The following is a 71,730-nucleotide window of genomic DNA, read 5'->3' as shown; positions in this document are numbered from 1 at the left end:
AAAAAAAATGAACCGCTTGGGCACAATTATTTTTCTTGGGGGGGGGGGGGGGGTGTAATCGTTTCCATAATTCCAGGGGCTTAAACTTACCTGTGAACCATTGTTTTCACTAATCCAGAGGGTTCAGTGCCTGCCTAGCCTCACCCCCGGTCAACATTTATACATTTTACATTGCTACAATCATAACATGCATCTCTACGTCAGTAAAATATTAATTCCAATATATAATACGATTCATACATTTGTATAATATCCAAAAAAAAAATACATTAAATGCAACATTATATATAAAGGAATTGAGTTTTTGCCGTAAACACAAATTATCTAATCCCTATATATCTTTGCAACTACATGCTTTAATACTTTGATATTTCAAACTTAAATTATTTCGAAATATCTAAGGTCTACGTCATTGGGTTGTACATATAAGGGGACTATAGGGACTTGAAATAAAAACTAATTTTAATCCAAATCTTATTTTAGATGAATATATCAATGCCGAGCTATAACAAGGTAAACTTTTTAATATTTCTTTGATCTTTAAAAATTTGTATTAACCAAAAATAAAATGCAATAATTCGCGCAATTTCATTTATGTATGTATAAACTACAGTAACAGTCTCTTCAGTGTTCGCATCATTTAATGTACATTAGTTCTTGTCCCCCCTTTTCCCCTTTATCTCACCTCCCTCCCCCCGTTTCTTCATTCTTCCCCTTTTTATACTCCCCCCCCCTTCCGGCAAACCAGTCCTCTTTTGTATTCTGGTATAGAGGAGCACTGTGAAGCAAGCTAAAACTCATCTTGTCTCAGCTTTATTGAGCTAAACATGATTTTAAACATTGAGCAAAACATTGAGCTAAACATTGAGATAAACATTGTGATAAGCCTTGAGCTAAACAATGAGCTAAACATAGAGCTAAACATAGATCTAACCATTGAAATAAACATTGAGCTAAACATTGAGCTAAACATTGAGTAAACATTTAGCTAAACATTGAGTTAAAATTAAGATAAACATTAAGCTAAACATTGAGCTAAACATTGAGCTAAACATTAAGCTAAGCATTGAGCTAAACATTGAGCTAAACATTGAGAAAAGCATTGAGCTAAACACTGAGCTAAACATTGAGCTAAACATTGAGCTTAAACATTAAGCTAAACATTGAGCTAAACATTAAGCTAAACATAGATCTAAACATTGAGCTAAACATTGAGTAGAGTAAACATTTAGCTAAACATTGAGCTAAAATTAAGATAAACATTAAGCTAAACATTGAGCTAAACATTGAGCTAAACATTAAGCTAAACATTGAGCTAAACATTGAGCTAAACATTTATCTAAGCATTGAGCTAATCATTGAGCAAAATATTGAGCCAAATATTAATCTAAACATTGAGCTAAACATTAAGCTAAACATTGAGCTAGATATTGAGCCAAATATTAAGCTAAATATCTAACTAAACATTTACATTTTGAAACTTTTACTTAAGATTGAAACTGTTAAAGTTATAAACTGACTATAGCAGCTTATTTTAATGAATATTGTATTGTGTTTTCTAGCATATAGTATTATCTAAAGAGCTAAACTTGGATATATCTTTTTTACAACGGCATCAAAAAGAAAAATTATATATTGTCTACAGTCAAATGTATGTTTGTTGGTTTTTCCGTAACCAAAAACTGACGTCAAGAGTTTAAAACCAACAGACCCAATTTTTTGTGTTTATATCTTACATCAACCTGGAGGATTGGCAAGGGTTTAATGACGTTCAGAATTTAAATATATATTTTTTTCCAAAATATTTATTTTTCTTTATTTTGAAAATCCGCCAAAAGATTACAAAAATATCAACAAAATCTTGGGCATTAGTAAGGAGTAAGGACTTATATAAGCTCATTTTTTTCTTTAACAAATTTGGTTGTTATGTATGTTTTAAATGAGTAGTCACCCCTACACTGCAAACTAGAAAGAAGTAGAAGGTAATGACTGGTGTCACCTGGTAGATCCTCTAGTTTTCTATTTTACGCACAAGTATGATAAAATCAAATTTTTTCGTTTCTTCTTAATATCTCTTTATTAAGTTACAATTGAAACCTCAAAAGATTTCAATTGTACCTGAGCTAAAAAATTTTGAATAGTGGATATGGAGATAATATTTGATCTCCTCTTTTTCTTAATCTCCAGATTAAATAATGCTTGTCCTCCTCTTGTTATCAATCTTCAGACTAATTAATCGTTTGGAATTAAGGATATCCCATTCTAAAGTTTTCAGCTCTGAGAAAAATATTTTTCAAAAAGAAGAACGTGCCCATCCTTTCACTCAAGTATCTAAATAATCTCCTTAAAATATTTGAAGTGGAAACAGGGGGATCTTTATAAACTGGGTTTATACTACCAAGAGACATAAAGTTACTTTAATACAATGTATAAATGTCAACTGTACACTCCATTGGGGAAATTAAATTCTTGGACTATTATACACAGTACAAACATTCAGAAGAATTCTTAATTTGATTTGTTTATTTACAATATTTAATCTTGATTGCCAGTTAATTTTTAAAGGTTTAGATACGATTCTGTAAGGCCTTGACGGGTCCAAATTTTTCCGGAAAAATGGAGACCCTGGCTAGGGTTGTTAATCGTTTTTGAAAACGATCCTTAAACGAGAGGTTTTTGTTTCATTTTTCAATCGTTTTCAAAAACGATCGTTTCGTTTTTGGAAAAAAATTGTTTAAAACGACCCACTCGTTTTGAACTTTTTGAAAACATATAACAATCGTTTTAAAAAATGATCGTTATTTGAAAAACGATTTGTGACCGTTTTTTATATGATTGTTTTTTAGAAACGATCGCTTTTAAATAAACCATCGTTTTTGAAAAATAAAATTTTATTGACAATTATGTTAACAATCGTTAACAAAGAGTCGTCGTTGTTGAAAAAAAAACGATCGTTTCGTTTTCGATTTGTCGTCGTCGAAACTATCCTTTTTTAAAAAAATGAAAACGTTAACATCCCTACAGAAATAACCACGTCAAGGCACTTTTTGAAAAATAATGCCCAAATTAATCCACCTTAAATTTGGTTTACTAAAGTGCATATAAAATGCTAAAATTAAAAATTGTTTTTAACAAATTTAAAACTTTTTCAAGTATGTGCTCTAGTGTACTTGAATCAACTTATTAATGAAAGTAAGAGAAAAAAATCGATAAAAATCGTCTTGAAATAATGAATGTAAAAACATTAAAACCTCAAAAGCAAAAAAAGTCACTTTTATTCAACATTTTAGCATTTAATGTTATGCTTCTTATTTGCTATTGAAAGTTTTTGTTGCAGATTTAAAAAAGATTAGTCATTTTCAATGTAGTAGTTTCACTTTTAATACTTTTTATAGGTGCCAACTGCACCTCCTCCGATGGCTTCCGCGGAAACTCTTTTCTCCCTCCGATCCCATCTCAGGTAATAACAAATAGTTGATCTTAATTAAAAGTAAAAACACAAAAAATGCACTTTTTAATCAAAAACATATTTTTAATCAAAACAAGCCTAAAAGTGTCTCCATTATGTTCTCTTTAAAAATATAATATTTTTAATTTCATCTTTCTTCATTTCTTTATCAGAAATAACGGAAGAAATTTTCAAAAATTTTAAGGCGAGAAAAACTAAAGTACGAATAGAAAATCAGGAAATCCTATTTTTAATTGAAATTACGGTTAAAATTTAATCAAAATCTAGTGCGATTTATCATGCTTTTCTTATTATATAGGAATGATCCAAATTCTTCAGTACTTCCAACTAGTCCGCCTAGTAATGGGTTAAACCAGGTAATTATTAAATAATGGGTTAAACCAGGTAATTGTTAAATAATGGTTTAAACCAGGTAATTATTAAATAATGGTTTAAACCAGGTAATTATTAAATAATGGGTTAAATCAGGTGATTATTAAATAGTGTTTTAAACCAGGTAGTTATTAAATTATGGGTTAAAGCAGGTAATTATCAAATAATGGTTTAAACCAGGTAATTAGCAAATAATGGTTTAAACCAGGTAATTATTAAATAATGGTTTAAACCAGGTAATTATCAAATATTGGTTTAAACAAGGTAAATATTAAATAAGCGATTTTATTGTTTTTTACTCAATTTAACATCAATGTGTGGCCTACACACACATAATAACATTGAATCAGATAGCAGTTTATGTTTTCCAGACAAAATTACAGCCAAGAACCATATCTTTTCTACATAAAAGTAAACAAATAAATTTTACATGTTGGAGAATTGATTTAATGACTATGTAGGCATCACAGAGTAGTTCCCTACTAGAGTAGTTCCCTACTCTTTTATAAGCCTTCAAATCACTATTTTTCAGTGAATCAAGTCGGATTTGAAATAAATTCTTGTGAAAGATATATTTAGAATTCCAGATAAATATCTGAATTTTGCTTGAGATTTATGGAGAACATTTAGATGTGTTCTAAAGTCTAAACTGCCACTTTACTTGTAAGGATTTATAAAAGCATCCGTTTCACATTTTAAGTAAGCAAAATATGTTTATACTCTTGATCCATATTTCATTTTTAAAAAGATTGTTCAGGATTTTGACAAGGATCTTAGGTAGCACTTTTTGGATAAAATTAATTATTAATAATATTCTTGCGTCTTTTATTTTTTTAAAGATTTAATTTTAAAAAATATTAAAAATTAACAAAAACAAATCAAGTTTATGAGATATTAAACATTGAAAATAATAGTAGAATCAGGATGTATCAACTCACTCACCATAGACAAAAAAACATCACTTAATAGAAATCTTTTTGAATTTACCATTTGTGGTCGGCCCTGGATAAACCTTTAACATTGCCGAAAGTATCGAGGCATTTTTCCAGATTTAGATTTTAAATTGAAAATAGCATGTTCACTGTTTAAGATACAAGAACGCCTATGACCGTTAAATCTTGTTTTTAAAATAACTTTGTCAGTTAAAGGAATTGATTCCTTGCCACAAAATAAAAATTGTATATCCCTATATCTTTGCAACCTGATGGTGGACAACTTTGATATTTCAAAGTATGTTATTTGATATAGCCGAATTTATAGTTTAAAACCTCTATATATATATGACTCGTGACATAAGGATTAGAAGACTAAATATCTTACTATAATAAAAAATCGAAGTAGATCTTCAAGTCGTCTATCAATTCTCATATTAATTATTGGAACTGTCTTAATCAATTTTATGCTAGATGTCGGATCGGAATGGTAACAGTGAAGGATTAACCTCTGGTCTTACAAATATCATGAGTTTCGAACAGTTTAAAAGGTAAAAACATTATTTACGGGATTGTTAACAAAAAACGTCTTGAACAAAAGGTTGATCGCACACCTCTGCCCCTTTAGTAAAAGTAAATTCAACCTATATGAAGCATAAAGTCTTACCGAGCGTCAACCTTGGTGTACCGGCTAGTCCTGTCCATAGAGCTAGGTACAGTACAAACTGGGCCCAGGAAGGTTGACCCGGCCCGGAAATTCAAATAAACTACGGCTGCCTGTGTAGGTTAGTGCCAGTCTTAATTCTACCCAATTTTCCATAAATAGAAATTATAAAAAAAGAGAACGTGAGACGTCTAGAAAGAGACGTTAAAAGCATCCCCCCTCCTCCCCCCACCTCCCCCTTCGGATTTAGGAACAATAGGAATGGTCATTGTCGGCGTAATGTCAAGTGACTCTTGATGACATATATAAAAGTGAAAAGATTAAACAATTAAACGCTCAAGTTAATTATGTTCATTCTATCCTATTAGGTTGGACTCTGATGCCAAAAATGCTGAAATACTGCGACTTTTACCTCTGATGAATCCACTTGCTTCAGAGTTTACTGGATTGAAGAAAACTCTCGAGCAAGCTTTCTCTAAGATAGAAGAGGTTCGTAAACTTAAATTGAAACTCTACATTAAAAAATCAAGATTTGTAATGAGTCAAAAAATGTAAAATTACAATATCAAATTTTTGTTTATATCGACCTGACCTTCATTTAACAATTCACCAAATTATTTTTTTGTTATGCTTCCATTTTTTAAACAAGCAATGGCTGCTTCTGTCCTTTATCTCCTCTCTTTAAATTTTAACTTCATTCCCTTTAATATTTGAATCTAAAACCCAATGTTTCTCTTTATTAAAGGTGGAACAGAGAAGAGAACAGCAGGACATTAATAATACAGTTTGCCTTGGATCCCCTGTATCCACCTTCTCATTTCCAGGTATATTCTTCTTCTTCTTCTTCTTCTTCTTCTTCTTCTTCTTCTTCTTCTTCTTCTTCTTCTTCTTCTTCTTCTTCTTCTTCTTCTTCTTCTTCTTCATAATTATATTAAATTTTAAGTCAAATGCCTTTAATAAGTCAAAATAAGAAAATCCAACAAATGCCATTAAACGTCTTTATTTCATTTTTTCTATCTACAAATAAACATCATACTGTCACTATAAATATGCTTTAGCTGTGTTGAAATCTTTTATGTTCAGTTTAACAAATTCTTTGTTTTTAGGATATCTCTCTGAACAACAGGCACCAGATCCTTTTATCATTGCTAAATCTAAATTACTGAACAGAAGGGTCACTCTTAATGTTGGAGGAATAAGGTAATATCAATGGAAGACGGAGAGGGGGGGGGGGTTCAGGTAACATATTTAGGGATACTAACAACAGATGAGCCTTCAGAGATGACATTACGGAATTCATAATGTCTGTTTCCTTATATTAATGAACTATTTTATAATAAAGAGCTAAAACTGTATTGAGTAATAACACGATTTGCTCAAGAAACTATATTTACATTAGACATAATATATAATAATAGAGACGTAACACTTCAGAGTTTTCTCCGCCGTGGCCGGCGGACATATTCTTCCCTGACCAGTCTGTTTAACCCCTTTGACATTACAAACTCAATCAGGGGTTTGAACATGGCGGATCATAAAACATGGCGGATCAATATCAGGGGTTTGAACATGGCGGATCAATATCAGGGGTTTGAACATGGCGGATCAATATCAGGGGTTTGAACATGGCGGATCAATATCAGGGGTTTGAACATGGCGGATCAATATCAGGGGTTTGAACATGGCGGAACATGGCGGATCAATATCAGGGGTTTGATCATAGCGGATCAATATCAGGGGTTTGAACATGGCGGATCAATATCAGGGGTTTGAACTTGGCGGATCAGGGGTTTGAACATGGCGGATCAATATCAGGGGTTTGAACTTGGCGGATCATTAAACATGGCGGATCAATATCAGGGGTTTGAACATGGCGGATCATTAAACATGGCGGAACAATATCAGGTGTTTGAGCATGGCGGATCATTAAACATGGCGGATCAATATCAGGGGTTTGAACATGGCGGATCATTAAACATGGCGGATCAATGGCGGGACAACTAAACTCCGGCTTGGGTTTATCATTAACTTTATATAACGGACAACTAAACTCTGGCTTGGGTTTATAATAACTTTCTAACAGACAACTAAACTCCGGTTTGGATTTAAAGTCTGTTTATTATAAACTAAATACTGAATATGTACAAATGAACATTTTTTATCTTTACATTTTGTTTGCATCAATTTCATTAAACTGTTAAAATAAATTGTAGATTTTACTTTGTTTTTGCTTCGGAAGATTTTTACTAGAGTGGAGGAATTCATTTCACAGCTTTGATTGTTTTGTTTACAATGTATTCTTCTTTTTCTTTTGGTTTTCGTATTTTTAGTTTATTTATAATGATATATATCATTTAGCCCACGCCACAAACTATAGGGGTAGGTGGGGAGATTTAAGTTTAAAATAAATATTTATATTTTTAATATTCGCATCTCTAAAGATTCAAATTCTAGCTATATTATGTTCCCATTTAGTGCTTTTTTTGTTGATAAACTTCATGAATAAAAATAATTAAATCTAATAAGTTTTAGTTAAAAGCTATTTAAGAAAAACTCGAATTACTTAACTTACTGAACACACAAAACATAAATTTTTTAGCATAAATCTTTTAACTCATAAATTTATATTTTTTGTACTTTTTTATTTGGAACCAATGTGAAAAAATATTAAAGAATTTTTATTTTCTGGGCAGGAAGTAATGTGGAAAATAATCATGAAATATTTGTATGAACTAGACATAAAGTAATGTTGAAAATAACAACAGATTTTTTATTTACTAAACGTTAAGTTATGTGGAAAAGCCCACAAAATTTATATTTACTAGACATGAAGTAATGTAGAAAATAACCACCGAATTAATACTGTTGAGACATGAAGTAATGTTAGAAATAACCACAGTATGTTTATTTACTAGACATGAAGTAATGTTAGAAAAAACAACAGTATGTTTATTTACTAGACTTGAAGTTATGTGGAAAATAACCACATTATGTTTATTTACTAGACATGAAGTAATGTTAGAAATAACCACAGTATGTTTATTACTAGACATGAAGTTATGTGCAAAATAACCCCAGTATGTTTATTTAATAGACAGGAAGTAATGTTAGAAATAACCACAGTATGTTTATTACTAGACATGAAGTTATGTGGAAAATAACCACAGTATGTTTATTTACTAGACATGACGTTATGTGGAAAATAACCACAGCATGTTTATTTACTAGACATGAAGTTATGTGGAAAATAACCACAGTATGTTTATTTACTAAACATGACGTTTATTTACTTGACATGAAGTAATGTGGAAAATAACCACAGTATGTTTATTTACTAGACATAAAGTAATGTTTGAAATAACCACAGTATGTTTATTTACTAGACATGAAGTTTTGTGGAAAATAACCACAGTATGTTTATTTACTAGACATAAAGTAATGTTAGAAATAACCACAGTATGTTTATTTACTAGACATGAAGTTATGTGGAAAATAACCACAGTATGTTTATTTACTAGACATGAAGTTATGTGGAAAATGCTGCGGCAGATTCCTATGTCAAGATTGGGACTCCTTGCAAAGGTATGAAATTTTTTTCTAATGATAATTTGCCACAATAATCCCAATATTTTTATAACCTGAAGGTGTAAACTTTTGATAGAGATTTAAATTCAAGTATATGATCTCGCAGAATTCATTTCTAACGTCTACAACTTTAAGTTACAAAGATGAAATGCATAGCAAATCCATATTTGTGAAAATAATTCCTTTCCACACTAAGTATGCAATTTCCAAAAAAAGTATGCAATTTCCACGATAAGTATGCAATTTCCACGCTAAGTATGTAATTTCCACGATAAGTATGCAATTTCCACGTTAAGAATGCAATTTCCATGATAATTTGGTGTATTATGAGGCTTTATCTGCATCACATTTTCTTGGCATAGTTTCCTGAAAAGGTAAAAACTGTTTTAATAATTTTTATATTGTGAATAGGCACCGACCCATGATGCAATTTTGGAGCTCTGTGCTGACTATTCCCTTGTGGAAAACGAATATTTTTTTGACAGGTTAGAAATATATGTTTGGAGAAATTCTACATTCTCTAGTGTGTATTCTGTATTCTGTAGACTGTATTTTGTATTCTGCGTCCTGTATCCTGAATTAAGTGCTCTGTTATCTGTATTCGTATCCTGTATTCCGTGTCCTGTGTCCTGTATCCGGTGTCCTGTGTCCTGTGTCCTGTTTCATGTGTCCTGTGTCATGTGTCCTGTATCCTGTGTCCTTTGTCCTGTGTCCTGAGTCCTGTGTCCTGTGTCAAGTGTCATGTGTCCTGTGTCCTGTATCATGTTTCCCTGTATCTTGTTTCCTGTATCTTGTATCCTGTATCCTGTATGAGAGCAGGAAGGCCAACCACAACAATTTCTAGTCCGAGCCACACTCTCCTCATTTACTCGTGCGAGCCAAATTGCAAACCTCGTCCTTCTAATATTATTTTTCAAATGTCCAATCCTTGCAAAATGAAAATATTTGTTAAAAATCTGGCGAAGTTAGTTGGATATGACATGGTCAAACTAAAGTATTGCAAGGATGTTATCATGTTGAAACCTTCAAATCCATGAAAATGATGCAAAACTTTATTTAGAGTAAAACCTAAATATCTTCTGCTTGTGTAATACTTATATTTTATACTTATAATTTAAAAATAACATCAAAGGATTTCCTTGAACATGGTCTGAAATCTTTTTATTTCCATGCATTTAAAAAAAATCATGGAATTGTAATGCAAATAAAGACAAATTTGATAACCTCGTACCAAACCTATTTTTAAAAAGAAATTATCGGAAGGACCAGGATTTTGAGGTGGCTCAGAGGGACTAATGAGGAGGAAGTGGCTCGGACTAGATATTTTTGTTGCTGACCTTCCTTCCCTACCTCCCTGTATCCTAGAGACTAAGTTTATCAACTATTGCATCTATTCTACTCATGCGGTTGCGGACAAAACTTTTAATTTTGAACAAATTCCTAATTTTGTGCATTCTACCCTCCTCCTATCTTTCTAAATCATTTAAACATTATATAATCTGATAAGGGAATGTTTTTAAATGTTTGCCATAAATTAAATACTTTTATTTTCATTTCTATATCATAGCGTTTGTCCGCTATATCGTGTTAAGCAGTATTTTTGTTTAAGTCAGAAAACGTTTTTTCGTAATTGTATAAATAAGTAAGTTCTTACATAGATAAGGCAGCTGTAAGTATAGTGTTAAATAATCCTCCATGGAAAGATGACAATGCCCGATTTATAACAATACCCTTGAAAGCTTTTTCTGACCATGTATGTATTGGATATCAATGTTTTTGTTTCTTTAAACTGTTTGTTTTTATTTGCGGCTTCTCTGTAAAAGTGACTTGCGCATTTCTTGATTATGAGAAGGGTTGGAGAAACTCACAGAAAAATAAACAATTTTTGAGTCAGAAGAACTGCGGTACTTTCCTCATTTTATTCAAACCAATGTTTCCAGGGTCCCCTTGCATATCGGAAATTGTTATGTTTGCATGACGGGAAACATTAGGTGTGATAAATTCTTTCAAAATTGAAAAAAACCAATTTTATATTTCAGGCATCCACGATCCTTCAACACTATTTTGAACTTCTACAGAACTGGAAAACTACATATATCTGACGAAATGTGCATTCTTGCTTTCCGGTTAGTGAAACCAACTGGAACATTCGTGTCTTCATTGATCTTGAACTCTTAATCTCGATATCCAATGTAGACACTTTAAAGCTTGAGCATCATTAAATTGAATTAATTTGTGGGTCATGCTAAAGATGGAGATCAATTTTTGATCCCAAGATTTTCACTTCAGTACTTATTTTTAATTTTTATTATTTTTCAACCTTATATGGTATAGCTTTTGATATGTTAAACTATGAATTCTGCTGGATCTAACAGTTAAGTTTTAAAATTAACAGTTGATCTTTGGAAAAAGAATATTTTTTACTTACTCTACACGACCTTCATAATATTGTACAACAACAGAAGCCGTCTTTAACTTTCTAACTAAATTCTACTCCCCTCCTTCTTGACAACGTGTGAGTTAATCATGAATTTAATTTTAGAGATGATCTTGAATACTGGCTCATAAACGAGGAATATATGGAGTCATGCTGTAGGTATAGATAGATAGATAAATAGTTTATTTAATTTTTATTTGTTTATTTATCCTTTTTTCATTGAATAATTCATTGATTTGTTGACATTTATTTTATTCGCTTAATTAGTTGATTAACTTATTGATTGATTGCAATTAATGGATTAATTAATTGATTGATTAATTGATTGATTGATTGGTTGATTAATTGATTGATTGGTTGATTAATTGATTGATTGGTTGATTAATTGATTGATTGGTTGATTAATTGATTGATTAAATGATTGATTGGTTGATTAATTGATTTATCCAATTTAGGGACAAGTTCCTGAGTAAGAAAGAGATAATAGTTGAAGAGATGGAAGTAATCTCGACTAAACTGAAAAAGGTTTGAGACTATTTACATATCTAACCAGATGCATTTTCTTCCCTTGCATACAAGTGTAGAAATGCATTCCGCGACCAAAGTTTTGTTGAAAAGGAGGGAGTCTTGCTAACTATAGAAAACCAATTTTAAACTTTTGCGGCAATTTACTTAATGAAAATGAATGTTCGCTGAAAACAGTTAAACCGGTGTAAGATATAAATAGAGCACCAAAACCAGAGCTCAAACTTAGGCTCTGACTGCGAACATGTTCAGTATAAAAGTCTGGGCTTTATAATCATTGGACACCACAAACTTAGAACTTACATAAATAACAATGTTAAGCAGTATATCGTGCACTGTATGTACGTAAATATAAGCTGAAATTCCTTGAAGAAAAATAAATAATCCAACAATTTTTAAAGCAGAAATATTTATGAGAAAATTCGGTTTCGGCTGGTGGAAATACACGCAGCTTGTGAAGTTTTACACTACAAGATCTTTGAACAAATGCCCTATTCTGTATATGAATTTATTGCTACATAAATAGTAATTGCAATGTCCGGCAAAACCTGCAATGTCGTAAAATTGGTGTAGTGACAGTGAAGTTAACATCTCAGTGCCAACACATGGTTTAGTATTTCAGAATAAAGGTCTGCAGAGCTTAACAGAGATGACCACGTTTGGGGTTTTTAATTTGTTCGGTCATATTTCGCTAACTATAAGTTTGTTCAGTAAAACTGATTGATCGTTGAAATCGTTTGTTCAGCAAAATCGTTATTTCATTAAAGGTGTAGTTTTTTTTTTTTGAGAAAAACGATAGTTTTAATTTCTTTAAATTCCATTTTTTAATATTTACGTAAATTTTTCTGAACGATACCATCATTCACAAAAATTTTCGTTTGTTTTGAAATATTTAGTTTTCTAACTAAAAAGATGCCCATCTCTACCTATAATATAGTTTCAGTAAAGTAAGAATAATTTTCATTTTGTTCAGGACGAAGAAGAAGATTTTGGAACTGGAAAGTTTGCAAAATATCAGAAAATGATTTGGGATCTCATTGAACACCCAGATACGAGTGTAGCTGCTCAGGTACAAAAATACAGTGACACCCACAAAACTGTGGAAGTGAAAGACAACTGAAAGAAATGTTTTGTGTTTTTGATGTTCTTATAAAACAATAATTAAAACTTAACTTATTAAGCAAATTAGTCTGTACTCTGTTACTGCACATTTATTGTGTATTTGAAGTTCTTATAAAACAATAATTAAAACTTTACTTATTAAGTAATGTACTCTGTGCTGTACAATTATTGTGTTGTTTTTGTTTACTGAACTATCTAAAATCACAACTTCAGTTTTTCAGTCGTCTTCCAATTCTACGGTTTTATGGGTCCTAGTACTTTGCAAGTTCAGTTTAAATTTAGCCTTAAATGTTCATTTGTTTGAGACTGATTTGCATAGATGAATTGATAAACACTCAAGTCAATCTCAATTTGACTCTCTCTTTTTTCAACCTGATGTCGTTGACCTTTAATTTTCCAACCTGATGTCGTTGACCTTTATTTCCAACCTGATGCCGTTGACCTTTAATTTTTCAATCTGATGTCGTTGACCTTTAATTTTGCAACCTGATGTCGTTGACCTTTAATTTTCTAACCGGATGTCTTCAAAAGTATTTACCTTCCGGTTGCAAAGATATAAAAATTGTAAAATTTTGAGGCGAATAATCAGTTGGTTTGTATAGGTAATATCAGTTCTATCTATGGTGTTTGTTGGAATCTCTATTATTGGTATGACTATTAATACACTGCCCAGCCTGCAATATAAGGTGAACAAATTCTCCAAACTAGAATTGTACATTAGAAATATTATTCGTTTCAAAAAATAATTTTAACAAAAATTTTGATAATAATGAGGTAAATAATAAATTAAGAACACTAAAAGTTTAAATCATATAATTCAAATTATCTTATCTTACAACTTCTTTGTTTCATCTTAAACCATTATTTTTTATCTACAATAATAAAATAAAGTTTAAACAGCAAAAGTTGGATTAAATATAAGTTTAGGGAATCATAAAAAAACTTTACTCGAAAATAATTTTAAAAGTTTTAAAAACAAAGAAGGGAAAGTAGACGTAAAGTGGCATGTCTATTGCAACCACTGCAATCTCAGGTTCATTTCATGTACAGGGCCGACTCTTTACCAGCTAGCGCAATCTGTACAGTAGAAATACAGACTATTTAGGGGAAAATGGGACAGTATGCAAAATGAATTATCCCCTTCTAGTGGAATTTATTTACTCTTAAAAGCTTTGTTTCATCACGAATGAAAAGATATCCATTATTTTTTCTATTGTTATTTTCAATTGTGGATTTTCTATTAAAGTGAATTGCGGAATTCTTGTTGCAGAAACAATTAAACATTTTTTAAAATGGAAAATTGGGCATGGACTCTTTAAATGAAATTGAAATTTCAACGACAGTATATCAAAGTTTCAAAATGAAAGTATCTTTTATCAAAAATGAGTTCCATGGTCTACCATTAGCCACAGGATATATTTTGAATCTAAAGTATAGTTTTGTTTTGTTCTGGCAATTGGAGCATTTAAGTTTCATGGGGCTTAAAATAATTTCTCCATAAAAGAGAATACAATTCAGTTTTGCCTATTTCTTGAATATTTATAATTTGCCACTGAAACTAAACTTTTTAAAATAGTTTTATTTTTACTTCCGTTTTCTAAACAGCAGTGCAATATATAAATGCGGTAGTAAAATATAAACCCCTCATTTTTAGATTTCCAGAGTACTGCAGTAAAAAAACAATTTGATCAAAATCTAAAAGACTTTTTACAATATTATCAGTGTACAATATGGCCTATGGGTGAGCAAAATAGTGAGAACTAATTTGACTAGTATTTAAAAGTAACTGAATTTTATTGTCAAGTGAAAAGGAATTGAGTACTTGCAACAAACTCTGATTTTTCTTGCAACCCAATGTTGTAGACCCAGATATTTTAAGCTATGAATTCTGACAGATAAAATAATATAGTTTGAAATATCAAAAGTTTCCAGCATCAGGTTGCAAAGATACAACGATTATAAAAATTGAGTTGGTGACTCAAAACTTAATTCCTTTGTTTAGAAAATGAAGTGAAAATTTTAATCATCAAAACAAAATAAAAAAGTTTAAGTCTGATTTGTTTCAAAAAAACTTTGATTTTTATATTTAAAAGTTAATTGAAAAAAATATATATTAAGATTTGAAATCAAAATTCGCAGAAGTTTTTATGTTGCATAAAATACGTAAAAAACTTTCCTTATTTCCCCTGCTTTAATAAATGAAGTGTTTATTTACTAATCAAGTTCTAATTCAAGTTTCTATAAAGTTGTATTTATTATATTGTATAAAGAAGAGGGAATAAAGATTCAGGGTGATGTAAGCATGCAAGATTGTTTTTAGCTGAACTAATAAAGTTATTAGTAATAAAAATTTCAAGTTTGAGTCTGAAACTTTTGAATGAGATAACCGCACTAATCAAAATATGTGCGCGGCGGGGTACTGTCCAGTCTTGCGCGTCTATAGTCTGTACGTAATGGTAATATACTGTACAACTTGCTCTAGTTGTCTATAAATTCGGTCCTGTAATTTAAATGCAAATTTTTTGGCTTCCTATTGATCGAAACATAATTACCTTTATGTTTTAGTTAAAAAAAGATGTAAATTAGTGATTTTTCTTCTTTTTGTGAAGACAAATTAAAGAAAATAATGGAGTCTTTGCCACAAACTAAAATATTCAAATCTTTGCAACATGGTAAACCTTTGATATTTTAAACTTAGATTAATTGATCCAATTGGTTGAACATACTTTAAAGTTTAAAATATCGAAGGTCTAAAACATTGTGTGTTAACGATAAAGGAATCAGAGTTGGTGGCAAAGTCTCAAGTGGTCTCCATAATCAATATTTCGTTCTAATGTTTCATGAAAGTCTGTGTTTCTATAAATGCACCGATAAAAGATAAATTGCTGTCTTTCTGAAGATACACTCTACCCTCTACATTTATAAATATTTGTTTAATAAATCTAAATCTAGGACGTACACGGCAAACCTATAGACAACCCTACACTGGCAATCATTGAAACTATTTGTATATCTTGGTTCACTTTAGAATATTTTATCAGGTATTAAAGGGAGTGTTCGCGAAAAATTAAAGGGGGTATAGGCTTAATGCGATAAAAAAGCGCTTTTGATCGCTACTAATCTTACTTCTATCTGTTGCGTCTATAATGAGAAAATTGTTAAAGACGTCTCATACCAAATAACAAATGTGGCAAAAGATAATCAATGACTATAGGTTGTAATATCTGAATCATTTGTTTGATATTAATTTGATTTTTTTACGATCCAAGTCGTATGTTCCAACTTCCTTAATTTGTATGGGCGCTACGCTCTTCGGTATGAGACGTCTTTGTCAATTTTCTCCTTATAGACGCAACAGATAGAAGTAAGATTAGTAGCGATCAAAAGCGCTTTTTTATCGCATTAAGCCTATACCCCATTTCAGTTTTCGCGAACACTCCCTTTAAAGGGAAATATTTGTATTTCTTGGTTTACTTTAGAATACTTTATCAGGTATTAAAGGGGAATAAAGTTCAAAGGTATGATTTAGCCAAAACCTGACTCCAACTGTCAGGTATGGAATATAGACATAGTTTGGAACTTTTCTCCCCTGTTTTTTATTAATATTTTTAAGACATGAATTATTCTTCCAGTTTTAGTTTATTTATTTATCTATATATCTATTTATCTATTTATCTCTATATCTATTTATCTATTTATCTTTTTATCTATTTATCTTTTTATCTGTGTATTTATTTTATTATTTATTTATCTATTTATCTGTTTCTCTAGTTATACATTTATCAAATTATCTTTTTATCTAAGTATCTATTTATTTATTTTTTTATTTATACATCTATTTATCTATTTATTTATTTTTTTATTTTTATCTATTAATCTTTTTTCTATTTTGCTCTTTATCTATCTAATATCTATGCCATTATATTAAGTTCTTAATAAATATTTTGTTATAATCTCAAGACATTGTACTCTAGAGTTTCTGTATAGATATGACATCTTGTCATTGTTCATACATTACTATAAACGTTATTACTCCAACCACTATAGTTTTGGGCGCCTGTTTTCTTTAAAAAATAAAATTTGATCGCGCAAGAAGAGTTTGTCGGGATAAAACCGGATAATGATATCTAACAGGAAGTAAATTAATCCGTTGATCTGCACTTAGTACAGATCAGTACAATGAAGACGAATTTTGACTTAAATTAAACAGCATGGATACACATAAACATGTAAATTATAAAATCTTTTTTTTTTGATTTCTTGTAAACTTGCAATTTGGATAAAGCTAGTTAACAATCCAAAGTAAATAAAAAGTCGTCTTCTTTGTATTGACATAATAGTCGACCACTGTATACACGCATTGAATACTTCAGGTTAGCTGGCGCCCCTGGGAAATGGAACTTCTTAAAGGACGGGATGAATATTGTTGATGTTCTTGCAATAATGCCATACTTCCTATCCCTATTCTTCCTAGATCAGGACCCCACCACACTGTAAGTACTTCCTCTCCCTATTCTTCCTAGATCAGGACCCCACAACACTGTAAGTACTACCTCTCCTTATTCTTCCTAGATCAGGACCCCACCACACTGTAAGTACTACCTCTCCCTATTCTTCCTAGATCAGGACCCCACAACACTGTAAGTACTACCTCTCCTTATTCTTCCTAGATCAGGACCCCACCACACTGTAAGTACTACCTCTCCTTATTCTTCCTAGATCAGGACCCCACCACACTGTAAGTCTAGAGAAAATGTTTTTAGAAAATAAAAGGTGGCCCACAAAGGATGAGAACTCAGAAACGCCAATTTTGGATTTTAATTTTTACATTAAAGGCTCCTTTTAGCATACTGCTTGTAATTGCTTTTTGTTACATCGTTTATAAACTATAATTTGCAGAAATTAAGATTATTAAATTTAAAGAGGTTCATGTCGTCTTTAAATTGTCATCCTTTGGAGGTAACACTGAAAACTGTGGATTCAAAAGTTCAATTTTTTTCAAAAATGACTCATTATTTCCAGACCCACTTCTGAAGGAGGACCTCCATTCATTGAGGTTACTGAGGCTCCTGTGAAGGAGGAGACAGGCTCTATGGAGGACATCCTTCAGGTGTTCAGGATATTCAAGCTGGCCAGGGTACTCAAGCTAGCCAGGCACTCTCCAGGACTGCAGGTAGATAATCAATCATATTTACTGGTAAATATAGTTATCGCCGATTAACAATGACCTTTAATAGTGTTGTCCGATTAAGAATGAGTTAGATATCCATGTTTTTTTAACTTATTAGTGACGAGAAGATTAATTTTGACCAGGTGAGCTTTTTTTAAGTGCCTTTATTCTTAAACTAAATGTCGTCCTGTCTTTTCCTGCGCTTTCCTTAGGATTCCCTGTTTTTAAAACATATTTTATATTTGACGTAACATCAAAACTAGTTTTTTTTAAATTATCAATTTAAAAAAAACCCAAAAAAAAACAAGATTTTGAATTTGGAAGAAAACCAAAAGAACACCCTGTAACTTAGTTTTAAATCCATAAAATTGTCATTTTTTTGCTAGAAAAAATTTAAAGACATTTTTGGAAACTTCTTTTAAAGATCTAAATAATTAAAAAATGAAATGTAAAGTTTTGATAATAATTAGATAATTATGAATTACCAAAATTTTTAGATTTTCATTTTTCTTCATGAGTACAATCAAGTTTTGTTATGACAAGATCCTTCTAAAACAACTTCATTAATAGTTAATGGTCTCGTCACTAATGGGACTGATTTTTTAAAAATTGAATTGCTTATGTCTTGGTTTAGAAAAAATGGAGAAATTTTCAGAATTAAACGTTTTTAAAACTAGTGAAAAACGCCGTTTCCTTCACATTAATGATCAGATTTAGACTCACACGCCCAAACTTCGCAGAGTTTATAAAATTTAATTGTGTTTATTTGGATATTACCTTGTCCACCCAACGGCTAACACTAAGTAGCTGATTTCTTGCCACGAATTGATTTGTTAATCCTTTATAATCTTTTAACCCTTTAGCCTAGATTCATAGTTTGAAATATCTAAGGTTTGCCATCGTGGGTTGCAAGGATATATGCAGGGATTAGAAAACCAAAGGTTGTTGCAAAGACCCAATTTCTTTGAGTTTGTGAAATAAACGTATTTCCTTTAAACATTTTAATAATAAAACTGTTATTTAGGCCATAGCTTACACTTTGAAGAACAGTTACAAAGAGCTAGGTCTGCTTATCTTTCTGATTTGTATCAGTGGTCTTATTTTTAGTAGTCTCTGCTATTTTATTGAGAAGGTAAATACTAAAGTCAAAGTGAGTTTGATAAACATTAATTCTTTCAAATTCATTCTACGCTTCTGATTGTTCATAATTAGTGCTTCGAGAGAAAATCAAGAGTTTCGATCTGCCTAGTAAAAGCCAAACTTCATATTTATAGTCATATTTTTGTTCAACTACAAAGCACGAGATAATACAAATAACACATTGCAATTTACTATGTAGTTTGGACTCGCCTAACCAGATTTGGTTGTTTTGATTGGTTGGCCCATTATAAGCGAATACGAATTGTAAATAAATAGATTGATGTACACTGTGCAGTGTAAGTTTTAAACAAAACAATGATGATAAATCATGAATAAGGTAAGGAGGGGGTGAAAAAGTATAAGGGAAAGGGTGGGTACTCAGCGGAAGGGTTGTAACATAGGGTAACATACAATATTAGAATCATGTTTTTGAATTACAGGGTGAAGAAGAAAGCAAAGACTAAGTTTATCCACATGAGAAACAGTTATTTTTTTACAGATATAACTTGCATAACTATCTAAATAGTTTTTGAAGATTTTTTTTAAACAGTTTTGCAGATATAGTTTTGGAAATAAAGCGGAAGGAAAATATTCTAGCGTTTTAAAAAAGAACCCGTTCAAGTTTATATGATTTTGTTCTATTTGGTTCAGCTAAAGAATTAAACATATCATGGAAGGAAGCTGGAAGATTTTCATAAAAGTATTTATGCAAAAAGATAGAACACCTAGTTTATATGTATCATCAAGATTTAGTTAGCTAAGGAGCTAGATATCCTTATTAAACAGTTGATTTACAAATTAGTTTTAAAAACTCCAGCTAAAAGCAACTTTAAATTTACTTCTGAGGTTTATAAAAATCTTTAAGTAAAGCTTTTAAGTAAGGTGAAATCACATGCCAAGGCGTTGCAACACTTCTTAATCAATCCAGTCTTGAAAATTCATTATTTTAGGATTAAAATTCATTATTTTAGGAAGAAAATTCATTATTTTAGGATGAGGAATCTGGATTTACGTCAATACCTACAGCATTCTACTGGGTAGTTGTTACAATGACTACAGTAGGATATGGAGATATATTTCCTACAACAGGTATTAGGTTATTATATATGCAGGCGCGGTTCACTTAGCCCCCTAATGGATGATAGTTGCAAATCCACCTAATCCCGGCCAGATTCAAATAAATCTGAAAAAGAACTACTGAATGTTTATTTTTAAAGCAATGATAGTTTTTTAAAGATAATAATAATAATAATAATAATAATAATATACTTGTTTTAAGCCATAATAGTGGTATTTTCAAAGCCATTATAACATTTGTTAAGGTGTCCTAGTACTGTTTATTGTTTAATGTTTGAGTAAACTGGTAGGCACGTTCTGTGCTATATCTGGTGTCCTAGTACTATTTGTTGTTTAAGGTTTCGGCAAACTGGTAGGCACGTTATGTGCTATATCTGGTGTCCTAGTATCGTTTATTGTTTAAGGGTTGGGTAAACTGATAGGCACGTTCTGTGCTATATCTGGTGTCCTAGTACTATTAATTGTTTAAGGTTTGGGTAAACTGATAGGCACGTTCTGTGCTATATCTGGTGTCCTAGTACTGTTTATTGTTTAAGGTTTGGGTAAACTGGTAGGCACATTCTATGCTATATCTGGTGTCCTAGTATCGTTTATTGTTTAAGGGTTGGGTAAACTGGTAGGCACGTTCTGTGCTATATCTGGTGTCCTAGTACTGTTTATTGTTTAAGGTTTGGGTAAACTGGTAGGCATGTTCTGTGCTATATCTGGTGTCCTAGTATCGTTTATTGTTTGTTTGGGTAAACTGGTAGGCACGCTCTGTGCTATATCTGGTGTCCTAGTACTGTTTTTTGTTTAAGGTTTGGGTAAACTGGTAGGCACGTTCGGTGCTATATCTGGTGTCCCAGTACTGTTCATTGTTTAAAGGTTGGGTAAACTGGTAGCCACGTTCTGTGCTTTCTCTGGTGTCCTAGTACTGTTTATTGTTTAAGGTTTGGGTAAACTGGTAGGCACGTTCTGTGCTATATCTGGTGTCTTAGTACTGTCTCTACCTATTCCAATCATTGCTGGAAACTTTGAGAGATTTCACAAAGACCAAGGACTCAGGTAATATATAAAAATTGTTATTTTAGATCCAAATTCAAAAATAAAAAAATAAAAAATACATTTATTGAAAAATTATAGTTTTTTTTTTCATAAATCTCAAGTCTTTCATAGTAAAATCCAAATACTTGACAACCGTTAAAGGATTGCCTATAATATATTTTCACAACCCCTACAGAGTATCTTAAAATGTTTAAAGAGGCTGGAGACGTAATTTTAAATTACCCTTCATTTGTAGAGTAGCAGGTTTGATTCACAATCGGGCCATTTAATCCTTTGTCTAATCAAGAATGAATGAGATATCCTTATTTTTCAAGTGAAAGTTGATTATTTTTGATTCATGGGTTATCTTTAAAAGTGACTCAATGGTAAATAAATGTTATATAATTTTGCTTGTTTATATAAGAGGCTTTATAGCATATCAATTATTTATAACGAGAAATTTTGAAAGAAACTGAGTTTTTGTCACAAACTCTACTTTTATATCCTCTATATCTTTGCAGGCTGCCCAATGTCGTAGACCTTTGATATTTCAAACTATCAATTCTGTTAGACCAAATAATCTAAGTTTGAGATATCTAAGGTTTACATCATCAGATTGTAAAGATATAGGGATTAGACAATTTGAATGTGTGACAAAAACTCAATTCCTTTGTAAAAAGCAGTGAAATTAGTCAATTGTGGTCGAAATTTTTTCATAAACTAGCTTGGAAACCCAGCTTTGCCTGGAAGCTAATTATTTATACAATAGTCAACACATTCAACTTAGAATTTTTAAACCCAGCTGAAAGCATTCCCGTGCCCCGTGGTTCTACCGGTCCCTAATCAAAATTTCAGACAAATCGGTTGAGGGGTTCCTGAGTTATGATTAAGCATATAAACAAACAAATTGAGATTTCTACTTAGATATATAAACCTTTTATATGTATAGTAGATTAACATGAAGACCCGGAGGCGCTATAAGAGCGCAATGTAACCCGAATACCCCTGGTTGGTAATATATCTGTGTTCAGGGATAAAGCCGAGAAAAGGAAGAAGCAGTTGAAAGCTGCGAAGATTGCTGAGGAGGAGGAGAGAAGACAGTTCTGTGAGAGAAGGTTTAATTTACATTTATATACATGCACAGTACACAATAGCTTAGAAACTCAGCGTTGCCCAGGTTACTTATAGTTACTCCCGCCGTTTACCTGCACTTGGTCGATTTTACCGGGAAACTCAATTTTTGCTATAAATCGATCCACTCAACTTGGGTTCTCACAGCTTTAGATATTCAGGTGGTTCTCCCGAGTTCCCCAGTCTAAATTTAAGGCAAATCGGTCCAGGGGTTCATGGTTTATGATCGGGCATATATACAAACAAACAAACACCAAAACAAAGAATACAAGTTTATATAGAATTATTCACGCTAAGAAACGCCAAATGTAAAATTTGCGTCTGATAAAATGTGTCTGAGCAACCGGAGCCAAGTTCGAGTAGCTCGATGCTTCAAATATTGAAGTATGATAAATTTCATTGAACAAAATATGACAAATAATGATACTAATTGTCGCACGTGCTCCAACACAATTTGTTAGATAAAATTTGACTATTCTTAGTGCATGGACAATTTCACAATTTCGTATTTAACCCGAAATAAACTTAAGAATAAGCATTTGTCTTTGAATGACCAAAAAAATTATCAAAAAATTATCATTCGAGTTTTCAATAAAAATAATAATTTCAAATAATTTATAATAAAAAAAAAAAATTATAATTTTTAGGGAGGCTATTCATGGATCTTGCCAGACCCTTCCAAATTCTCCCACTTTCCTTCATATACCGGTAATAAACTAGTTTTTAGTTATAATTAAAGATTAAAATTATTCTTTCTATTTATGCCCTATATTTCCTGTCTATATCATCTATGTCCTATTTATATTTCCTCTTTGTCCTGTCTATGTTTAAAACAAATTTATATGTCCTTAATATGTCCTCTTTTTCATATATACGTCCTAATTATGTCAAATTTGTCCTATATATGTACTCTATGTCCTATCCATGTCCTTATGTCCTATGTGTGTCCTCTATATGTCTTATAGATGTCTTCAATGCCAATTGTCTATGTCCTATGTATGTCCTAGGATGGTGCTGTGATGGGTAGAACCAAGTCCTGGCATGGAAAATCCACCAAACTCAAGAAATCTCCTGTTCCCCTGGAGTAAAACACAATTAAATCTACCTCATTAAATGTAAAAGGGTCTGTTCAGGAATTTGAAACTATGATATCAGTTGACTTTTTTGATCAGTTGATTAGAGGCCGCAGTTACAGAATTTAAACCGTGTCGCTGAACCGCCGGTTCCAATTGAGTGTCGGCTCAAATATCGAAACACGTTGTATACAATTTCAAGCGGAACTAACCAATGTTTGAGCCGCGTCTCAAATTTGATATGCTGCTAAAATTCTTTAAACTTGGCCTCAGAAGTTGTTTTAGAAGGGGTACTGGATAAACGTCTATATATGGATCTCAAAAGATTTTGTATTATTCAAATTAGTTTTGTACATAGTACAATGTGTACTTTACACTGTACTCTGTACACTGTATACTGTACACTGCAAATTATAACCTCTCATTTAGCAATTCCAAATACATTCCGCTCATTGTATAAATACAAAGAGAATAGAATATATATTTGAGGGGAAATTAGAGAATCTCTCGGTATGAATTTTTTCAGTCCCTTTCTGCCTGAAAGGGAGTTCAAAGTGTACAAATCATGTAAATGTTCACAAATTATATGCAGTAGAGTACATTAATACAGTATGTTCCCTAGACTATCCATTTCAATTTCGAATTTTTAAAAGCTGTTAAATAAACTTTATAACGAATTAGATAAATAAAAAACATCATTTGATTTATAGTTATAACGGAAAATCATCGTTTGTAAAGTGAAAGGCATAGAGTCTATGTGAAATGATCATTTGTCAATTATGAAACCATTGGTTCTTATTAATTTTAGATTTTCTATAAAATGATATTCCAGGGCCCAAAAGGTTATATAGCATAAATATGTGAAGTACACCTGCAGTATGGAAACAGTACAACAAATTGGCCGTTTCACAGTGCACTTTTTTCTAGTAAATTCCCCTCTAGTATATATTCTATTCTCTTTGTATAAATAAGTTGATAATTATTCTTTTTTTATAAGATGTAATCTCAATGGGGAAAATAGCTTTTTCTACTACATTTTTCAACTACATTTTTCAACTACATTTTTCAACTACATTTTTCAACTACACTTTTTTTGTTTAAAAACTTGAAAAACAAAAAAATTAAACTTTGACACTTCTTGTTAGTAGACAAATTAGTAATTTTTAATAAGAATGTATTTGAAATATTTAAAGATTTTAAAAGTTAGAATAAGTAGTTTTTATTGCACAATAAAATGTAATTTAACCATATATTTTTAAGACAACAGCCTAGTAAAAAAACATGTTTAAGATGCATAATTTATAATCAAATATGCTTATAAGTTGTATCCCCAATTTCAACTACATTTTTAAAGATGTAAATTTTACTGCTCAAAATTGTATTTTTTAATGAAAATTTTAATCCAATTATATTAGATAAGGTAATTTTGTGATAAAAAAATGTAAAAAAGTTTTCTGCTTGCTAGTTAATAAGTGCGAAAAGTTCCAGTTCAAATTTTACCTAAAATTATTTCCTGTGAACTGTGAGCTGTCCCATAAATTATTGCTTTTTACACTTCAAACAAATATAAAATTTGTTTTTACAAATATAAAAAATGTCCGTTATATATAAACAATATTCCACACTGTAAATATTTCCAATTTTCTCTTTCAAACTAGATAAGGCAAAGTATATCAAGAGCATTCCAGTTTTCCTAATTCAGGGGAGAGCAGTTTAAATTCTTAAACATAAAAAAATGAAAATGTTGATTGTCATTTTTTTGTTTGTTCTTAGAGTCTGAATTTATTTCCCCTGCTTACAAACTTATTCGATTATTTGAAAAATAATTCAGGACTTATTGATAATAATTCGGGACTTTTTGATAATAATTCATGACTTATTGATAATAATTCAGGACTTATTGATAATAATTAAGTTACAGGAATGGTTGAGATATAAGGCATCTGAACGTATTTGCTCAATTAAGGATAATTTCAAGTATTTTTCAAGACTTTCTGAATTCAGATCTTGTAGCGCTCACAAAACATTAAGTAAATAAGAGTAATTTGAAGATTTGTTATAGTATTATTAAAAACTAATTTAAAAAATAACTTAATATAATCTTTTACATACATTTATAGTATTCATTCAGACATTGTTATAATTTAAATATTGCAAATAAATCTATTCTATACCTCTACATCAATTTTATAATCTTGAAACCATTTAAAAAAAACATTTATCAGAGTGAAGAGCTTTCAAAAAAAGAAACAATTTTACAACTGTAGAAAAATCATGAATTTTAGAAATAATAAATTCATTAGAGAGAGTCTGAGTAGCCCTGTAAGTCATCATCTAACTATCTATCTATCCATCTATCCGGATTGTTTTGCTTGAAAGCTCATATTGAAGCAAAAGCTATTTAGAAAATAGGTTCCATTATCAGGGCTATTGAGCTTCCAAACATACAGGATTACCCGCATAGAGTAAGACTTCAAAGACGACTGTTAAAATTCCGCTTTATTATTTTGACCCCCTGTACTTGTATGTTGTTCCTTAGACAAATCATGAAAACAATATTAAAACCAAAAAAACAGCCCTACGCAGAAATTTTTTTAAAGAATTTTTTGTCGTCATTTTTGTCACATTAATTATTACTTTAGAGCCTGTAAAATTCACTGGATAACAAAATGTACAGTGGGGACCAGAAAACTCTGGAATTGGAAGACAACTTTAAGACTCAATTAATGGCAGCAATTTTGCAGTGTGAACAGACCTATTTCGATTGATAAGTTACTATAGTAAAACTATTTGTTTTGTAGCAAAATCTAGTACACATAATTGTTCCTGCAATGTCGTCTTCCTATTCCTCAGTTTTCTGGTTCTCTCTTGTCATTGTATAGTCTTGGTTAAAAAAAACGTCCAATATCGGAAGCAAAGGAATTCTACTAGAAAATTGGCTGTTCTGTAAACTGTAGACTATATCCCGATTATACAATAAACATAAAAACAGACATTTGTGATATGATTGGATTCTTCAATAACTACACCCACCCCCCTATCTCGTACTCCCCCCACCCCCTCCACTTCTTGTCCCCTTTCAACACAAGAATTGCAGAGCAGGAAAAGTGAGAGGGGAAAGGGGGGAACAAAATAGAAAGAAGAAAAGAAAAGGGAAAATGTGGAAGAAAATTAAGGGATTGGAAAGAGTAAAAAAAAAAAGAAAAAAGAGATATAAAACCATCCAAAGGGAAGGATGATGGGTAAAAAGAAAGTGATGGAAAAACTCTAAAGGTTGGAATGGAGAGAGAAGGAAAGGAAATAGCACTAGACAAAAGTGAACACAACTAAGAATGTGAAGCACAAACGAGGGCTAAGGCTCCAGGGGGGGGAGAAGTAAAGAAAACTGAACTGAAAAAATAAGGAAAGAGAAGGGAGGGGGATGAACAAAGGGATAATAGTTGGGAGTAATAAGATACGATGGGAAGAAAGAGAATACCACTAGATGGAAAACCACTTGATCTGAAATCAGAAGTTGATCGAAGAAGTGTACGCCAGCAGTTAAAGCTACAAGTTAGTTTAGCATGTTTAAATTACGAAGAAACTCTTATTTTCATCTTCCCTTTTCAATTCTTCCTTTCATTTTTTTTTTGCTCTCTTCCTTCTTTCTCCTTATTTTTTCTTTTTTCTTCTTCTTTCTTCTTCTTCCTTCTTCTTTCTTCTTCTTTCTTCTTCTTTCTTCTTCTTTCTTCTTCTTTCTTCTTCTTTCTTCTTCTTTCTTCTTCTTTCTTCTTCTTTCTTCTTCTTTCTTATTCTTTCTTCTTCTTTCTTCTTCTTTCTTCTTCTTTCTTCTTTTTTCTACGCTACAATAGTACATATTTGCCTATTTTGAACAAGTGTCTGAGACTACAGATGTACACAATGTTCCCAGTTTTTTTTATCAACTCATGAATTTCGCTTAAGTGGGTTATGAACATCTGGTATTTTTCCGTATACCCCGTACCCCACCCTAACTTATTTGTATAACAAAACAAAGATTATGAAAAGAATTAGAATGAAAAATCTGAAGCTACCTAACATTTTTTTCTTTCGCATGAAAAGGGAAACATTATACTATTCGTATAGAAAGAACGAGATGTGCAATAATGTGATTTATTGAATCAATTTGAACCTGATAAAATCAAATTCCAACCAATTTAATTCAATATAAATTAGATCCTCAATATCGTTCTATATTTAAACAGACTGAAAACAAGATAGTGACCAATTCTGAAATTTTATAATTTTCTACATCTATTCGAAATCTTTATACTTATATTCATATGGATGAACGTAGATTGTAGATTTAAACCTACATTTCCCCTTTATATCTTTTCCTACGGAGAGCCTAGATTCTAAGTCCATTTTCACTTTTCATTCCTGCTTAATATTCTTTACATTTCCTTCACATTTCCTTTTCCCAATCTTAAACTAGGGGCTAGGGGAGGGAGATAAAGTAGGGGGGGTAAGAAAGAGGGGAGGGAGGGTATGGAGATGGGAGAGAGAGGGAAGGATGGCAGGTGTAGTTAGAAAAAAGAAGAAAATAGGGTGATAAACTACACTATACCTTCAAGGAATTATATTTTCATTTATTTAAATATAATTTTTATTAATAAATGAAAATTTAACATTAAATTCTTTAGTTTTAGAATAAGTCCACATTTTAAATATTAGCAAAAAAATATGAAAGTTTACAAGACGAAAAAGACCAATTAAAAAAATAATAATAAGTTAGAATTAGGAATAAAAAACGCAAAGTCTCCTGGAAGTAAAATTAAAAATAATATGGAAAAAAAACATTTATCAAAAACATCTAAAGTTTTGCATGCCATTTTTTTTATCTAACTCAATAAACAAAAACTGTTTATGACAATTTTTTTTTATTGCAGAGTACGATGAAAAACGGCAACTTGAAAAGGAGAAGTTGAAAGCTTAAATTGCTGCTAAAAGCGCCCTTAAATCCTAGTAATGTTCAAGGAGAGTAAGATTGCAGTTGAAGTACACTATTAAAAAGTGTAAATTATTACAAGAGATAGAGCATTGAAAGCCATGTTTCTTAAAGAGACACTCTGAGTTTCAATTAACCCATGAAAGGGCCCTTTCAAATTTTGTTTTTGAAATTGATAATCTACATTCGCTTTCTTTGTTAAAGTCATTTTCAGGGACAAAGAAAGAATTTGTCAGAATTTCTATTTCGAAATGAAAAAATAAAAGAGGATAAGTAAAGAAATCCATAGTCTTTGCAGCTGATTTACATATGGATTGGATTATACGATTTGAATATTACGATATATAGATCTTCCCGCCTTTAGAATTAGATTGGTCATGAGTACTCACTAAGCATGTGATTGATCAGATTAGAGGTTACTGGATGTTTGAAATTACTGTGATAGTGATATGCACATTCGCTTTTTTTCAATTCCTTTATATATCTTCATTAACGACTCTTTTTGTTTTGTTTTTGTCAGTCGTTTGTACTTTTTTCAGTCCTTCAGTAAATTGTTTGGTTAAAATAAATTGTTTCTGCATTTTTTTAAAGTTTGTTAAAAAAAGAACAAAAAAATTAAAATTGTTTGTTTATTTTTTTATGGTTTGTTTTCAAAAAATTTTTTTTTTAAGTTTCTTAGCTAAATCCAAATTGTTCTTCAATTTTTCTGAACTACGCAATTACTAACGAAAAATTTTTTCGTTTAAAAATTCAGAAATACGACGCTCATCTGTATGTGCAGTCTCTTTAAATTGCGTGTTTGGTTGAATCTTTTAATGACAATGATTCAATTGCCATTATATCTAAGTGCACTGAATTTCTTTTATCAGGACTTAGGATATTATGTTTTATTACTTTTATTTCTTTAAATGTGAAGGGGTCCACTTTCAGAACATTATAAAGCAGAGATACCATATTTATTAAAATAGTTTTAGATCAAAGCAAAAAATATGATGTGAGTGATAGTTCAAAGTGTTTTAACACTTTATAAGTTGTAAGATTGTTGTTAATCTATATAGTTACAACGTTACAGTTGAGGTTACATGTGTTTTCTAAAACGGGAAACTCTTTTTGTTGCAATCTTTTTGACTTCAGCTAAATCATGCCCTACACCAGGTAAAATATCCATTTTGTGCTTCTAAAGTAAACAATGTACATAGAGTTGGATAATATTAATACCATCAACAAATAAAAGTATTAATGCATATTCAGAAAAAAACTTAACCCTAAACAGACTTTTCGCCCAACCCTCTTGTTTTTTGCCCTAGCACTCTCATTTTTAACACTGTCACAGTAAAATATTTGAAATTTTCATGAATAGAAATTTAAATTTTTTAATGCATAGGGTAAGGTACAGGGCGGAAAAAGTCCAGTTTGTGTAAAAATAAAAATCTAAAATAGCCGATAACTTTTTTTATGACTAAAGCTTAAGATCTAAAAACTTTGTTTTTAAAAAGAACTCAAAAAATGGATGTAATAAATATTTGTCACAAATTGATATTTGTTTTAAAAAAAGAAAAAATTTCATTTTTCCCACCCTTTTTTGTTGGTATTTTTTTCAACCCTCCCTATTAGAGTTATCAGTCAATTGGGCATTTAAATGCAAATAGAACAATAGTAAATGGATTTGAAAAGTGATAATAATGCTGCTTTACATTCTTACAATGCTTGCTTTAGATGCGGTGTATACTCCTCCTCCACCACCTTCTGATGGTTACAGGGGGGGAAGTTGTAAGTAAGTTATACATAGGTTGATTTATATCCTGAGCTAAGAGTGTACTTTTAAAGGAGAAAAAAATAAGAAATCCTTTAATTTCATTTACAGGTACAGGTATAATATTTAAATATGAGTGAAAGAGTGAAAGAGAAGGAATGCATATATGAACTGCTGTTTAAAAAAATTATGAATAATTATCAAAAGTAAAAAAAAGAAGTATCATTTGCCCCATTATAAAAAACCAACATATGCATGATAATGTATATCCTCATAAAATATGAAGATTTTATAGAAAAAAATTATTGAAAGCAATTGTAAGAAGATGTATAATTTATCATTATCTAAATTTTATTTTTATTTTCGCTTTATGTCTTCTGGACATCCCAGCCGTGTATTTATTTATATACCTATAATACTGACTGCTCATTTAAGCATTGTCCTGATATACTTTCTAGAATTCCAAATGAGTGTGGTGCGCAGCAGATCTGCACCAAGATTGGTATTTGTCAAACTCCTGACTGTTCAACAGATGCAGATTGTGAGGCTAAAACAGATCATCCTGTAAAGTATGTTTTATAGCAATTTGTTTTGTCTTCAATAAACTGATAAAACTATTAAGATGTGAATGTGATGGGATTAAATCTGTTTGTGTTCCTCAACTCTGCAATAGTAATGATAATTGCACAAGGCTCGGTGAAGGGTATAAATGCTATATGAATCAATGTAAACCTACCTATGGGAATTGTAGTAGCACCTGTCAGTGTGTTGGTATGTACGGACTACAACAAGGAGAAGGTATATGTGAGGAAAACAACTGTTTCTGCAGGTAAGAAACAGTTTTGGGTACTTTGCTATCATATTTCCATTAACTATGAATATTGTAAACTCAACATTTTCAGAACTCCTCACTTATCAGAATGCATGTCAATTGGAACATTCAGTAGTCCACACAGTACAGAAGCTACTAGTCCACCAGAAACAGAAGCTACTAGTCCACCAAGAACAGAAGCTACTAGCCCACCAGGAACAGAAGTTACTAGTCCAACAGGAACTGAAGCCACTATTCCACCAGGAACACAAGCTACTAGTCCACCAGGAACAGAAACCACTAATCCACCAGGAACAGAAGCTACTAGCCCACCAGGAACAGAAGTAACTAGTCCACCAGGAACACAAACTACTAGTTTTTCAGGAACAGAAGCTACTAGTCCACCAGGAACAGAAGTAACTAGTCCACCAGGAACACAAACCTCTAGTTCACCAGGAACACAAACCTCTAGTCCACCAAGAACATATGCTACAAGTCCAGCAGGAACAGAAGCTACTAATCCATCAGGAACAAAATCCACTAGTCCATTGGGAACAGAAGCTACAATTCTGCAAGGAACAGAAGTCACGAGTCCACCAGGAACAGAAATTACTAGTACACTTGGAACAAAAGCTACTAGTCCACCAGGAACAGAAGCTACTAGTCCACCAGGAACAGAATCCACTAGTCCACTGGGAACAGAGGCTTCAATTCCACCAGGAACAGAAACTACTAGTCCATTAGAAACAGAGACTAGTACACCAGAATCACAATATACTAGTTCACCAGAAACAGAAGCTACTAGCCCACTAGGATCACAATATACTAGTCCACCAGGAACAGAAGCTGCTAGCTCAGCAGGAACTGAAGCCACTAGCCCGCCAGTCACAGAAGCTGCAAGTCCTCAAGCAACACAATATACTAGTTCACTAGGAACACAATATACTAGTCCACCAGGAACACAATATACTATTCCACCAGGAACACAATATACTAGTCCACCAGAAACAGAAGCTACAAGTCCACCAGGAACACAATATACTAGTCCACCAGTATCACAATATACTAGTCCACCAGGAACACAATATACTAGTCCACCAGAAACAGAAGCTACTAGTCCACCAGGAACAGAAGCCTCTACCTCACCAGGAACACAATATATTAGTTCACCAGGAACACAATATATTAGTTCACCAGGAACACAATATATTATTCCTCCAGAAGCACAATATACTAGTCAACCCGGATCACAGTTTACAATTTATGGACCTGATACTTGTATAATTCCTCCTTTTCAAGGTTATGGAACTCTAAATGATACTTGTAGGTAATTATTTGCAAACTTTTCTTGCTTATTGAGTGTGTGACCTTTGTTTGGAATTGAACTAAGTCTTTGATCTTGGCCAGGCACATTTGAGCTTTTTTTAAGGCATTTGATAACGATTAATTTATTTAACAGAATTGACTCTAAATGATACTTGTAGGTGAGTATCTCCAAACTTTCTTTGATTTCTTAGTGTGTGATCTTTGTTTGGAATTATCTAAGGCTTTCCCCTAGGGCATGGATATTTGAACTTTTTTCAAAGCATTTGATAAAAATTAATTTTATAAACAGAAAGGACAGTCTAAATCAAGTTGCCATTTACTTTTAACTAAGAACGGAACTTAGTTACTGATCTCAGTTTTTTTAACAGCCTTATTATCGTCTGTTACTGGAAATTTGAGGCGCTTCACGCCCTTCTTTCTAGGCTTTTAGGGCGCTTCGCGTCCATCTTCTATTTAAATTGTGAACATGTTATTTCTGTTTACACTTTAAAACTAAGAAGAAAAATTTAACTTTAAAAAAAATTCGCAGATTTTCAAGAACTTAAATTTTTGATGTGGTCACAAAAAATTTGGGTCCCATTGGTCCAGCGGTTTTGACGTTTCTTGGATACAAACAAACAAACAGACAGACAAACAGACACCCAAGATAAATTCATATATAGAAGCTTTAAATAACCTTTATTTCCAAGATTTGTAAAAATGAAACAAAAATATATATTTCAGTGTTCAAAGTGCTTGTAATCAGTTTTCTGACTTTGTGTGCTCTATGGACAATGGAACTAATGTGGGTTTCTGCAAACAGGTAGACATTTTTTGTAGGGTTTTCACCTGCAATTCTACTGTGTAGAAATGTGAGGATTTGCATGGGTTCATGCAGAATTGCATGGAATTGTGCAAAATTGTTTAGAATTGTGCAGAATGGCATGGCATTATGTGGGATTAAAAGGCCTACAATTGTGTGCAAGTAAATTCCACTCGTGTTGTAAACCCTAAAATGTATGTGAAATTTTGAAACAGTTTCTGTATTCTTACAAAACTATTTAGAAAGTACAATGTAGCAAACATAGATAATTTTCTGTGTACTTCCTATTAGGTGACAACATTTATCAACCCTATCCCTGTTGGAGTGGGTTGGGACTTCTCCTCCATTTATATGGTCTTTAAACTTAGTATGCCTTTCACTTGTGAGCTCAAAAGGTAGGTCTGGTCTGTGTCACAAACCCCCCTCCCCCCCCAAAAAAAAACATGAAATCTTTTTCATAAATAATTTCCATTAAAGCATCTCAGCATGCAAACTAATTGGTTTTAGACTGCACATACTTTTGTTATATTGAGTGAATATATTTACAATTCAATTAAATGTGACCTCCATTTTAATTTCTTTGCTAGATACCTTGCACAACAGATGCAGATTGTTATCAAGGATCATCTTTTCCAATGGAATGTGGTGGAAGTTACTGTAGGTAATTTAAACTAGAATATAGATGACTTTATTACCTATGTTTAAAAGGTTAGATATGTCTAAACTTATCATGCTGTAATATCTAACATTGTAATACACTCATATTTTATGCAAAAAGCAAGATTCAAGTGTTATGTGTATGGAAAGGCTGTTGAGGATGATAAAAACACTTGAAAACCCGAACCAAATTCATCATGATTTTTTTTATTCTGGGCCTATCTTTCTACCATAAAACAAAACAAATATATGTTCCCTATAGCTGGGAAACTGCTAAAAAATTTTGTGAACACTTATATTTTTTTATTTTTATTCTTTTTATACTGGCAACACCAAGCCTTCTAGCTGGTTCCATATAAAATTATTAATTAACAAAATAAAATTGATTGGGAAAAAATTTTTAAACCATATTCAATTGATTACATAAATGATCATCAGAGGAGCCATTCTTTTCTAGGAAGAAAGATTGTTCCAACACAGATTGTCCAATGGGATATGGTTGCTACAGTGATGGACAATGTAAAAAGGTAAAGATCAAACTTTTCAAGAAATTATTGCTTTTAAATGTTTGCAGATTTGTCCTGTAGCATTGATGGATTTTTAAAATTTGATTAAATCATCATTTTCTTAAGGCTTATTTTTTCAATTTTGACATTCCATAAAAATGTTGGATATCACAAAAATGTTTGCCAATTGGTTTAGCATATTGAGATTTATTGTTTATAAACAAACAAACAGATTAAATGGATTTTAAAATTGAATTGTTGAATGAAAGAAAATTTCAAATCAACAATTTTTGCAGATTTTAGGAGAATGTAATTTTCTTTGTGATTGTGGGGAATGTCCAGATGTAAGTTAAATAAATTTTATTTTGAAAACTAAAAAAGCATACTTGTTTCCATTTTAGTTAGATTGTTATAAAAACCAATGCTTTTGCATTAATGATTATGATGACTGTGGAATACCTGCAGGATTACCAAAGTAGGTCAAAATAAAATATATAAATGAAAAATAATTAGTTTTATTTATAAATATTTTTATTTAGTCCTCCAGTTGAAGGTTTCATTGTTCCTAAAATAGTTCATGAACAATGTTTTGTTGGTAAGTGAAACATTATTACAGAAAAAAAACTTAATTAAAGACAAAAGCTAAAAATGAAATAAGAATATAACACAAACCCAATTATTTTCAGCTGAGTGTCCAGTTGGTTGGGTGAAAACAAATGTTGGCTGTTACAACCTAATTTCAGAGCCCTCCTCTTTTGAAGATGCTAAATCCCGCTGTGAATCACAGGTTTTTTGTTAATAGAGAGGCAGCTTAAATGTTTTGTTTTTAATATAAATAGTGTTTTATTTCTTCATCAATAAATAAAAAATATTTTTCAAACTTCCTCAAAACCATAAGTATCTTCAATTTGAATACAAAAGCTGTATATTTCATTGTCAAAGAAGAAAGAATATAGTTGTGAAAGGAAAATACATGAGTAAATAAAGTTCTAAATATTAGAATGGGTATCTTGCTAAAGTTGATTCCAAAAAGGAGATGGAAGAATTACTCAGTTATGTTCTTATGGGAGATATTGAGGTTAGTAGTTAGCAAAATTGGTTAGTGGTTAGATAAATAATAATTCTTGTTTTACAGTTGGTTATTAAAAAGAAAAAATTTATTTTTAAATAATCATAATTGCTTGCAGGGTGACTTAAAAATAATGCTTATAGCCTCTTGGAGTGATTTTTTTTAATAATAAAAAGTTGTGGGAAGTTAAAGTTGTTAGAAATTTGAGTTGCCAAGACAAACAAAACCATAAATTACATTAACTACACATTTAAATAATTCATGAAATTTGTAAAGGCTGTTTTTTAGGCATGGATTGGACTAACAAACATAGATGGTGTTGTTAGTTGGTTGGTTGACTCTACGCCTTGCTTCTACTCTCCCATTACTTACATAAGGTAATTTTTTAAAACATTCTTACAGTCCAAACCAATATATGTAATATTGATTTTTTATATAAAATAAACAACTAGAAATTGTTGTTTTGTTACCCTTCTAACAATCAATCTATTACTTTTGTAAAAAATATTGTTTCCATTTTTTTATGTATCAATTCAATTACATAACTGTTTTGAATATCTTCCTCAATAGTCAAAATGTATGTTTTTTAAATACTTATATGACAGTTCATAGAAATGGTTTTAGAACATCTTTTTAATGCAAAGTTAATCCAAATAATTGGCAAAATCTAGCCAATATTTCTTATATTAATGTTTAGGATTGAGCCTGACCCATTAAAGAGCTGTGTTCAAACAATCAGCACCAACTGGCAAAACTCTGTTTGTACAAGTTTGCTGCCTGGACTTTGTGAAATTAATCCAAGCAACAAATACAAAAAAACTAGTTCACTTGGAACAGAAGCTACTAGTCCATTGGTCACAGAAGCTACTAGTCCACCAGGAACAGAAGCTACCAGTACATTTACTAGTCCACCAGGAACAGAAATTACTAGTCCACCAGGAACACAATATACTAGCTCACCAGGAACACAATATTCTAGTCCTTCAGAAACACCATATACTAGTCCACCCGGATCACAGTTTACAATTTATGGACCTGATACTTGTATAATTCCTCCTTTTGAAGGTTATGGAAGTGTAAATGATACTTGTAGGTAAGTATTTGCAAACTTTTCTTGTTTGTTGAGTGTGTAACCTTTGTTTGGAAATGAACTAACTGGTAGATCTTGTGCAGGCACGTTTGAGCTTTTTTCAAGGCATTTGATAACAATTAATTTAATCAACAGAATTGACAGGCTTATCAAGTAACCATTAATTTTGAACAAAGAACTGAACTTGTTAATTTTCAAAAATAATCATTTGTAAACAAAACCTTATATTTCAGCTTTTAATAATCTTTAGTTGCAGCAGGAATTGAGTCTTGGCCACAACTTTGATTTTATTATCACTATGTCTTTGCACCCAAAATTGTTAGACCTTAGATATTTTAAACTAAGAACTATGCTGGGTCAAATAATCTAAGTTGGAAATATCAAATGTTTACACAATCAGGTTGTAACAATATAGGGTTTAGAAAATTTAGGTTTGTGGCAAAGACTCAATTCTTTTGAAATAATGAAACAAAAAACCATATTTCAGTGTTCAAAGTGCTTGTAATCAGTTTTATGACCTTGTATGCACTATGGACAATGGAACTAATGTGGGTTTCTGCAAGCAGGTGAATACTTATACCACAGTTTGGAACAGTTCTCTCACACAACTATTTAATTACAATGTTATGCAGATTTAACAGTTTCGTCTGGCTGTGACTTTCAATCACAATTTAACGAATTTTGTTTTTCTCTTTATTACTTTTTTGTCCACTCATTCAAAATAAATTGATAGCAAAGCAAGAATGCCCATAGGTGTACAAATTGTTGAAAAATACACCAAAAGGTGATTGAAATCAGATAAACGAAACCAAATACATCTCAACCCTGTTAGGCTGTAAGTCCTGAGTAAAATAGCTAAGCAAACAGAATTTTCTTTATATACATCCTATTAGAAGGGAAAATTTATCAACCCCAACTCATTTATATAAAAAAAACAGTAATTACAGAAGGAGGTTTTCAGAGAGTGAACTAATGCTATAAAGTTCTATCCATATGCAGCATGATTATTTATTGTATTTTAGACTGTACATACTTTTGTAGTTTTTTTGTGAATATATGTACAATGCAATTTAATATGACCTCCGATTTAATTTCTTTACTAGATACCCTGCACAACAGATGCAGATTGTTATCAAGGCTCGTCTTTTCCAATGGAATGTGGTGGAGGTTCCTGTAGGTAACTTAACACCAGAAGTTCTGGATAGATGACTTTATCATACTATGTTAGGTTAAATAGGTCAAACTTAAAAAAAATTTTCTGTAGTAATAACATTTTAATACAGCAATATTTTTTTAAAAATAAGATTCTAGTATTATGTCTTGCTGGAAAAGCTGTTGAGAATAATAAAAACAATTAGAAAACCCAGACTAAGAATGAATAAGATACAATTAGAACTAAAATATTAGTTTTTATTAGGTTACTTCTAAATAGAATAATTGATTTACAGAAACAAAATGATCGGGTAAATATTAATAGGTTACATAAATGATGATGAGAAGCTCAATTCTTTTCTAGGAAGAAAGATTGTTCCAATACAGATTGTCCAATGGGATATGGTTGCTACAGTGATGGACAATGTAAAAAGGTAAAGGTTTGAATTTTCAAGAAATTATTGCAAGGTTGCTTTTTAATTTTTGCAGATTATTCATTAGCATTCATGGATTTTTAAAATTTGTTTTTAATCAACATTTTTTAGTGACTTATTTTTTCAATTTTGACATCCCATAAACAGATTAAAGCTGAATTGTTGAAAAAAGAGAATTTACAACACTTTTTTACAGATTTTAGGAGAATGCAATTTTCTTTGTGATTGCGGGCAATGTCCAGATGTAAGTTAAATAAATTTTATTTCTGAAAACTAAAAAAGCATATTTGTTTCCATTTTAGTTAGATTGTTATAAAAACCAATGCTTTTGCACTAATGATTATGATGACTGTGGAATACCTTCAGAATTACCAAAGTAGGTCAAAATAAAATACATAAATGAAAAATGATTAGTTTTCTATAAATATTTTTACATAGTCCTTCAGTTGAAGGTTTTTTTGTTCCTAAAATAGTTCACGACCAATGCTTTGCTGGTAAGTGAAACATTATTACAGAAACAAATCTTAATTAAAGACAAAAAATTAAAATGAAAAGGGAATATAAAGCAAACCCAATTATTTGCAGCTGAGTGTCCGGTTGGTTGGGTGAAAACAAATGTTGGTTGTTATAAGCTAATCTCAGAGCCCTCCTCTTTTGAAGATGCTAAATCCCGCTGTGAAGCACAGGTGCTTTAATGTTTTCTTTTATTAGTAATAAACAAGGGTTTCTTAACAAGCACCAACTTTTATAAATAAACAGAATAGTTTGTTTTTTATGTTTTTAACTTATAGTAGACATTTCAGCAAAAGTCAAGCCTTTTAAATCATTATAAAATAATAAATATTGTGTTAAGCAAATCACCCGAAATGAAATAGATATTTGCATTTTATTTCTTTATCATTAAATAACAAATCTCTGTCAAGCTTTCAAAAAAGATAACAGCTTCATTTTGAATACAAAAGCTATTTTAAAATAAAATAGGAAGAAGTTATAATTGCGTGTGGAAAAAAGATGAGTACAAATATCCTTTGATTTTAGAAAGGATGTCTTGTTAAAGTTGATTCCAAAAAGGAAATGGAAGAATTACTTATGTATGTTCTAGACATGGGAAATATAGAGGTGAGTAGTTAACTTAATTAAACAACATGACCCTTAATCCTGAAGCAGTCAAAAACTAGTGTATACTTCATGATTGAAAAATGTGTTTTACATTATAATTCCTTTAATTTGTGTTAACCTGTTTTTAATTCAATAATAAAGTTAATGGCTTTTGAATGCTTTAGAAGAAAGGGCCATGTAAACTTCATTTAAAACTGAACAGGACAACTCACACCAGACTAACCAGAGTGAGCAGCATTCGGTTTCTTCTATTTAAAATCAAACGTGTTTTGGTCTTTAATTCAATAATCATTTACTTTACGGATTTGTTTATGTTATACATTTTCATTCAAATGCATATGCCAACAAAAAAGTATTTATGAAAAAAGGCTAACAAATTAGGTTTAATGGGTCCAATTGTGATCAAAAGTCACAGCTTTCTGAAATATTGACAGAACCGTTAAATCCACGTGAGCTAGTCGAACAGGTCTAAAAGTAAATATGTTAACCAAAACCTTAGAATGATATCAGGGAAAGGGGAGTGAGACACCAAAAAAAGTTTATTTACTACATACTACAGAGAATTTGAAATTTTAAATGACCCTCCTTCAGTTGTAGAGTGGAGTGTCTGATTCCCAACAGTACCCTTTAAACCTTTGACTGATCAGGGATGTCGGATATATTTATCTACAGAAACTAAGCTAGTGTACAGTCCAGTTTTACAGCATTTAAAAAGCAATTTTAAAGACAAACACACGGAGTTCTCTTTCCTCAATGATTAGTCAAAGGTTACAAGAGTGCCCTTTTTATGGAGGGTCACTTAATATTATGCTTAAAGCCCCCTAATTGGAGTGTTTATTTTTAATGATAAAAGGTTGTGTTGCTAGAAATTTGGGTTACTAAGACAAACCATTCAGAAAAAAATAATCCTCGAAATTGATAATGACTGTTTTTCAGGCCTGGATTGGACTGATAAACATTAATGGTGTTACAAGTTGGTTGGTTGACTCTTCACCTCTTGATTACAGTCCCAATTCTTACATTAGGTAATTATTGAAAATATTACCTTGCCAACCAATATATATAAGGTAGACGCGTTGAATAAAGTAAACATATCTATTTAAAGCTTTGTCTGATCATATAAAAATTAAGTATATAAATGATATTATAATTTTGAGAACTGATTATTTTCAATTGCGAGTTCTCAATAATAAAGTGACTTGAGTAATTCTACGGCAGGAAAACAAATAGGAATTTTCCGAATTAAACACTTTTGAAACTAGAAGAACAACAAAATTTTCTACACTATTGATCAGATTCGGCATGCACGCATTTGAAATTACGCTTACAGTCCCTTTAAGTGCTTGCATAGTAATCATTTAAAAGCAAAGAGTCATAGGAAGGGTTCCTGAAGAAGTTTCCTTTACACTATTTATCTAGACTAGGCTTTTAGGGCGCTTTGCATCCCATATCCTGCAAACAATTTTGGTTTTTAACTGTTGCTCTGAAAGTTGGTCATTTTAAATAATTTTCAAATTCTGGCTGATTTTTCATTTTGAAGACCTAACCAATATTTCTAAAAATCAATGTCTAGAATGGAGCCTGACCCTGTAAAGACCTGTGTTCAAACGATAAGCACCAACTGGCAAAACTCTGTGTGTACAAGTTTGCTACCTGCACTGTGTGAAATTAATCCACGCAACAAATACAAAAAATAGTTAACTAATGCAAACTTTGCTAATAAAACTAATACAAATCAGATGATAGAGAGTATTCAGATTTCATCTAGTGGACGCATTCTTTGTTTTTGCTTAATAAATTTGATATTTTACGCCATCTTTTGCAAAACATGGAAATTCCTTGAATATTTTGTTTATACCACCTTATTTTAAACTCAACCTAGTCCCATTTATTTTTATAATAACCTAACTTTTAGATATAATTAAAGGTTAATTGTTGACAAAACTTTATGGAATAGTTTGAAGCTATAGTGGCACCACAGTACACACCTTACTTTTAGAAAATATTTAGATAGTCAGATAGACAGATAAATATAAAGATAGATAGATAGATATATATTTAGACATTTTGAAATATAGATAGATAGAAAGAAAGAAAGAATGAAAGATAGATATACAGATAGATATATAGCTAGATAGATAGATATATAAATATATAGAGAGATATATAGTTAGATAACTAGATAGATAAATATAAAGATAGATTAATGGATAGATAGATAGATAGATATATTTTGCTTTTCTAAGTCTAAGGTGACCGGTGGCTTTCTGTTGAGTTTCATGCAGGGGCTTGTTTTCAGAAATCCCCGGGTAACAAGAGGGGGGGGGGGGGGGGGTTGAAAGTAGAAATATATGAACAAATTCTGAAATAAAATCTAGAAAAATATTTGAATTTAAAAAGTTTTTTCGTTGATATATAAAAATCTTGTCCCCTAATGATGTTTTAACAAGGTTCGTCAGTACCTTCGTTTCTTCCATAGTTGATACACTATTGTAATGTTCAAAACCCATTTTTTAAATTTTCCCGAACCTTTTGGAATATTTTGCTTTTACACTTTATCTATTTCTGCGTATACTGAGGTATGACTTTAGATCGTTTTTAAACAAATCCCAACCCTACTCTCTAGCACTAGAATTATATCATTTTCTTCTCAATATATTTCGCCAAAAACTTTGGCATCATCAGGAGTTTGTCCTTACTCTTTTGAAGAGTATTGAATGACTGAGGTATGCATTTCACTGTGGGTGGTATATATATCATTACATCAAAATTAATTGTGTAAAACTTTGAAGATTTATGAAAACCAATCAAAATATTCTTTTTTAACAAACTTTACATCTTGGAAAGTTGTTAAGCTATATTATTGTTATCTAAAAAAAGTTGAAAATCTGCAAAAAACATCTGGTATAGTTTTGTTTTTGCGAAATCCAGTTTTAAGTTTAAATATTTGCGATATGGCAAATAAAGCGTGACACATTATAGAATCTTTAGAAACCATGCAAATTTAATTATGCCAAACTATATTTTTGCGAAGACTTTGTGCATCATCCAAAATTAAATCTGCAATTCAGAAATTTCAAGTTCAAATTTAAGCATTTTTGTTTTTTGTCAATTGGCTTTTCGTCTTTTTATTAACTATTTTATCGTTATTTAAATATTATCTATTAAAATCTTATTTTTCTTTAAAAACTTAAGGATAACATCATCATGTTTCGGAGATAAAGGGTGTCCAACGAAACATGACAGTTGGTAAATAGTTTTGAATGTCGTCTTCCGTACACTATATTACATATTAACGGCTGTTTGCAGGTTTTTTCGTTTAAACAATCTTTTGCTCAAGTATATTTTACTTTGAAATTAATCTTACCATAATATGACTCCTATAGAATATTTTTATTGTTGTCTTTGGTATTAAACAATTAAACAAATTTTGGAAGAAGACATTCTAAACTATTTACCTACTGTCATGTTTTGTGGGACACCATGTAGTCTCTTTAACGCGAGGTTGAGTGAAGAGAAAAGTGACCCTCCATGCAAAAATCGCAGTGCCCGATTCACAAGGGTACCTTTGAAACTGATAACTGATTGTTAATTAATTAGTTCATTAATATTCTTAATTTCTATGTTTAAAAGTTTTAAATTCTGATAAATCCTATCCTGCGGTAGAGAAATGTATACAAGTCACTTTTGTAGAGAAACCACACTTGAAAATAATCAGTTAATTCATCATTATTAACATTAATTATCTGTTTCATTCTTGATCGGACAGCACTGTTAACCATAGAGAATTGAATATATAGAAAGGAATTAAAAGAATCTCTCGGTATGATTTTTTTCAGTCCCTTTCAGCCTGAAATGGAGTTCAAAGTGTACAAATCATGTAAATGTTCACAAATTATATGCAGTAGAGTACATTAATACAGTATGTTCCCTAGACTATCCATTTCAATTTCGAATTTTTTAAACTGTTAAATAAACTTTATAATGAATTAGGTGAATAAAAACATCATTTGATTTATAGTTATAACGGAAAATCATCGTTTGTAAAGTGGAAGGCATAGAGTCTATGTGAAATGATCATTGGTCAATTATGAAACCAGCCTATTTCATAATTTGGTTTTCTTTTAACAATAATTTTAGATTTTCTATATAATGATATTCCAGGGCCCAACAGGTTATATAGCATAAATATGTGAAGTACACCTGCAGTATGGAAACAGTACAACAAAATGGCCGTTTTACACTTTTTTCCATTAAATTCCTCTCTATATATTCTATTCTCTATGCTTTTAACCCTATAAAGGATGGGGGAGCTGAATCTATGTATAGCCTGGGGGAGATATAGCACTTAGAGAATTGGTATAGGGTTGAATTAAATGCATGTTCATAGCCTATTTTTTTGAACACATAAATTGAAAATAGTACCAACTGCTTTAATAGTTTTGGCCTGCTAGGTAGGGTTGAAAAAAATGCCCAAAGAAGGGTAAAAAATATGTAAAAATATTTGTGTTTTTGTTTTAAACAAATATCAAAGTTAGACACATATGTTTCTACATACATTTTTAAAAATATAATTTAAAGATCTGTAGCTTTAGTCACAAAAAAGTAATGGGCTATTTTAGATTTAGATATTTTTTACACAGACTGGACTTTTTACCACCCTGTACCTTACCTAACGCATTACATAAATAATAATACATGTAAAGGAGCAAAAAGAAAAGTTTTCAAAATAAAAATGTTTTATTTTGATTTTGGCATCTTGTATTTTTTGACACCCTGACGTTTTCATCACATGTTTAGTCTTGGCAACAAGCACCTTATATTCAAACAAATACACGACCTGGACAAAATAAAATGCGCAATACTTCATAACAATGTTTTCTTTTGTTTTGAGAGGCTGAGTAGGCTTTCCTGAAAATATTACAAACTAGCTTGAAAACCCAGCTTTGACTGTAGTTTACTATTAAATGTTAACCCACATAATATAGAATCGTAAAAATCTTAAAAAGGTAAATCGGTCCAGGGTTTCCTAAGTTATGATGAGAATGTAAACAGACAAACAGAGATTTCTGCTTTATCTAAAGACAGCTTTTCTTGGAAACTAAAGTTTCGCAATAAAAGTCAACCCCAAAGAGACATTCTTCTTTGTCAAACCACTATACTTAGAATTTTAAAACAAGCTAAGAACATGCCTGAGGTTCTTCCTAGTCAAAATTTTGAATCAAATCGGTCCTTATGCCTTATGCATAGGTTTAATTGTTATGCTTGAACATCCAAACCAACAAACAAAAGGAGATTGATTCTTTTTATGAATAAATATAAGATTTCTTATTTATTTAAAGCAATTATAAATTATAATATTGTATATAGGGATGGGAAATAACCAGATTCGTTTTACAAAAACTTTTAATGTTTTAAAAAATATTATGTAGAAGTTCGCTTTTATCAAACATGCAAATTTATTATCCAAGAAGATGATATAAATATCGTTTTTAAAACGATTGCATGTTTGATAAAAGCAAACTTCTACAAAATACAATTAATTAATCTATTGGGTCTTTCTAAGATTTTCGTAAAACCTTTTAAAAGTCTAAAAATATTAAAAGTTTCTGTAAATAGAATCTAGCTATCGCCTATAGCTTTCCTAAAAACCTAAAAATCATATTCAAATTACAATGAAAATGAGTTTTTGCCAAAAAAAAAACACTTTTTTTTTCTTTTTTCTTTTTAACCAGATATCTATAGAGACATTTGATATTTGAAACAAACAAACACCATCATATTGCAAAGATATAGGGATTAGAAATATGGGTTTGTTCTGTTCCTGCACTATACACATTAATTTATAAAATATTTCTTAGATTATAAAGATATATTCATGAAAATATATGTAAGCAATGAAATTTTATTTGAATTTTGTATAAAAAAGTTAAATCAAATCATCATTCCCCAATTACACTCATAAACAAATTCTATAAAATCTACATAATAAAACAAGACATTCGTAAATATGTTCCCTATAGCCGGCCAAACGGCTGGACCGAATGGGTTAACATTTTTTGTTGACGCTAATGGAAAGCCTGGGGATGACAAAGGCTAAAAAGAATTGAATTTTTGTTTCTCAATTTTTTTTATGTTATTCAAATTTTATTTTTTACCACGGGCCCTTCAGCTAGTAGTTAATATTTGGAAGGTTTCCAGCTTCCAGGAAACATGCATTGCCTCTCGTAGGAGATAGTTTAACCCTATCCCCGCTGGGGTACTTGAAAACCAGGATACGCTGGGGGGGGGTCAATTTGACCCCCCCCTCTAAATCCCATGTTTTATGTCCAAATATGACAAATGATACATCATTAGAAAGCTCTTGTGCTCTACTTTTAGAATCTGCAAAAAAATTTGCAAATTTGCGAAAATTTCTTTTTGAGTTATGTAAAAAAAACTACAGGGGGGGTCAAATTGACCCCCCCCCCCAGCGGGAATAGGGTTAAACAAAAGCATTTCACAAACCGGGTGGAAAAAAACATTTAACGAGAATAAAATAGATGATCTGACATCATTGGAACTTTGTGATCACCGTTGGCTTTCAGTGTCCAATTGTTCTTAGCAAATAATTTCTTTTAATTGTCACAAATGGCACAAATTTTGTGTCGCACAATTACGTGGCCCGGGGAATGATCAAAATTACAAAATTACTTTTTTGTAATTGATTAATATTGTAGAAAGAGAAAAAATGCTGACAGAAAGAGCCAAGAAGAGCACCCAAAAACCCAATAATTGATACAAATATATAACTACATTTAACACATTTTTAGAAAGTCCTCTACAGTAAAAATATGCAAACAAATTTTCACAAGTACATCCTTAAACAGGTCTTGACCCAGCAAATGAAAATAGGGAAAACTATGTGCACTATTTTTAAAAAAGAAAGTTTTTAGATAATGGCGACATTTGAACAGTTCAAATTAAGTCTGCAAAAATATATAGACAAAGAAATCAGGGGAGTTTTTGCTTTGCAAATTCATTTTAAATATAATAAGCTCCATAAAATATGACCTTGGGCAGATTAAGAACAAAATTTGGAATTGAAAGAGGGGGTAAATTTTATATTTTTGAAATTTTCTTAATTTAGTTTATCCTCTCTTATATGTCGTCTGTTCTGATAAATATGATTATCTTAAGACTAGTTCTGAATTAAATTAATAGTAAGTAATTAGTCTTTTTTTAAAACTAAATATTTTTTTATTTCCGTAAAGTTATTTCTGTTAACAAAATTTACATGTAAATATTAACATGGTTACTATATACGACAATGCCATTTTTTTACAATTATATATATTAGCTATAACTTATAGCTAGTGGTATAATAAAAATGTTCCAGAGATGCTAGGAAGATTTTACGAGGGATTTAGGGTTACGGGAAAAAGAGTTTTACATATAGTAGTGGGTTATGGTACTATATCATTTTTAATAGTTAATAAGGTTCAAGCATATAGCAATCTCAATAGTTAATAAGGAATCAGGTTCAAAACAAAACGATAGGTTCACAAGGTTTAAACTCGGAATAAAAATACTATTCATTTTTCCAGGTTTCGGAAAAAGTAGAAGCGGATTTCTTGTGCCTTGTATTTGCAGTAGTAATAAAAAGAAACTTTTGACAAGGTTTAACCTATGAGGTTTACAATTTTTATTTTTTCTTTCCCATACTAAGAACTTTACCGAGTTCATTTTATCATTAATTGGCGGGAGAGCACTTTTCAGAAAAGGAAACCATGTGCGCATGAGAAAAAATAACTCCTTTAATTAGAAGAAATTTGAAATTTATAAACTGTTTAAGAAATGGATCAGTTAAATCTGTTCTTGACTGTAAAATTTGCCGGTCTACGTGATCGAGATCAAACCTTTAAATGTGCATGAGTTAACATGGAAAGTTAAACATGCACAACGGTTTACATGGCCGACTTGAGATCGGAAGGGAATAGATGGTGTTGAAGATGGAAATCTTTCTGTCCCGTTCCGACGAGGAAGTTTTCATGGGTTAGATATCAGGGCTGTGTGTCATTCCGGTACTCAGCATTCTCCTGTACAAAGATAATAAAAGTAACGTTTTTCTTTAAAAAATGTACTATCAGCTTCTTAGGTTAAATGCAGATCCATCGATTCTTGACGACCATGTTGTTGTGAGTAATTAGTCTATTCGCTATTTTATCTGTTTTACTTTTTATGAAGAATTCAAAATGTTTTCTTTATTTGTACATTCTTAATTACTGAGAAAAAAGAACTCAAAGCAAAACATTTTGTTGAAAAACTCTTTTTAAAGGAAAACAAACCAAAATTATATTTAAAAATTTTAATTTTTCATTGTATTTATTTTTCATATTTTATAAAAAAAATCAATTCAATAAAAAGGCATAAAATTCATGTTCTCATTATAACAGTGGGCCAAGGTGAAAATCAAAAGCTTAATTGATAAATCCCGAGAAAATATTTCAGACGTTTTATTACAAGAATTCCTAAATTGGAAAAATGCAAATCTGTCAAATTCCAAGGTTTTCCAAATTAGGTTAAATGTGATTCAATTCAATTCCTATTCTTTTTGTACTTTTTTGCATAAGAAACATTGTTATAATAAGTATTTATTCAAGTATAACTAATGAGGGGGAGGGGGGGGGGAATAACTTTTATTGATAAAAAAAAAATCTCAACATAAGAAATACAGTAATTTTCATTTAACACCAAAATACAAACTTTGAACATGGTGCACGTGTACCCTACGATTGATTATTAGGTTTTAGAACTAAAATGTTGGGGTCTGAAACTACACATTTACCCTATGATTTATCAAGTTTTAGAACTAAATGTCGAGGTCAGAAACTACACATTTACCCTATTATTTATTAAGTTTTAGAACTCGGGGTCAAGGATTACACATATACCCTGCTATTGATAAACCCTATTTACCCTGGGGGGGGGGGGTATGTATGCTAAAAAGTATCCATCCATGTATGCTAAAAAGTATCCATCCATCTATGCTAAAAAGTATCCATCCTTGTATGCTAAAAAGTATCCATCTATGTATGCTAAAAAGTATCCATCCATGTATGCTAAAAAGTATCCATCCTTGTATGCTAAAAAGTATCCATCTATGTATGCTAAAAAGTATCCATCCATGTATGCTAAAAAGTATCCATCCATGTATGCTAAAAAACTGGCAAAAGGAGAAAAGAGTGCAATTTCTTGGTCAAAGTCAAACACAGTTTTTTTAATATTCTACAATTTTATCCATACATCAAGAACTAACATTTCTTTAACAATCGATCGTTTCAAAAACAATATCCAATCTTTAAGACAAGGTGTTTGATTGAACATGAAACATTTCTTGATCAGATTATCTAAAAGAGTTAGACCGAGAAAAGATGGACGACTTTGCTCTAACTGAAATTTTTATCTGTTGTCAAATTTTTGCAGATTTTTATGTTTAAATTTTTGCATTTTTTAAAATGGTGTTTTTTTCAGTTATTTTTTCAATTTTGATGGTTCAAAAATTAATGGTGGACACACAATGTTTGACTGATCGATTTTACCATGTTGAGGTTAATTGAAGATACAAACAGAGAAACAAATGAAATCAATCAAATTAATATAAATGTAATTTTTCAGAGTGATCAATTTCAATTTTCTCCCACCTCACCAAGAATGGGAGGTAAGATCATGATTCATACATCAAATATTTATTTTTCGAAATTTACCTTTTTTTGTTTGCTTTAATATTCCTAATCCTTCCCGATTGGGCTATTTTTTTCTTATATATAGATTTGGGTGGGGGATGTCCCCTCCCCATGATTTTGCCCTTAGTGTTCAGATAGGGGAGTTTGATACATGCCATTTAGGACCTGTTCATTAAAAAAAAATCAGACCTCTATCTTTAAAGTTCAAAACGTAAGTCGAACAAATGTTCAATTTTTACTTTTGACAAATATTAACGTGTGACACCTGTTATTACATTCATTTTTCAAGGGTTTCCAAACACATAAATTTTAGCCCTGAAAAAGTGAAAAAGTTTTAGCGGTCCTATGTTAGCAGTTTTTAAGTTGTTTAGAAAAAAAACCACAGGGGGGGTGCCCCCCCCCCCCCCTTCAATTGTGATAGGATAAAAAGTTAAAAGTAAAAGGTTTTTATGAAACGTGTGCTTTGAAATACAAAAATTATTTTTAAAAGTAATCCAACTGTTTAGGACGAGAGACCAATAAGTACAACCGGCTTAGTGTTTGCAGTAGCCATACCGTCAGCAGAGGAAGCAGCTTCAGAAATACGTGTGTTTTTCCAAGGTAAATATAATTATATACCTAAAGGTACTGTACGCCTCGGAGTCCTTTGTAATTAGTATTTCCAACGCAAGTGGATTTCACTTGCGCGCCATTTCCGGCCCTGTTCTTTCCGCACAATTCCGCCCATTTCTGCTCAATTTGAGAATATGTGCGCGAAATTTCACACAGTTGCGCGCAATTCCACACAGTTGCGCGCAATTCCACACAGTTGCGTGCAACTCCACGCAATTTCACGTAATTCCGCGCAACGGAATTACGATTGGAAACCCTAGGTGTAATATAGAGGAATTAAGAATGCATTAATTATTTTTTTAAACAAACTTTTAAAAATAATTATTTTTAGTCGGGGTTTCCTTATAAAAGTTACTTCTTATATTCTGTTGCCGAAAAAACAGGACGAATACACAATTAAATCAATTTTTAAGCTAGAAAAATGACGATATCTTCCAATAATTAATCAGATAAAAGTTTTAAATGGCACCACTCTGAATCTTTAAATTGTTAAATGTTTAATATCAAAAATTGCTCAGAAACTGAACAAGTAGACATGTTTTACAATCTTTATTATTGTTTTGAAAAACTAGCTTCAAAAGAACAACTTTCTACCATCGTATTAAACACATTGATTTTAAAATCTTAATTCAATAATAATAATTGTAAGAGATTCAGGATTACCATCAAATGATAAGATTTTAGGAAGTTTTTTTACGTTATGGTAACATGAAGCTGTAAACCCTTTTTACGTTATGGTAACATGAAGCTGTAAACCCTTTTTACGTTATGGTAACATGAAGCTGTAAACCCTTTTTTTATTTAGTATACCGTTGAACAACTCTAATGTTATATTTAAAAATGTTTAGGTCGTCATTAAATTATCATCTTTTTAGAAAATGAGAAAAAGAGATCATATTTTCTTATTTAAAGTCAAGCACAGTTTTTTTATGATCTACATTTTTTATAAATTTATATACAGTGAGACCCATAAAACTGTAGAATAGGAAGACGAGATACAAAAACGTTTTCTTATATGTCGTCTTCTTATTCCACAGTTTCTGCGTCTTACTGTATAAATTGATTGTGATTAAGCAGTAATTTGTTTGGTTTTTAAAAGGTTCCAAATAAATCTGGAAAGTTAAACCTATTTCAATATTGTTGATACAAAACTTTTCTTTTCTATACTTTTCACCAAGGCGGAAACTCTGTATACAGAAAAAAGTTCCAAAAATTATCGTTAAAGTACGATCATTTTTTTCCTTATATTTTCTCTTAGGATAAAAGTGTTGCATAGTTTAAAAGAAAACTTAAAAAAGAAAAATCAATTTGAAACCTTTATAAACTTTATGCCTTTTAAAGTCCAATGCCCTAAAGCTCTGAAACAACCATGGATGTATAAAGTGTATTTGTTCTTGGGTTTATGAAGTAATTTAAATCAATTTCATCTGAGAGAACATTTTAAGATGAGAGATAATAGAGCAGATACTGGGGAGTAGAGGAGGAGAAAATAGAATAAAATTAGCATATATTTATCCATCCTTATACACTATCTCAAAGCTCTCTTTATTTATGTGTCAGTAGACTTACATTTAGCTTAGAACTTAAACAAATGTAGTATGTTAGCAGGGTGTTTAAAAATATACTATAAACGTATTTTCAAAAATGCTATAGTCATTCGAATTCATTTTTTATTTTATCCTTTTTTTGGAGTCAAATATACATTTTAGGAATAAAAAATATTTTTTAGCAATAATTGGCAAAATGCTATTAATTTGTGTGTGGGCTTGCAACCTTTAGATCGGGGTGTACTAGGATTATCATTTTCGTATTTGACCAAAAAAAGTCATCTATTTTAGAAGTAATCTCTAGAATTTATTTTTTTTAGTTCAAAACTTATTAAATTATTCAAACATGTTCAAGTAAGTAGTTTGTATAACACTGTCATATACATGATACTAAAATTCTTTGTTAAGAATTTGTACAGAATATCGGATACTCCNCCCCCGGAGTTTCACATCTTATTCTAAACTTTAGTAAAGTTATATGAACAAAAAGTTGGTTGTATTCTCAAGTCTACAGAACTGTCATGATCATGTCATTTCTTTTGTTCAATATGATTCAATAGTTCAATCATATCTTAAACAATTGAAAATTCAGAAAACGTACTATTTGTCCAAATTACATTTAAATAAAGAATCCAGAAAAGATTGAAAGTTTTACACATGCTTTCAGCTAAACTAGGAGAAAATATGTAGAAAACGGCATAATAGTTTAAATACAGTGGTAGGCGATAATATCATTATAATGAAGACGACTTTCGAATTGAATTTTGATTCATATAAATCTTTTAAACAGCATGGATACACAAAAATGTGGAAACAAAGAGAAGCTGTCAATTTAAAAGCTTCTCTTTAATTACTTGAAATTACTTGTAATTCGTTAAAAGCTTGCTCACAATGAAAACTTAAATAAAAAAGTCTTTTTTATTATATTGATATTACCGCTTACCACCGTAGTAATAATATTTTAATAATATTTCTTTAATATTGTTAACTCCAAAAAATGTGGAAAACTAAAATTACAAAAAATTTGCATATTTGAAAATTTCTTAACCAAACAATATTTAAATATTTGCAAAGTTTTCCAAACTTTAGTTTGCAAAAACCAAAAATATGTAAATTTTCTAAAACTTGCAGCTTTTTTACAAAGAACTTTATTTTTCAAAGAACAAAGTTTTTTCTTTTCTATTTTTCATGTTTTCATTCACAATATGTGCAATAATAGCACAAAACTTGATCTGTAGCTGGATTCACGACATGCGCAATAATATCGCAAAACTTGATCTGTAGCCGCGGATAACTTATTTGTACAAAGACATAAAGAATTATATCTTAAGAAATGATATTGATTCAAGAAAAGTTATTTTCCAGTGATAGTAGAAAAATGTGTCACATCATTGTGCTAAATATAGCTTTGAATGTGCATTTTCTCAATGGCTAATTTCTCTGATAATTAACATCATGCATATTTTTTATTGAAACTAAACTTGACGATATTAGGCCAAACTTTCAAAACATTTAACAAACATTTTTTGCGAACGGAAACCCTAATTAGTTCCCCTTTAAAAATCTTAAGCATGTGACATTGGGTCCCATAGAGAATTCATATTGGAACTCAGGGAGAGTTTCTAATTTTAGGATTACAACTTTATGCACAATAAAATATATTTTAGAAGATCCAGCAGTATTCATACAGCCGTTGTCATATATATCAATACAATAAAGACGACTTTAGATTTCAATTTTAATTTCTAACAAGCTTTGAGACATCAGAGATACACATAAACATGGAAACAAAGAGAAGAGCTGTCAATTTTTTTACTTGTAAACTTGTAATTAAAAAAAAGCTGTTAGAAATAGCATCTGGAATAGAAAAGTTGTCTTCATTGTTTTAATATAAATACCAACCACTGTGTGAAACTGAAAATAAAAATCAAGTTTGTTTTATTTTTTATTAATTTTTTCTAGAATGGATGATCAAGTGGAAATCAAACTTCCGCCAGCCTATACAGATCTTTTCAATCCAGGTACTGGTTTCTACGAGGGCTGGACAAAATATTGTTTATCAATAGAAATTTATTGAAAATTAATAGAAAATTTATTTGTGAAACCCATTTTTTTGGAAAAAAACTAATTTAATTAACCACATGTTACAGAAGATTTATTAAAAGGAGTGACTGGCAATGTATAGTGGTTGAACTGAGAATGTAGAATTCTAGAGAAAATTTCTAGGATTCATTTTTTTAGACAGATAAAACGTTTTGATGTTCTATAATAACTGAGTTTGAACGCAAAGTTAATTTTCAAAATTATCCATTTGAGTGGTGACATTTTGAGAATCGATTTTTTCAATTATTAAATAACAACGACATAAATGTAAAAAAGTTTCTACAATAAAATAATTAGTTGTTAAGGAACAGGCTGTGAAATTAAAAATTAACTCTTATCATCGAAAATCAGTAATCTTATTCAGTTATTTGTTTCTGTAATCTCTCATTGCTCACAAACATTTTCTGTAGAATTTATGGAATTTTTATTTAAAAGACGACATTTTGAAGAATTTGCAATAATCTGTGAACAAATTCAATATTCAAAATAATGATGAAAAAGAAAAAAAAGATTTGAGCATTGATTTATTAACAAATTTCTATGGAGAAATATTTCCTTAACATCTAATTAGTTTAAACTAAGTAATTATACATCATTTAAACGTTTTCTATGTCTCAAAAATTCTAAAAACATTCACTCTCTTTAAAAACGCCTAACCCAATGTCCAAAACTGAAATATCTTTTAAATAGGACACCTAAACATATGTACTATATATACTGAAACAATGGGAGGTATTCAGCAGTTTAAGAAGTAACTTTTGATTTCTTTTGGGCAGATTTTTTTCAACAGACAACATTTTTAACTGCAGGATCTGCAGACGTTTCGAGCCTGGGAACCCCACCTGCCTACTACTCCCGATCCCAGAGCGAGACTGAGGAGGGTAGTGATCAGCTGACTGCTCAACCCAGTGAAGCACAGCTGACTACAAAACCAAACCAAACTACTGAAACAACCATCCAAGCAGCCATTGAAGTTGTTAAAGAAGCCCCACAGCCAGCAAAACCACGAAAAACCTACAAGAAAATGAAAAAGCCAAGTGATAATCAGTAATATTTGACACAAGTTTGCCACAAGCTTTAATATAAAAATCATATCAAAAACAGTAAAGGAAAGCTCCAATTATTTATATTTTTTATTTCCGTTTTTTGAGCCAAGCTAAACCAATTTTAAATAATATATCTGAAAATTTACTATGTAACAATTTAGCTCTTGTTTACCAACATATCTTCTAGTTAACTGTAAAGCTTAGTGAGAGGCATTCACAGAATGAGATGAGGGTTCTCTGAGAAGATGGAGTGGGAGGGGGAGGGGAGGGGTAGCTTTCTCTGCATGCTTTATGTGTAGTATGTAGATCCCTTTTTTTATTTGTTCTTAACACCATGCATGAAGAAATTGAATCTCATTTCACTTTTTATTTTCCCATTTAATGAAGCCTTCCTTACTTTGTATAAATTATTTCCATATTTATCCAAGATCCTATCTTATGTGAAACCTATTCATGTTTGTACCAAAATGGAGATATTTATGGCAAGCAGGCCCATAAATATGCTAATAGGACTCATAATTCATCCAGCGCCTACCTTGCTCATAATTCTTGAACCAAATTCAATAACATGTTCTTAAATTATATATAAATAAAAGTAAAAGTAAAATATATATTATATAACATTTAGAAGTTATAAAATATGGAAGGTGGCTCTAAAAAACATTGGCTGATGCAAGTGCCTCAATTATAAACGATTTTTTTTTATTCAAACATAAAAATTATTTAGGAATCAAATTTAGATCAAAAACTTGTTTCCTGTTTGAAGAAAGGTTAAAGTTTGGAAAACTATCATAAACCTAAAACATTACATTATGTGTTCAGAATAAATGATGCCAGAGTCTCAGTTTTCATCAAATTATCTTTTTTTTAAACAAAATAACTTTCAACTTAAACTTTTGAATCCAGTATGTTTGTTCTACATGGTAGCATTAAAAAATCCTCATTAGCTGAAATAATTTGCAACAAAATTGCTGAACGCTGAACACTTGCACCAAAAGCTTATTCCTTATTCCAGCTATTCCTGCCGGAGGGGGGCCCTAGGGGTGGTCAATTTGACTCCCCCCCCCTTTCCTCTAACTCTAAACGTATTGATTGGTCTAAGGCTGTTGAAATTTTCTGACTTTTCCTGAATACCCATAGCCCTCCCTTTAGGTCTAAAATCAAGCTTTTATACTGAATGTCTGAGTCCTCAGGCATACTTTCTGAATTAATACTTTTTTCCTTTAACAAACAAAATGTTTGTTTTGACCAACTTTCAGTTGTCAGATTTTACATTTTTTGAAAGCCTATGACATAAGGAAACGGATTGCACAAGTTTGTAACAACAAATTTTTTAAAATTTTTCTTAGTTACACATCAGGTTGTTAAATATTTTGCCTTTTTTGCATATTTTTAAATGGCATGTTTAAGGGCTTTTCAAAAAATGTATATTTTATCATTTTTGGACAATTTTTTGCAAACATTTTTTCTAACTTGATGAACATCCGACTTGGGATACAGAGGGGGGGGGGGTCAATTTGAGAAAACTCGAAAATTATTTGAACTAGGAAGCTTAAATTTTCTGACTCGTTTAACTAACACATGCCCATAAAAGCTGGGCTGTCATACCTACTTCCTGAGTCCTCAGATACATTGCCTAAATGCCTTATTTTACCTATACCAGACTAAATCTATATTTAGAACTAAAATGTCGGGGTCAGGGGCTGAATTGATGATGAGCGCTGCTGAAGCAACCTGGGGGATGCTCATACTTGCCACCATCATCATCATCGGTAACATCATTGAGAAAGAAAAAAACAAAGAGTTTAAAGGAAGTGTTCGCGAAAACTTATGTAACTCTGTAATTTGAAAGGGATTTTTTGAATCTCTAGGAAACTTCGCATTTGTGGCAAACACTCAGTTCCTTTATTATAAATTTCCAGAAGTATTAAAAATTTTCTTTGAAAATTCTTTTTTAAGACAAAATATTTTTTATTTTCGTAAACATAGTTAGTTTTACAACATTTTACATATATTGTCACTAGTTATAAACGAAAAATGCATTTATTTTACAATATAATTTGGCTATTTTTTCATAGCTAGAATTGCAGTTAATAATATTCGTGATATATAACAATATACTATATTATTATAGCATTTTTAAGAGTAAATAAAAGATCGGGAGAAACTTCAAAATATTACTATGAGCTATAATATTATAGCTTTTATCATAGTTACCGAAGAGAGTTGCTTATCTTGTTCATTTTGCAAATCAATTTCTAAAATAATTAAATTTCATGGATCAATCCATTATTCCATTAATATATGGTACTGTTTCAGTTGTTTGTTTCTTCTGCCTTCTGCCTGTATATAAAGCCCTGCAGGCTCGCTATACACACTGGGAGGACCCAGAGAACGATCCAAGATGGAATGTAAGTTTAAAATAAAAATTATAAATTATAGGGAGGTGTTTTTTTCAATGACTTCAGATTGTCATATATTAAAATGTTCAGGTCTGACATTAAACAGTATCCATCCATGTATGCTAAAAAGTATCCATCCATGTATGCTAAAAAGTATCCATCCATCTATGCTAAAAAGTATCCATCCTTGTATGCTAAAAAGTATCCATCTTTGCATTCTCACCCCCTCCTAAAGCAAGTGTATACTTTAACCCTGATTCAAGATAAAAGACTTGAAAACAAATGGATGTAAGATGTTCCGGGAAATCTGGAAAATAGGAGAAAAAAAAAGATCATCAAGGATCTAATGGATTTGATCTCAAATAAATTCTAAAATGACAATTTTTAAAAAACCATTTGTTTAGCTTTATTTTGTACTGCATAAAAAAAAACATAAAAATTATAAACAAACTTATATCCATTAAAGTTTACAAGCAAGTTTTAGAAATGTAAGATTTTAAAGCCAAAAAGTTTTTACTTCTAAATAGTTTAATTTTTGATAAAAAAAAATATTGTATTAGTTACTGCACTTTATTTAAAAGTTATATTGAATTTCAAATACTGATAGGAAATGTAAACTTCTATTCTAGTATTTGTGAAAAATGTATTTAACTGCCTTTTGACCAACATTACCGACCTATGATTACCCCAATTAAGGGAAATTAAGTTACTTAACGTTCCTTGGGAGAGTTAAGTAAAATAAACACCCACTCTGCAAAGTGCACTCCTGTTTGCTGAGTTAATTAGCGCCTCATCCAACCAGTTCAATCGTGTGTTTGTTGTCTATTCTGAACCAATAAAAATAGTATGGCAGTAACATCTATCTTTCTGTAATTCTCATTATCCAATTAGAGACATGAATCCTTTATTTAACACTATTAGTAAATGGAAATATTTACCTCTACTGAAACTATAGTGGTGATTAACCCATGTATTTTTATAAATCTATATTGGGATCAAGAATAAAGAGAGAAGACCAAAGTTTTGATTCAAGGGGAAGGGAGAAAAATGTCAAGGTTGAAAGACTAAGATACAGAGAGAATTTATGAGTCTTTGAATAGCTCAAATCCACCTTAAATATATTGCTAGGTCCAAGGGAGGTATTATAACACTTTGTAGGTAACCTTGTTTTTTTATTATTTAAGACTTAAAAAAACGTTGTCTTGAGTACACTTCTGCTATATAAAATTAGTTATTAACTATACCAAGAGGAATAAGAGAAAAATATGGAATTATTTAATACTATTTAATGATTTCAATTTAAAATTTAAAACTGCAACTTCAGGACATAGAAGTAAGTGCAGCCTTTAAACCAATATAATATAGCTTAGCTTACTTTCCAGCTTGCATTAGAGACAATAGAAGCTGTGAATCAAAAGAGGAAAGCTTTTTGTTTTAAAGATATAATTGTTTTATGACACAAAATATAAGTTATCTTATAAAGTTTATTTATTAGTTTGTATTTTTTGGGATATTTAACCCTGATATGACACAGCTGGATAAAATAAGCACTTTGATAACATGTGTATAACTGCATGTGTACATCATATTGATCGTGTTTAAATTCACAACACAATTTATTTAAGAAAATAAAAAGTTTTTTTTTATGTTTCAGTACATATAAAACCAATCAAGTTTGTGAAACAAGAAAATGTTACTTTTATAGCAAAGATTGATTAAACTTCAGGCTCACAGCTTCCCTTTCTTTACATGACAGATGGATAGAAAGCAAAGCTGCACTTTAATGTTGTCTATATTATATTGGTAAATTGGCTTACCACTGTAGTAAAAAGTAGTATTTTAATTTTTCATTTTATACAGAAGCATCAGCTTAAACAGAAAATGTGATCATTCATTACTGAATTATTTCAATTTGGGGTACCCTCTTTTATTTTCCAAGAATTATTATTTGATGGAATATCATAATTTAAAAACATATTTAATTTGTATGAATTCTAAAAAATGCAGTTTTAGATAAAATTCACAACCCTCTGCTTAATGATGATTTACAATTTTTAAAAATAATGTTGAAAGTTTATTAATTCAAGAAAATATTATTTTTCAAGGTACACACATGTTTTTTTACATTTATCAATATTCATATCAAAGATTTAGAAGCTTTTTCTAAATATAATTCTTACTTTTTCTGCAAAATATTGAGCAAGAATTTATCAAAATTTGATTTTAAGTTCTTCCCTTTTAATCCCTATTTATTTATTTTTTGTTGCTTGGATTGATTTCACACAGTGCAGGCAGCATACTTGAGCATAGAGAGTTTTGCCAGTAGGTGCTGAATGTTTGGACACAGGCTTTTTCAGGGTCAGTTTCAATCCTAGTCAAGTAAATTTCTATTTTATTTAGGTGTAAATAAGGATGGGACATTTTTACTTTTCTAAATAACGAACTGCTTGTTTTGTTAGTGTTATAGAAAATCAAAATATTCATTTAAACAAACCACTTTTAAAAAAAGGATTCTTTTTTTTTAAAAATATCCAGAAAGTTTTTCTTATTTGTTGTTTTGTTAATGTAGGTAGGTTGTTTTTAATTTTTGACAATAATTAATGACTTTATCTTAATTAAAGGTGGTTAACAATGACCCATTGTTAATGATGACCCTTCAAATGATAAACAATCAAGTAGAGGAAATCAACCTTAGGGGTTTTCAAAATACTAAAGTAGTGTTTAGGAAAACATTTAGTGATTTTAACTCTTTAACTTTAAATGGTGATGTTCAATTACATTAATATTGAAATATTAACATGATGACATAAAAAATGTGTCTGTTAATTACAGATTTAAATTTTGGTGAAGAAAAATGAGCTTTCACAAGTATTTTTCTTTGGTTATATGCAACAAATATAAATCAACATTAAAGACTATGAATTCCTGGCAGAATTAGCAGATTCTGATTTGAACTTTTAATAATTTAAAGTAGACAATAAGTAAATGTGTGCCGACCATTTGAATAATAAAACGGAATTCTGTAATGTGGAAATACACAGAATTGTGCTGAATTTTGCTAATTTGTCTGGAAATGCATGGAATTGCTTGGAATTGTGCAGAATTATCAGGAATTGCTTGGAATAAAAAGGCTCCAAATTGCGCACAAGTAAATTTCACTTGCATTTATAGATTTTTATACTTTACCTGACATAAGCACTGGGAGAGTATTCAATAGGGGTTAAGTCAACCACCCACTTTGCAACACCATCAGTCTTTTTCAGGCCAATCCAGGTCTTAATCACAATGCTATTTTAGTTTTTTTATTAAATCAGTCAATAAAGAAGATAACAAGTTACACAAGGAATTCCTTATTACCACAAGTATTCCATTTTCTAAAACAGAACCAAGCAATTCTTCCATTTCCTTCTTTGAGTCAACTTTCGCAAGAAAACCTTTCTAAAATATAATAAATCACATCTTTAAAATCACATTAATACTATATTTTTGTTTTGGTTTCAATTTATGATTTTTCATTCATAAGACACAACTATTAAAAAAATAGAGCTCATTAAATTGACAAGTCCCCTTTGCTTATGGCTGGGCGACGTTTGATTAAATAAATTTCTTTTATTAATCAAAGAGTATGTTAATGAACAGCAAAAACAGTTAATACAATGGAGATCTTTAGTAAAACAATAATTTAAAGAAAATAAATGAAATAGAGGTAACTTTTGTATGGTTCAGTTTTTATCTAGGTACGAAAGGCTACCTGGAAAGTTTGTAAGGGTAACCATTAACAAATGGCTTGAGAAAAAGTCTGCATGTGCCCAGCCCTACCTGTGCTTTACATTTAGATACAGCATCATCAAAGGAGGAGAGTTCTGAGATTAGCTTGTAACAGCCAACACTTGTTTTCACCCAGTCACTTGGACACTCAGCTACATTAAAAAAAATAATTTAAGTTAATTTATTTTGTTGCTTCTTGATCTGAAGTTTTACTCAGTTTCAGATGTTTATTTAATTTCAGGATTAAATATAATTAGATGCTTACCAACAGAACAGTTTTCATGGGACACTTTAGGAACAGAAATACCTCCAATTGGTGGGCTGAACACAATTATAATTACAAAAATAAATTGTTGAAAAAAAAATATAGATTCTTTTATGAAATTGTCTTACTTTGGTAATCCAGAAGGTGTTCCACATGCATCTAAATCATTGGTGCAATAGCATTGATTTTTGAAACAATCTAACTAAAATGGATTACATTTACTGGGCTTTAATTTTCAAACTTAGAGCAAATATATCTTTTCCTGTATAGTCTTTATTGCTTACCCTAAGTTGGAAAGAATTTTAAGTTAAATGAAGAATATTAATTCACCTCAGGACATTCTCCACAATCACAAACAAAATCACATTTTCCTAAAATCTGTAAAAGTTATTGATTTGAAAAATTGTTTTAACCCTTCTTAATTTCTTAGGGCTAGAAATCATATTCAAAATGATTATAACAGACAAAATTATATTCAAATAATTTGTTATTATTTTTTTTAACTACCACCCATAGCCTGTACACTGCAAATATTTGCTAATGATTAACAATAATTTATAGGAAAGTATTTTATACTAATATTGGCTTGCAATATGTTACAAGGGAGTTTCGATTAGCTAATATTTAAACACATTAAACTTTACCTTTTTACATTGTCCATCACTGTAACAACCATATCCATCTGGGCAAACTGTATTGGAACAATCTTTCTTCCTGTAAAGTAGTAATTTTCATAATCATTGAAGTAGCCCAAACACTAGATTTTAACATTTTTTTATAAATTTGGTTTTGTAAATGTCTGAAAGAACCTATTCTAAAATTGTTAAAGGTTAAAGCTTTCATTAGCACTCAAATTTTGGCAAAACCTGAAAACCAATTTATAACCATAATGTAAAGCACAAGCTGAAATGTACTGTACAGTAATACAAATCAATGAATGGATTGAACCCTAAACTTGACAGTAGTGTTGTTAAAAATTGTTAGGCTCAACACTTAGGCTCCTTTACACAAAGTAATTATCATGGAAAATTGAACAGTTCCAAATCCCAAAAGTGTCTAATTTTCTTTCTCAGTGGCAGTAAAGCATTCTAAACAGCTTTGGAAAAGTTACATAAGACATTAAAATTAAAATACTCTTGTTGATACAAAATCTTATAATTAATTTGACTTAAAGTTAATAACCATCATTAACAAATATCTAATGCCTATATAAAGATATTCCAATTCACCTACAAAATCCACCTCCACATTCCATTGGAAAAGATCCTTTGATACACTCTGCATTGGTTGTACATGATAACTAAATTACATATTTCATTCGAAGATAGTTTTCTTTAACAATTTATTTTTTAAAAAAAATTTTAAGACAAAATTTTAAAAGAGCAATGAATTTTTTTTGCCAACAGTTTGTTCTACTTTTTATCTGGACTTATATCTGTTTTCTGTTCATCTCTTTTATATCTACACATTCTAGTCTCTTGTAGACAAGGGAAAAATGCATTTTGACACATATTTCTGATTCATACTATTCTTTAATTTGATATCTTGACACCAGAAATATCAAATTAAGTATATATGTCATAAGCAAGGTTTGAAAATTCTGAGGATTTCAGAATTCCACCTCTATGTTAACAAATGGGATAAGAAAGGTTAGGCTAGGAGTAGATATTTTCAACAAAAGAATTCTTGATTCTTGTAATTTCATCTTGGACACAGTGATTAAAAATACAGCCTTGTCTACACCAAGCTTTACCTTGCAACTGGCAGAGTATAAACCGGTATCAAAGTGTATGGTGCATAACCTATCAGGATTCTACTATCAATGTTTCCATTATCATTGTTTCTAGCAAGAGGAAAGGGAAAGAGAGAGAGAAACCCCTTTTTCTCTGCACTTTTATATTATTTTTTTCCTAGTAGGGTGTACTGCCACATTATTCCACACAGGGTTCTGTTCAGTGACAAGAAACTGGAGCAAGTTGTATACGAACTTGACTGTTCTGAGCTTCCTTGATGCTTGAATACTTAACATTCAATCGAAAGAATTCATGTCTTTAAGATAGAGATGTCAACGTTTTGATTTTTCTAGATTTTAGCTTTCGTTACGATAGTGTTCATCAAAAGTATAAACGTTTAAAACGTTACGTTGCACATTATGAAATTTTATGGCATAGAGTAACGTTACGTTATGAGTTATCTGCACTTGAATACCTTATACAACGTTAAGCTTTAGTAAATGTTAGTGAAAAACAGTAAGCTCCGTTACGCTTTTGAATTTCCCGTTTTAAAAAACTTTTCCAACGTTGCGTTAAAGCTGATGTATTATAACTACAATTTTTTAACGTTACACTTTCATGCAAGGTAAATATTTTCAGAGACCTAACGTTACATGTTCACTTGGCTTAAGATCTAGAAGATAACAAACGTTTTGCTTTCATAAAACGTCAATTGGGGCATAGTTCTGTACGTTAAAATGCATTTCAGTGCAAAGAATATTTTTTGTTAACGTTACGCTTTATCTTAACTTTTCCAATATAAACTCTTTTAATTACGTTTAGAAATTTTTCTAAAATGCACCTTTTCTTACGTTACGATTTATCGAAACGTTATTGTGAAAACTTTTTTGTTACACTTTTTTACAACAGACAATCAAAACTGTTTATTGGTTTTGTTTTTAAGAATGATTTGAAAAAAAATTCTATACGTTGCATTGTATTAAAATGTTCCAGCCTTAATGTTTCTTACGTTACACTTTATTAAAATAAAATTGTTTTTAAATGAGAGCATTGCAAGATTTTTTTCGTGATAATTACATTTTTTTACTCACCCTGTATGTTGCTGTTGTATTTTTAACCTTTTTAGAGATTGTGTAGAAGAATATGCATTATGCAATATAAAGATGTTATAAAATTATTATTTTTAACGATTTTTAAAATTTGTGAATGAAAGTTTTTACCATTAGACTTTCAACTCAAAGTGTTTCTTAAAGGGACTAGAGACGTAATTTCAAGTGACCTTCCATTTAAAAAAAAATTAATAATCGTCCATAGGGTTGCGATTTGACGATTTAATATTGGAGAATTCATCGTAAGGCCACAAAAAATTTATTTTTTATTTTTATGTTATACATCATTTTCTTGGAAATTCAGTGCTGAATTCAAATCTAAAAAGAGTTTTAAAAAATTGAAAATTGAGTGAGTAAGAGCTAAAAAACTCATCAAAAACATTAAAAAATTACAAAACCGGAATTTAGTACCGTTATTGGGCCATAACTTCTTCAGATTTTAATATATTTAAAAATGGTTTTCGAATCTGAATTTAGCATGAAATTTTCAAGAAAATGATGTATCATATTTATTTTTGAAAATATTTTTTTTGTGCCTTACGGTGATTTCTCCTATATTAAATTGTCAATTCGCAACCCTATGGACGATTTTGAAATTTTTTTTATTACAATATTTTTTTTTATTTAAAACGCAGCAACCTCAGGTGGGCGGCTAGCTGATTTCTAAAAAAAGTCACAAATCAATTACCCTTAATGTCCAGCATACATTTACAAGATAGGAAAACACTCCTAATTTTCAAATCATCAAAATCAGATAAAGGAATACACGTTATCATGGCCCTCTTTAAATGGGACACTTCATAAAATGAGTTAAAATTCGGCAAAGCAAACCACTTTTGTATGTGGAACAGTAGTTCTAAATTATTTTAGATTAGTTTAGGGTTAATTTTTTCTTTTTTTACGCAATGCAGACTGACCCTTTTCTTCTATCTAATAGAATTCATAGTTTGAAATATCTAAGGTCTACAACATTAGGTAGCAAAGATATAGGGATTAGAAATATAAGTTTGTGAACAACTCAATTCCTTTAGACATTCTTATCTAACAGAAGTCATAGCTTGAAATATCAAAAGTCTACAACACCAGCTTGCAGAAATGTAGAGATTAGAAAATTATAATTTGTGGCAAATTTTTAGTTCTTTTTGTGCTTTTTTATGTTACTTACAAAGTAAGTAAAAAAGCGGCATTAGCTTTAGTTTACAAACCACAATGAAAATGTTTTCAGAGTTCATGTTTGGGGTTAAAAAATAAAAAAAAATATAGTAAGACAAGTGCTAAATATTTTTAACACAAACAACGCAAAATAAAACTATTTAATAATTTTTTCTTTAAAAAAATCGATTAAAAAATCAGTTTTTTTCCATTCTAAAGTTTTATAAATATCTATTAATGAATAAAACATAACACGCATTTTCCATTTGCTAAAATATTGTTGCATTTTAGTAAGTATCTACATTTCTAAATTTTTCAACTTAAAACATGAACCATGCCAACTGAATTTATGATTTCAAGTAGTCAAATAAACCTGAACTTATTATAAAAATAATAACATATTTCTGCAACGTTGAATTTTTCATTATATTATAAGGGAAAACGTTTTAAAACGTTTTCATAAACAGTAATGCATTTTTCAGTTACACAACGTTACACTTTTTATAAGTTAAACTTTGAAATAGAAATCCTTTCGTTACGATATTCAATCAAATCACAATTAATGTTTCAAACGTTAGACTTTCAAGTTCCCCTTGGAAACAAAAAATTTCTTTACGTTATGGTCAAAAAAGTTGTAGATATTAGAAAAATAACGTTACATTTCCACAAAACGCTAACGTTAGGGGTATGTTCCTCTAACGTTAACGTTTAACGTTAACATTAGGTATGAGCTTCTCTAACGTTAACGTTTAACGTTCACGTTATATAGAATATATACAAACGTTACACATTATTGTAACGTAACGTACAAAAACGTACATTTTACGTTACGTTACACTATCGTTGACATCTCTACTTTAAGATGAGTTTGGATACTTAAGAACAGCTATTAAGGAGTAAATTTAAAGCTGCCAGCAGCAAAATCTGGATCCAGCTAGGTAAAAAACTCCATTTTCCAGTATTAACAGATTAATGAAGGTCATTAATGTTTCTTGTAGTCCATTTATTTCTTTTCCATGTGTGTACAGGGTTGTATACATAAAGAATAAGTAAGGAGATACGATTAATTCTACCACAAGTTCTGACCCCTAACCAAAAGTAAGTAGAATTCACCAATTTTAATATATATTTTAATCTTGATTTGTTATTATCAAGAGGTACAAACAAATAAAGAGCTGAAAATTTTTAACCTGTTTGCATGTACCCATATCTGTACCATTGTCCATAGAGCACACAAGGTCAGACATTGCATTGCAAGCACTTTGGACACTGAAATAGAAGTTTGTTTACATTAAAAAACCAACCTTGCTAAACAGCAATGGTTTTTTTTTTGCTTAGAAACTGCGGGAATTAAAATCAATGATAACAACCTGCAAGCATCATTAAGATTTCCTAAACTTTGAACTGCAGGAACAATGCAGGTATCATTTGGAGAGGGACTATTTCCTCTGTGAATAGGGGGAGTCTACAAACAAAATATATTATTCTGATCAACTTTTGTAAAACTCATAACTGGAATTGAAGACTTTTTTGATTAAAAAGAAAAAAAATAGTTCTTACCACCATAGTGTTTATAGCTGTTATTGATTCAGTTATAAACTGAACAAAGATATGCTTAATATCTAATTTTGAAGGAACCAATTACTAAAATCACCTGGGCTGGTGGTTTAGTTGTTGTTATATCCTCTTTTACTGGTGGAGTAATGGGATCTATTCCAGGTGGACTAGTAGTTTTTTTGCACTCAGATATGTGTCGAGTTCTATAAATCATGAACAATTTATAGTTCACATACTTAATCACTTTTTAATTAAGTTTTAAAAATAAACAAAAAAATTCTTGTAGCAGATATTTTCTGAACAAATTAGTTAAATATTTAGAATCTCTATACACATTACCCACATTACCTACAAAAACAATTTTTTTCCTCACATATTCCTTCTCCTTGTTGCAGTCCATACATGGTAACACAATCACAGGAGTCAGTGCATTTGCCATAGCGGGGTTTACATTGATTTAAATAGCATCCATAGCCTTCTCCCAGTTTGGTGCAGTTATTATTACTATCACAGAATTGATGAACACAAGAAGACATAGCTCCAAGTGTTTGACATCTAAACAGGTTATGTTACACAGACCCTGCTTTTAATTAAAAATTAAATAGTCTGAATTTACTTGACAGGATGGTCTGTTTTGGCCTCACAATCTGCATCTGTTGAACACTCAGGGGCTTCACAAATACCACTTTTAGAGCATATCTGCATGCCACCACATTCATCTGGAATTCTAAAAGGATCGGAGAAAAATTCAACAAAATGAAATTCTGGATTAAAAACCAATTCAATAACTTACTTACAACTTCCTCCAGTTGACCCAGCAAGGGGTGGAGGACTGGGTGGAGTGTATGTTACATCTGAAATCAATGCTCTAGGATTGTACCAAGGGAGTGGTCTTAATTATTTAGCTGAGGTAAAAGTCTAAAATTGTAAAAACTGTCCCTAACTTTAATTTCATGCCTATGATCATTAGGCATATTTGAAGTAATCCAAACACCCACCTAGGGTTTGTGAAATAAGTTTCAAATGATTTAATATGGGAGAAATCACTAAATATAAGCCTTAAAATATAACTTTTTAAAACTTTAAGTTGTACATAGTTTTCTTGGACATTTTATGCTGAACACAATAAACAAATAGATTAACATGTTTTACTTTTTCCTATATTTTCAATTTCTTTGATGAGCTCTAAGTGACTTCTGATTGAGAGTACAGTGGGGCCCAAAATGGATTAAAAATTATTTTTCTGATATTGAAGTGTCAGATCACAAGTACATAATCAGTTTGAAAATTTAATTAAATCACATTTTATTTTAGGCCTTATTGCAAAAACCCATGTTGGGTGGTTGGTTGATTTCTGAAAAAGTCATAAATAGTTCATGACTAATGATCATGGTTTATGGATGATAGAAACATCCCTGAATTCAAGTTTGTATAAAATCAAGATTTACTTTATCAGAACTATAAACCGCCTTTTGAAATATAATTATTCTGTATTTGTTTCCTACCTGATGGTGGGCAGGAAGTGTTAGGTAAATGACTTCCGAAAACTGAATTTACAATTAAAAGAACAAGTGCACTTTGCTGTGCTAGAAAGCACATTTAAAGTAAATTCTATCTGACCTACTATATTTCAACTTCACTCTGATTCTAAACACTGTAATTTAAAACTATGTATTTAAATATTCAATGTAATACTTTTACTCACATCATATTTTTCATTTAATTTGAAACAAATTTAAATTTTAAACTTGAAATGATGCTGATTTTTATAATATTTTAAATCAGCCACAATTTGTTGCTTTTATTTATTTCTTAGAAATATTAACCTTTCTAATCATGACACGACAGCATTTACATTTTTTTTTAAATAGGAAATTTCCCAAAAACCTAGGCATTTGGGAAATTTCCCAGATACCCAGGCATTTGGGAAATTTCCAAGATACCCAGGCATTTGGGAAATTCCCCAAATTCATGTAGGTATTTGAGGGTGGTATATTTTTAATATTTTGGAAATTTCTCAAATGACTGGATATTTGGGAAATTTCCCAGATACCCAGGCATTTGGGAAATTTCTCAGATACCCAGGTATTTGGGAAATTTCCCAGATACCCAGGCATTTGGGAAATTTCCCAGATACCCAGGCATTTGGGAAATTTCCCAGATACCCGGGCATTTGGGAAATTCCCCAAATTCCTGTAGGTATTTGAGGGTGGTATATTTTTAAGATTTTGGAAATTTCTCAAATGACTGGATATATGGGAAATTTCCCAGATATCCAGGCATTTGGGAAATTTCCCAGCTACCCAGGCATTTGGGAAATTTCCCAGATACCCGGGCATTTGGGAAATTCTTCAGTGTCATCTATCCTGGGCTTAGTGGTGTTGTTTACACCAGTGACACAGAGCCTGTTGGCCATTCCCAAGATGGCAGGCCTACAGGAAGAGATGTACTCCTGACTCATGGACGCATTTTTCCAACCAAAGAAATCTACCAGCTGCTCTGTTGTGGCCCATGCATCGGCTGCCCTGGTGGCGCTGGTCCTCCTGAAGGAATGGAAAGTGTACTCAGAAGGGTCAGATAGCTTGAGAAGAGCAGCAATCTTGTGGGGCAGCTTGAACACAGAGTTAGTGCCCATGTGCTGGGTTGTCAACTACTCAGTCTCCAAATTACGCAGTATTAGAGATTGCCTGCCTCACCTCCCAGTAGGCTGTGTCCAGCTTCTTCATCCAGAACTTCTTGAGGTCCTTAACAACAATATTATATAGAATTAAAATTTTAATAAACCACAAAAAAGTCTAGTAAAGGAATTGAGTTTTTGCCACAAATGCTTTTTTCTAATCTTTGTTCCTTAGCAACCTGACGTTGTAGACCTTTGATATGTAAAATTATGATTTCTATCAGTTCAAATAATCTAAGTTTGGCATTACAAAGGTTTAAACCTTCAGTTTGCAAAGATATATGGATTAGAACATTTAAGTTTCTGGCAAAAACTCAATTTCTTTAATTTAAACGTCAAAACAAAACAAAAAAGACTTTTCAAAACAAAAGTTAAATCTTAACATAGTGATACCTAGAAAACTCTGTAATGAAAGACAATGTCATAGCATAACTATATTTGAAGATATAATTAAATTGATACCTAGAAATCTCTGTAATGAAAGACAACGTCATAGCATAACTATATTTGAAGATATAATTAAATATTGTTACTAGACACTAATTAAAGTCATAACTTGAGTCTTAAAGTCGTCTTCCTAGTTTTCTGGTTATCATTTTTTATGGTTTATATTTTTTGTGGGGTGGGGTGGAGAGTGTGTGACACCAGTTCTTGTGAGATCACTGAAGTTAAGCACACTTGTCCACTGCCAGTAACTGGATTGGTGTCCAGGCTGGTGTTCACGGGTTCGATTCCCGTACTCCACAAAAAACCTGTGGTTTCAAAAACATCTGAAGCCGACATCTGGTTTAGCAGTTAGAAGAAATAAGCTTCAAGTGGGATTGATCCAAGTGAATGACAATGAAGAGAGGAATGGTGGACAAGCAGGGAGAGTCTATGGTTGCCAGCTATAGGTACCTGGGGGTATCCAATCCGGGCTTACAGATGTTAGGGAGCAATGAGTGTGATGTTTCCTATCAGTACGGCACCCGGGCCTCATTCCAGTATATCAGAAGGATTCCTGCACTCTATATTCTCAGGCCTAAGAAGAATCTTAGGCAGCTGGAATCTTGTCAACCCTCTTCTCAGAATGAATGAAGCGTGGATGGATGAATGTGCTGCCAGATTACAACCCCTGGTATATCAATATAAAAACCCAGAAAACACCAAACTTTCGCAATAGAAAAAATTCCGAGATTTGATCGTAACTACCCGATCATGTCCTGGGGACAAAAAAAAATCTCTTTTAAAATTTTTATATCATCACATTAAATCGCTCACCTCCTCTTCAAATATGGCAGCCTTATGCTGAATACCTCCCTCAAACCCCTTCATCCTTATTGTGATCCTGGGAAGGGTCTGAAGCTTCCAGCCGTACTTTCTCTTCATGACACTGTTGATGTAGTAGAAGTTGCCATTTTTTTCTCCAGTTTTAGATGTTTAAAATAGACAATAATAGCCTCCTCTTCAGGGTGGCCTTCCTCAAATTCAAAATCGATATTGAAGTTTTTAAAATCCTTCCAGGACTTAACATAGGCCATCCTGCTCTTGTCCTTAATCTAGGCTAAGACTTCATCATCGGCGTAGATCTTCTTTCTCTCATCCATCTTTACACTTATATGAATGTCTTCTCAGCTCANCACAAGTTTCAATTTTTTTCAATGAAGGTTAGTAGAGATAAGGACCCGGTCAATTTTGTCCGTCTCGGCATCAGTCAAAATTGACCGCCCAGTCAATTTTGTCCAAGCCGAGACGGACAAAATTGATATCCAAATTATTTGACCTATTACACACTGAAGGGAAGTAGAGTAAGGTTCAGATTTCATTTATCAGATCAATTGTTGTTTATATAATTTACAACATTATGGGTAAATGTGAAAAAAAAATCTACTCATTTTTTACGATCAAACAATTTGACTGCATCTGAACAAATTAGACCCAATAGTAGCGAACAATTATCTATATTGCCCCTCCAACTTTTTAGAAGTATTACCAACTTCCTAAATCATAACTTTATAGTTGTTTTTGATCTTTCTATTAAGTTGTCATGTATTTTATTTATTCAGACAACTGAATTGTCAAGAAAAAAAAATGAAAAAAATGAAAAATATTTTTTTTAAAAGATGGTTCTAAAGTAAATTATCATTTTTGATCAATAAGGATTCAAAGAAAAAAAGATTTTGTTAGGGCAGTATATAATAGAAGATAACCTCAGGAATTTCCGGAGAAGTATTCTGGAGAAATTCTAAGGAATTTTGTGGGGAAAAACTTCATAAAAATTCTCAGGAATTTCTCAAAACTGAGTCTCAGAACTGTGATCCCCCAAAAATCTCTCATCTTTGGGACCAATTCTGCGGAATTTCTTAAAATTTCCAAGGTTTTCAGTTACAGGAAATGATTCTCAAGAAATTCCTCGAAAATTCTTCAAAGAAAGTCACCACATTTGGAATCTGGGGAAATTCCTCACTTTTGATACTTGGGTTATGTTTATTTAAGTATTGTTCAATTAAATGATAAATCTTTTATTATTCTATATTTTATTTATCCATTGCAAATGTTACGCGAGCCATGCTGCGTGTAGAAAGTCTGCTTGTCACCCCTGTGTATTTCTGAGTTCTCCCTGAAGATCTGTACAGAATGTATTGTGAAA

The 71,730-nt window shown here is 31.1% G+C and overlaps 4 protein-coding genes and 2 long non-coding RNA genes across 8 annotated transcripts in view; 4 read left to right on the top strand and 2 right to left on the bottom strand.

Moving 5' to 3' along the window:
- Nucleotides 1-24,252, top strand: part of LOC111710067 (potassium voltage-gated channel protein Shab) — a 26,058-nt gene extending 1,806 nt beyond the window's left edge. The window contains exons 2-24 of the mRNA XM_023484088.1: nt 484-513; nt 3,396-3,460; nt 3,768-3,825; nt 5,248-5,324; nt 5,806-5,926; nt 6,183-6,261; nt 6,544-6,637; nt 8,956-9,019; nt 9,434-9,507; nt 11,062-11,148; nt 11,565-11,618; nt 11,915-11,984; nt 12,958-13,053; nt 13,709-13,792; nt 16,059-16,147; nt 17,480-17,599; nt 18,129-18,279; nt 19,301-19,408; nt 20,409-20,505; nt 21,423-21,537; nt 22,548-22,631; nt 23,295-23,355; nt 23,655-24,252. Of these exons, the coding sequence (XP_023339856.1) occupies nt 484-513; nt 3,396-3,460; nt 3,768-3,825; nt 5,248-5,324; nt 5,806-5,926; nt 6,183-6,261; nt 6,544-6,637; nt 8,956-9,019; nt 9,434-9,507; nt 11,062-11,148; nt 11,565-11,618; nt 11,915-11,984; nt 12,958-13,053; nt 13,709-13,792; nt 16,059-16,147; nt 17,480-17,599; nt 18,129-18,279; nt 19,301-19,408; nt 20,409-20,505; nt 21,423-21,537; nt 22,548-22,631; nt 23,295-23,355; nt 23,655-23,735 (1,959 nt within the window). The 3' untranslated portion in view covers nt 23,736-24,252. The remainder of the gene's footprint in view (nt 1-483; nt 514-3,395; nt 3,461-3,767; nt 3,826-5,247; nt 5,325-5,805; nt 5,927-6,182; nt 6,262-6,543; nt 6,638-8,955; nt 9,020-9,433; nt 9,508-11,061; nt 11,149-11,564; nt 11,619-11,914; nt 11,985-12,957; nt 13,054-13,708; nt 13,793-16,058; nt 16,148-17,479; nt 17,600-18,128; nt 18,280-19,300; nt 19,409-20,408; nt 20,506-21,422; nt 21,538-22,547; nt 22,632-23,294; nt 23,356-23,654) is intronic.
- A 5,392-nt stretch (nt 24,253-29,644) lies between these two features.
- On the top strand, nt 29,645-41,215 carry LOC111710068 (mucin-5B). The gene is made up of 25 exons (XM_023484089.1): nt 29,645-29,841; nt 30,403-30,460; nt 30,898-31,008; nt 31,062-31,268; nt 31,342-32,577; nt 33,300-33,378; nt 33,966-34,039; nt 34,493-34,562; nt 34,838-34,885; nt 34,943-35,016; nt 35,081-35,136; nt 35,228-35,328; nt 35,542-35,619; nt 35,899-35,987; nt 36,308-36,703; nt 37,188-37,266; nt 37,804-37,877; nt 38,217-38,286; nt 38,483-38,530; nt 38,589-38,662; nt 38,725-38,780; nt 38,872-38,972; nt 39,325-39,405; nt 40,342-40,430; nt 40,979-41,215. Exons 1-25 carry the CDS (start codon nt 29,769-29,771, stop codon nt 41,100-41,102), a joined length of 3,546 nt encoding a protein of 1,181 aa, XP_023339857.1. The 5' UTR covers nt 29,645-29,768; the 3' UTR covers nt 41,103-41,215.
- Nucleotides 41,216-41,964: 749 nt separating this feature from the next.
- Nucleotides 41,965-56,855, top strand: LOC111710070 (uncharacterized). Of its 2 annotated transcripts, none has more exons than XR_002766989.1 (3): nt 41,965-41,984; nt 56,119-56,210; nt 56,758-56,855. It is a non-coding gene; the product is annotated as an uncharacterized LOC111710070 (long non-coding RNA). The 2 variants fall into 2 exon arrangements; XR_002766988.1 differs by lacking the exon at nt 41,965-41,984 and adding an exon at nt 48,189-48,268.
- LOC111710069 (uncharacterized) lies at nt 49,067-55,065 on the top strand. Its single transcript, XM_023484090.1, has 4 exons — nt 49,067-49,105; nt 49,637-49,730; nt 53,252-53,310; nt 54,202-55,065. The coding sequence occupies exons 1-4, from the start codon at nt 49,099-49,101 to the stop codon at nt 54,441-54,443; spliced, it is 402 nt and encodes a 133-aa protein (XP_023339858.1). The 5' UTR covers nt 49,067-49,098; the 3' UTR covers nt 54,444-55,065.
- Nucleotides 56,856-59,029: 2,174 nt separating the features above from the next.
- LOC111710063 (uncharacterized) lies at nt 59,030-68,101 on the bottom strand. 2 transcript variants are annotated; one of them, XM_023484082.1, is made up of 17 exons: nt 67,930-68,101; nt 67,218-67,278; nt 67,041-67,151; nt 66,773-66,979; nt 66,522-66,627; nt 66,428-66,466; nt 66,238-66,332; nt 66,058-66,136; nt 62,103-62,173; nt 61,518-61,587; nt 61,204-61,251; nt 61,002-61,075; nt 60,874-60,929; nt 60,660-60,760; nt 60,198-60,278; nt 60,027-60,115; nt 59,030-59,211 (listed from the first exon to the last, which is right to left on the bottom strand). In XM_023484082.1, exons 1-17 carry the CDS (start codon nt 68,021-68,023, stop codon nt 59,094-59,096), a joined length of 1,500 nt encoding a protein of 499 aa, XP_023339850.1. In that variant the 5' UTR covers nt 68,024-68,101; the 3' UTR covers nt 59,030-59,093. The 2 variants fall into 2 exon arrangements, with proteins under 2 accessions (XP_023339850.1, XP_023339852.1); XM_023484084.1 differs by lacking the exon at nt 66,428-66,466.
- Nucleotides 68,102-68,775: 674 nt separating this feature from the next.
- LOC111710066 (uncharacterized) lies at nt 68,776-70,713 on the bottom strand. The gene is made up of 2 exons (XR_002766987.1): nt 70,362-70,713; nt 68,776-69,168 (listed from the first exon to the last, which is right to left on the bottom strand). It is a non-coding gene; the product is annotated as an uncharacterized LOC111710066 (long non-coding RNA).
- Nucleotides 70,714-71,730: the final 1,017 nt, after the last annotated feature.

The sequence above is a fragment of the Eurytemora carolleeae genome, unplaced genomic scaffold (assembly GCF_000591075.1).
Source record: "Eurytemora carolleeae unplaced genomic scaffold, Eaff_2.0 scaffold1024, whole genome shotgun sequence".
NCBI lineage: Eukaryota > Metazoa > Arthropoda > Copepoda > Calanoida > Temoridae > Eurytemora > Eurytemora carolleeae.
The sequence above is the reverse complement of the archived record's forward strand: the minus strand, read 5'-3'. Positions and strand labels throughout refer to the sequence as shown.

Bases quoted from the DNA above. Each gene is read 5' to 3' on its own strand.
- LOC111710068 (XM_023484089.1), top strand. From the start codon at position 29,769: ATGTGTTTTCTAAAACGGGAAACTCTTTTTGTTGCAATCTTTTTGACT. The intron at 35,017-35,080 runs GTAGGTCAAAAT...ATTTTTATTTAG, and splicing joins ATACCTGCAGGATTACCAAA to TCCTCCAGTTGAAGGTTTCA. The intron at 38,531-38,588 runs GTAAGTTAAATA...TTTCCATTTTAG, and splicing joins ATTGCGGGCAATGTCCAGAT to TTAGATTGTTATAAAAACCA.
- LOC111710069 (XM_023484090.1), top strand. The intron at 49,731-53,251 runs GTAAATATAATT...AATTTTTTCTAG, and splicing joins AATACGTGTGTTTTTCCAAG to AATGGATGATCAAGTGGAAA. The intron at 53,311-54,201 runs GTACTGGTTTCT...TTTTAACTGCAG, and splicing joins TACAGATCTTTTCAATCCAG to GATCTGCAGACGTTTCGAGC.
- LOC111710063 (XM_023484082.1), bottom strand. From the start codon at position 68,023: ATGTGCTTTCTAGCACAGCAAAGTGCACTTGTTCTTTTAATTGTAAAT. The intron at 66,980-67,040 runs GTAAATTCAGAC...TAACCTGTTTAG, and splicing joins AAAACAGACCATCCTGTCAA to ATGTCAAACACTTGGAGCTA. The intron at 61,588-62,102 runs GTGAATTGGAAT...ACTACTTTACAG, and splicing joins TGTGGAGGTGGATTTTGTAG to GAAGAAAGATTGTTCCAATA.